At 31.6% G+C, this 52,669-nt stretch overlaps 4 protein-coding genes, 1 long non-coding RNA gene and 2 pseudogenes across 6 annotated transcripts; 4 read left to right on the top strand and 3 right to left on the bottom strand.

Moving 5' to 3' along the window:
- The first annotated feature begins 9,522 nt into the window (after nt 1-9,522).
- On the top strand, nt 9,523-11,088 carry LOC114376892 (transcription factor MYB44-like). The gene has a single exon (XM_028335202.1). The coding sequence runs from the start codon at nt 9,871-9,873 to the stop codon at nt 10,762-10,764; it is 894 nt and encodes a 297-aa protein (XP_028191003.1). The 5' UTR covers nt 9,523-9,870; the 3' UTR covers nt 10,765-11,088.
- Nucleotides 11,089-21,028: 9,940 nt separating this feature from the next.
- LOC114373582 lies at nt 21,029-22,119 on the top strand. 2 transcript variants are annotated; one of them, XM_028331075.1, is made up of 4 exons: nt 21,029-21,292; nt 21,382-21,480; nt 21,641-21,784; nt 21,908-22,119. In XM_028331075.1, the coding sequence occupies exons 1-4, from the start codon at nt 21,068-21,070 to the stop codon at nt 21,962-21,964; spliced, it is 525 nt and encodes a 174-aa protein (XP_028186876.1). In that variant the 5' UTR covers nt 21,029-21,067; the 3' UTR covers nt 21,965-22,119. The 2 variants fall into 2 exon arrangements, with proteins under 2 accessions (XP_028186876.1, XP_028186877.1); XM_028331076.1 differs by having other exon boundaries at nt 21,899-22,119.
- A 1,002-nt stretch (nt 22,120-23,121) lies between these two features.
- LOC114376577 lies at nt 23,122-24,079 on the bottom strand (annotated as a pseudogene).
- Nucleotides 24,045-25,064, bottom strand: LOC114373762 (annotated as a pseudogene).
- Nucleotides 25,065-26,607: 1,543 nt separating this feature from the next.
- Nucleotides 26,608-28,595, bottom strand: LOC114373520 (cytochrome P450 81E8-like). Its single transcript, XM_028330999.1, has 2 exons — nt 27,688-28,595; nt 26,608-27,369 (listed from the first exon to the last, which is right to left on the bottom strand). The coding sequence occupies exons 1-2, from the start codon at nt 28,570-28,572 to the stop codon at nt 26,764-26,766; spliced, it is 1,491 nt and encodes a 496-aa protein (XP_028186800.1). The 5' UTR covers nt 28,573-28,595; the 3' UTR covers nt 26,608-26,763.
- Nucleotides 28,596-33,666: 5,071 nt separating this feature from the next.
- LOC114376978 (WD40 repeat-containing protein HOS15-like) lies at nt 33,667-44,695 on the top strand. The gene is made up of 14 exons (XM_028335324.1): nt 33,667-34,002; nt 36,399-36,544; nt 36,662-36,995; nt 37,921-38,015; nt 38,126-38,172; nt 38,760-38,910; nt 39,364-39,427; nt 41,218-41,376; nt 41,502-41,623; nt 42,393-42,467; nt 42,649-42,702; nt 42,815-42,888; nt 43,788-43,862; nt 44,187-44,695. Exons 1-14 carry the CDS (start codon nt 33,942-33,944, stop codon nt 44,404-44,406), a joined length of 1,677 nt encoding a protein of 558 aa, XP_028191125.1. The 5' UTR covers nt 33,667-33,941; the 3' UTR covers nt 44,407-44,695.
- A 1,372-nt stretch (nt 44,696-46,067) lies between these two features.
- LOC114375541 lies at nt 46,068-47,108 on the top strand. Its single transcript, XR_003658783.1, has 2 exons — nt 46,068-46,427; nt 46,525-47,108. It is a non-coding gene; the product is annotated as an uncharacterized LOC114375541 (long non-coding RNA).
- The last annotated feature ends 5,561 nt before the right edge of the window (nt 47,109-52,669 follow it).

Here is a 52,669-nt window from a genome sequence, read left to right as displayed (position 1 = left end):
GTGCCAGAAATATTATTCATCAAATACTTTTCTTTTCGGTGTATTTCATCAAATATTTGTAATACGTACTGTACCATTCAATCCATGAACTCCACAACTATTCGACCAATGGTGACCACTAGTTTTCCATGTCACGTACAACGCTTAGATGATCACTTAGTTAGTATGACCTTCTCAAGGTCGAATATGTATATATAAAATCAAAGAAACACAACAAGTAATGTTTTAATCACTTCATACATAGATAAATAAGTACCTCGGAATCAACTGACTTGATCATTAAATTTTTTTTACAAATACTTCCCCCGACACCAGGTTAGGAGATTAGATATTCCGCTCGATCACAGCCCATCACAACTCACGCCCACTATGGGACTTATGCATCGTACAACCCACGAGCTCAGCACATGATCAAAAGACCAAGGTCTCCATCGTGGTGGGACAACACATAAAACTATCATTCATAATGAACTTAGAGCTTAGAAAACTTATGCGTCGTACAACCCACAAACTCATGGTTACTCGGCTTGTGATGCTTATGTATCATACAACTTGTGAACCCTTGGCAGTTATTCTACTAGTAGTGACCACTAGTTCCCCACGATTATGTATGAAACTTAGAAGATCAGTTAATCTGTCTAACATCCTCAAGGTCGAATGTGTATATATAGATTCAAAAAAACACAACAAAGAACGTTTTAATCATTTCATCCATCAATAAATAAGTACCTGGTATCCAACTGACTTGATCGTTGGGGTCCTTCTTGTAAGTACTTCTCTCGTCACTGGATTAGGAAATTGGAGTTTGGTCATAGCTCACCATAATTCAGCCGAAACTCAACCATAACTCAGACAGAACACATACTCTTCTTTTAAAAAAAATATAGTTTCTATTTTTATTTTTCATATTATTTTTCTTATTTTATTTTTATATAAAAATTCATATATATCTATATATATATATATATATATATATATATATATATATATTGGTAAATAAGAAGAGATGTAAGAAAGATCTGGAAAACTAATGATCCATTTGGCATTTGCTTTGACCGAAAATGGATATTAGAAAGACAATCGAAGGAAAAGTACTTTTATTCGAAATGAGCTTTTTCTTTGCTCTTTGGTAATATTCTCATATAGCTCCAATAAAATCATTTCTGGTAAAGTATTTTTGTGTTATATTATATATCAATAAAACAGAAGAATGGATTGAGAAGTGTATGAGTTTCACGGGTGTAAAATTCCACCCAAAATTTAAGAAAAAATGTTTTTTTTTTTTTAATCGGCTAAGAACGAAACATTATTAAAAACTATACGAGAGGTACCAAAGATGCTGAATACAAAGAAAGGATGATCATCCGGACATCCGGTAACTATCTATTTACTCCCATCAAGAGAAAGTCGGTTGATGTAGAAAAAATATAAAAATACACTTGCTTTTATTTTTTTATTAGAAATATCTATGTCATTTAATGTACATAAATTTTCTTTCACTTTCTACATAATTAAATGAAATTATATATATATATATATATATATATATATATATATATATATATATATCATTTTTTTCGTTTCCTCTTTCATATTAAACAACTTAAAAAGTCATTTCACTTATCACAATTCACAAATAAAGTAGTGAGTGATTTATAGTAATAAAATAATAAATAGGTCTACAAACAAGAATAAATAGGTCTATGTCAAAAAAATAAGAATTAATAGATCTTTAAAATGGAAATCAAACTTGAGTATTGCCTTTATTAAATGCATGTATAAATAAAAAAATATGTTTTTTTTAATTTTATTTGAAAAGTAAATTTAAAATTTTAAACTACTCTTCATACTAATTGATAAAAGATTTTAATTCTATGAAAAAACATTCTAAATAGATTTTTTTTCCCATTTTGAAAGCCACGTAATTGATATAACAAGAATAAAAAAAAGCACTTACAAGTAAAACCTGAAGTAAATAAAAAATTAATTCAACTAGCATTAATTTCATTTAATAGGAAAAAATTGGTTAAAATTTATTTACATTTTAAACCATTATATCCAAGTTCAAATTTTCTTATATTAAAATAAAAAAAATATTTTTACCCTTATAAAAATAATAAAATAAATATTTCCATTACTCATGTAAAAAAAAATATTTCCATTAATGTATACTTTTTTTAAAAAAATTCTTCTCCCTTTAACTGCTATTATATTTAAACTACTCTCTTCATTCATTTAGTTTTCTGACTAAAATTTTTTTTATCATTCTCATTAAAATTTTCAATGCAAAAAAGATGGGTAAAGTTTATAAGATTTAAAACTGTATTAACTAATTCTAATATAAAAAATTAATAAATATACAAAGACAGACACCGGCAAGAAATAAGAGAAATAGCTCTGATAGAGATGCTTAGGTTTAAATTGGGCGGATGAAATTGGTGGGCCTTCCTGTCTGGACGTGGCAGATCGCACATACTCAAACAACCATTTCCCGCTCTTTGGAAAAACAAAAATAATTAAAATCTATTAACATGTTGTCCACTATCGGTAAATAATTTTACACCTCCTCCTAATTATAACACATGATGAGTAAGAAAGATAGAACAACCACATACATAAGAACACGGTCCCTGTGACATCAGGACAAGAGTTTAGAGCCAAAATATCTAAATCTGAAGATGATTCCATCTTAGCCAATATATCAGCGCAAGAATTTGTCTCGTGGTAAACATGTTGAAACTTGACGTTCCAATTGTAGGAATTTCTGTAGTGAAACTGTATATGTTATACAATTTTATGTTTTATTAAATCATGTTAATAAAAAAATACTTCCTCTAATTTTTCATATATTAGATAAATAATTCTATTTTTATATTTATAAGAAATGTTGGCACATTTTCATATGCATTTTTTTTTTATGTCTATAATAATTGATTGTGAAGTTTATCGATAAGACAAACACTCATAACTCATTCTCTATGGAACTAACTCTGTTTATTAAAATAAACAAAAACTCTGTTTATTAAAATATTTACAATGTAATTTAGACTTGTCGGTGGAAAAAACATCTTTTCATTTATGAGTATGTCATTAAGTATAATTACCATAGCAGTAAAAAACTATAATTACCATTTAGTTTCGTAAATATTTATAGAAAAATAAATAAATTTATGATGTTAATTAAAATGTAAAAAAATAATAATTTTTATTTATCTTCATGAATTAATTATTTATTTTATTATATAAAAGATAAAAGTGAGTTTTACATTTTCTAAAATATGAAAACAATTTGTATTTTTCTATTTTTATAGAATAAATTAATTCATAATACATATTTTAAATTTTCATTTATATTAAATAATAATAATAATGGTACATTAGTTGCTGAAAAATAAAGAAACATTCCATTTTATTTTAACAACAGCAAAGTAATTATAATAAAATTTTTGGAAAATATTACAAAAAGTGTATTTAGTTTTTTTCTTTTACATTTATATCTTTATATAATATCAAATCACAACTCCTTATGTCCCAAAATAAGTTTCATATTTGAAAAAATAAATTATTTCAAAATAGGTGTTATTTTAATTTTTAATATAATATTAATAATAATGTTAATTTTTAAAAGTTATTATTTTCATCTATTTATTAATTTTTTAGCATGTATAAAAAATTTAAGAGGATACTTATTTTAAGACCGAGATAAAGAATAACAACTACTTCATCCATCTAATATAATCATTATTTAAAAAATATATATTTTAAAATAATTGTTATTTTAGTTTTTTAATATAATATTTATTATATTTTTCCACTTATAACTCTTATAATATTATGGATACCATGATTTATAAATAAATTAATGATTTTATAAATTTAATTTCATAAAATTATTATTCTCTATTGTTATTTATTATTTTGTGTAAAATAATTTAAAATAGTAATTGTTTTTTTTTTGGCGGATGGAGTATATACTATATACTGGGGTAAGGACTGCACAACGTTTCATGCATTACCTTTAACAAAAACGTTTCATGCATTAAATTAAGATTCGTAACGATCCCAAATTACACATTTATCTTTTTGAGCATTATTATTTTATAGATCTTTTAACACTTTTTTTTCCATTAAGGTCAAAATAGTTCACATTTTAAACCTTGTTGATGTAAGAAGATTGTGAAATGAATAAATAGTAGTAAATCTTACACAAATGTCTCTCATTTAGGGGAGATAGAATATAAAATAATTTTTATCTCATTTCATCTAAACAATGCACAATTTTTACTTTATTTCTTTTCACTAACTCTTTTTTTTTCTTATTTATTTCAAATCTAAAGAAATTGACAAGTAAAATTGTAAATTAACCAAGTTTTAAATATATTAGACCAGATAAAAATAATAAAATAGCACATATCAAATAAGTATATAAGTTACATAAAAAAGAATTGTATGTATCTCAAGACTAAAAAAAGTCTTAATTCAAATCTAAATCAAATTAATTAATAATAAAGCTGAACCTAACTTTACTAACTTAAAAAAAATCTAACATAACCTAACTTCAGTCATTTTTAATACTCTTGTAAAAAAAAAAGAGAAAGAGAGAGAGAAAAATAAATTTCTAATACTATTCACTGGTATAATTGGGTTAATTTTTAATTCATACAATAGCATAAGCATAACGGTGCATATAATCCCTTGAGTCAGTGTGATCCTTTCTCGTGAGTAGCCATCCCCCTTCCGTACCGCGCTTCCGGTTTTAGACCGAATTTTGTTATCTTTGACTCTAACATAGGTAATTTATATAATATTTCTTTAAGGCTTATTTTTAGTTTTTATATTTTTATTAAATCTTATTTTTAGTTTCTGAAATTTCATATTTCATATCGTGTAACTTATATCTTGAATTTTATATAAAAAATATATTTTTAGTCATGGGACTTATTTTTTAATTTTTATATATTGTTTACTTTAGGTTGTGAGAAGAGATTAAAAATATATTTTTTTTTTATAAATTTTAGGAATTAAATTGTGTGATATGCAAGATTGAGAATTTTTTAATATATGAAAAAAATATTGGAACTAAAAATATATTTTATTAATTATAATTTTTGGTCTTTTAATTTCTATTTACAATTTTGATCTTTTAATTTTTCTTCACAATTTTGGTTACTACATTATAAAAAAATATAATTTCAGTGCATTTCTTATTTTTATATGTTTATTTATTTTATTTTTAATATTTTATTTATTTTTATCTTAAATGAATATTTTATGTCTAAGGTTCAATTGAGGCAAACAAAAAAATAATAAACACATATGCAAAATTAAAAATTGAACAAGAATTACGAATAATTTTGTTAAATCAGGGGACAAAAGTTTAAAAAAAATAAGAAAACAAAAATCGTAGACCAAGAATTCAAGAGAGTCTAAAATTAACATTTAGCCTATTTTTAATATATGCTTTAGTATATTTTTTTAGTTTTTTTAAAATTATAAAATTGTAGCTCTTTTTTGTTATGAAGATTATATCAAATTTTCTTAATTATTTACTCTAGACTAAAGGCACATGGATGTTATTAATAGATGCAACCTATCCTAAAAAGCACCAAACTTCGTAGCTCAAATTGACATTTATGCTTAGGAGTGAAAATATGTCAAATAGTCCGATACCAACTTATGACATGTTTAAAGTCCAATCAGACTTGATTTGTTTAATTAAATGTTAGACTTTGACTTAATATAATTAGACCTTTAAATAACCTAATAGGCCAAACTTTTAAAAGAAATTAAATCGTACATAAAAAACTTGAGATATCATGTGATACATAGGCCTTGATTTTATATAAAAAAAGTTAGACATGTTTACACAAACCTGACTTAATTGATTTATTGTCATCCATACTTAAAGCTTAACCTATGATGGCTAGGAAAAAGTAATGTCAACAAGGTTTAACATACTTGATTGATGATTATGTTCTTTAAGCATGCCAACAATGACTTAATTTCCTAATCGTATATATGGAGAAAAGTTTACTAAAAAAAATAAAACTCACTTTGATGATTTCTACATCTCAAGAATTAGTTTCATAATTTCCCGCCATAGAAATATCTTACTTTTAGAAAACCAAAAAAACAAGAAGTAATTAATGAACTTAAGTAATTAAACAACTAGATACATTCAACTATGACCTTACAGGTGATGCTTAACAAATCCAACAACTTTTTATGCTAAGTACACTCATATATATGCGAGGACTCCTCATAAGTATGATAACTTCACTCATTCCTTTAATGTTTTAAACATGTTTTTGACTTGATCATTGGAGTCCATGTTTCTATCATGATTATCCATTGATGATGACCGCAAACCATTGTCCTTTAGCCATAATTTTCTTCCTTATAAGCACCACACAACAATTTCATTCCTCAACTAATTAATTTCAATCGTAGTTTTTTTTTTTACTTAATTGGAAAAAGAAGAAAAGACAATTAGGAAATGCTGTTGCTCAAGACGCGGGTAGATAAATGAGGGGAAGGATTAAGTCAAGTACAAAAAGGGTAGGTTGACCAGCTCCAATGCTGGCAAGGCAGTGAGCGACGACATTGGCTTTGCGAAGGACATATTGGGGAGTAACATACCAATCGCGCTTCATGTGGTCTTGTATCACCAACAGTAGAGAAGCATATTAGTTGTAAGGAAGACAAACTTTGGAATTTATAATTTTAACAAGGTGAAAATATGTTATTTTTGACAATTTTTAGTAATAAAAAAAAAATTAAAAACGTGTTGTAGATATATTCCTATAATTCCTTTTGGAATAATCGTGAACGATTCGGGGAAGGGAACTCAACTAATATAAATATCACGAAGACAGGGCCTTTTGGTAATTTTATGTAGTATAACTTGTTGTATTGCCGCCTCAAGGGGCGCAGGTGCCATGTGTGTCTGCTTTGCTCGATGCTCAAGCATGTGATCAAGTTCTAACCACGTGTAAGAGGATTAACAAATAAAATCACTGAAACGGTGGAGTGTGAACTATGCAGATGAATCAAAGATGTTTTTTTTTATTTTTTTATCTCTTTTTTAAAAATCTTTATTTCTTTTTAAAGTGACCGGTTTATACCATCAAACACACACGTAAATAAATTGGTATAAAGATATTTTAGCATGATTAGAATTTAGAAGTTTCTCATTTGAATCTTGAGTATAAATTATTTGTAATGAAAGATATATGTGATTGTAGTTTAGAAAAAAAAAAACGTGACTTGATTAATTAATACCCTTAATTACAGCTGTCCGGCTGTCCCCACTCAATGGTGCCAAAGTACAATTCTCCGTATTCGCTTTTCTTATTTTAGGAAAAGAATCCTCTGTCTGCAGAGTTAAAAACCTGTTTGGCGATCCATCTCGCGGTTATTTTAGGTGAATACAGCTGCAAAGCAAAATACAGATCTGAAATTATGGATACTGTGATCAATGATCACCCAGCTCTTTCATTTATGACTCCACTTCTAATTCTACCGCCCCCTATATCTCCCTATTGGGATTTTCTTGACCACTTAAAACGACAGATTTGGCATACCGTAGTTATTGTTTATTAACTTATGCTATTTCCACATACCACTTATGTACTGTAGTAAATTTGAACTACTCGTATGATTTTTTATGGATTAAGAATTCTACCTGTGTTGTTAGAACATGTACTACTTTATGTATATATATAAAAAAAGAATATGTACTACTTTTGGTTTAGTTTTGCACTTTTGCACTTTTTTTTGTTATTTAACCCCTAGAGCTAATGTTTTTCTTACCTCTTTGTAACTTTTTTTTAATCAACAATACCTCGTAGCTCTATATCCAAGTCAGAATGAAATCCCAATCTTTAACTGAAAGATCCACATATGAAATCACTTATGCCATGGTTTAGATGCCAAAGTTAATGAATTATCAGGTGAACTGATATTTTTATTATGAGGAAAAGTATAGAGTACGAAAGAGTCTTTTTTTGTGTGTGTGTACACGAAAGAGTCATTATTTGTGTGTAGAGTACAATGTAGAGAGACAAATAAAAGAAGAGGACCACGCGGTAGGTAGTATATGTACGACGTACGAGTAACAGAAATGGATACGGATCTGATCATAATAATGATATCTTTCCTTTCCCATTTGAATACCCGATCCTATCCGACAATCTTCTCTCTCGCCCTTTCCCCATACCTTTCTTTAATCCATCCCCCTAATCTTCCACTTTCAGATAATCAATTAATTAACATTTTATAACTGACAAATACGTGGGCTTCATAATATAAAAAACAATTTGCAAAGATTGAAGAAATTTGAATTATACGATTGGAGGGTGAAGGGCAGAATAAGAACTGAGGAAGATGAGAGGAAAGTGGGCAGGCTTGGGGGAGTGTGAGAGAGAACCGGTTCCGTACAAAGATGCAGGTGTTGTTTAAAAGGAGAAAAACGGAAGTGACCGGCACGTGTGAGTGAGGGTAGGCCGTTATAGGATGATATGGTGGTGGGGGTAGCAGGTATAGAATACAGGCTGGACTGACAGAAAAGCAGTAATGATTCGCCTTCTGATTCGGCGACCAATCTTGTCGTTTTTGGCCAGCTCAGCCTACCGGTGGGGCCCTGTTACTATTTTCCCAAGAAAAGGACGAAACTTAAAAATCCCACACCAAATGCTCTACAGCCTGGAGTCCTCAGTCAAACTGAAACCAAAGCAGAAGGAACCTCACCCAACTCCAACCCAACCGTTATCATCGTTATCTCATCCTTTTCTTTCTTTCTCTTTAAAATGTAAATTATGTCTCTCTCTCTGGATATTATTAACTTCTAAAACCCTTCTATTCACATAACTTTTCTACCTTCTCCTTTCGTCGGTGAAATTATGTCTCTCACTTACAGCAAAATTAGTTTTAAGAAATAAACGGAAAACATAGGGTACCTGTAAAATCTGATTTCGGATATTTTAACCGGGATATTAATCTCTTTTTTTAAAAAAAAGGAATATTAATCTGATTTGGGGAGTATTAGGCTATATTTTATTATACATGATATCATGTGATGTCTAAAAAAAACCCTCAAAAGAATGTCTTGAGGTGTTGTAATAATAAGGTCTTTGAGTATTCACAAAAAAAAAAAAAAGGTTCTGAGCGGTTAATTAGGTACCATACATAATAAAATATGAAAGTAATTGATACGGGCAGTATATATTTGAGTTTTTAAAATAAATTTTAATTTGAGTCTTTTATAAATAAAAAAGGTTATTTATTTATATTTATATAAGTTATAGAAAAGACAGATAAAAATAGAAAAGGACCATATGATAAAATAAATGAGACAACCAAGAAAAGAAAAAACAATGCAATAAAAGAAGTGAAAATGGTTAGAGGTGAAGGACTCGCCTCCCCAGGCAAAGGTGGAAGGTATAATTAAGTGGAGCGTTGTGTGTGCAATAGACGCGCTCATGGAGTTGCATGGGGAAATAATTTGCGTGTGTTTTTTAATTGAGTTTCTTTGGATGGTAAACTTTGATTAAAAAAAAAAAAACAGAAGAAAGGTGGTGAGTTGTGTAAATGGGAGCAGCTGAGAAGTGACGCGTGTCCTATGACAGCTGTATCCCAAATCCCAAGCCAACCGCTTCCCTGGAAGAAGCGGTACCGATTGCCCATAACGCTCGCTGACAACTCCAAAACCTAACTTGCCAAACCGGTATCCACTCCCCCACTCCCTCTCACATATAAGCGACCAAACCATTGCAATGCTCCACACCACTACGCCACAGGAGTCGCCTCGTGTTTCCGTTTCCGTTTCAATTTCCTCTCACAGGCTTTAACCTTACCAGCTCGAGATAAGACATGGACCGGATCAAAGGCCCATGGAGTCCGGAGGAGGACGAGGCTCTGCAGAAGCTGGTGGAGAAACACGGGCCCAGGAACTGGTCTCTGATCAGCAAGTCCATCCCGGGCCGGTCCGGCAAGTCCTGCAGGCTCCGGTGGTGCAACCAGCTGTCCCCCCAGGTGGAGCACCGGGCCTTCACGGCCGAAGAGGACGACACCATAATCCGGGCCCATGCCCGCTTCGGCAACAAGTGGGCCACCATAGCCCGCCTCCTCCACGGCAGAACCGACAACGCTATCAAAAACCACTGGAACTCCACCTTGAAGCGCAAGTGCTCTTCAACCATGATCGACGACAACACCCAACCGCTGAAAAGATCCGTGAGTGCCGGCGCGGCTATTCCAGTCTCTACTGGACTCTACATGAACCCGCCCACACCGGGTAGTCCCTCCGGATCCGATGTGAGCGAGTCCAGCTTACCGGTTGCATCCTCTTCGCACGTGTTCCGTCCCGTGCCTAGAACTGTCAAGGTTCTACCACCCGTAGAAACCACGTCGTCCTCCAATGACCCTCCAACTTCACTTTCTCTATCACTCCCCGGTGTTGGTGTTGTTGACTCATCCGAAGTCTCCAATCGGACAACTGAGCCGATTCATTTTACACCGCCAATGCCACATCGGTCGAATACTATGCCTTTGCTGCCAATGATGACGTCGGTTTCAGCGACGGTGATGGCGCCGTTTAATTTTAGCGCAGAGTTTCGGTCGGTGATGCAGGAAATGATAAGGAAGGAGGTGAGGAGTTATATAGAGTTGCACAATCAGAATGGGATGTGTTTTCAGGCTGCGGTGAATGATGGGTTTAGGAACGCTTCCGTCAAGCGTATTGGAATTAGCAGGGTTGATTCGTAAATAGTATCATCGGAGAAAAGAATGTTCATTTGCTCCTCCTAATGGGAAAAAAATAAGAAGAATCTGTTTTTTTCCCTGTTCTTTTTTATTTTTAATCAATGTTTTTAGGCAATAATTATGGTTAATGTACAGTGAGACATAACTCGATCGATCCGAAGGAGAATGGTAATCGGAAGAAAGAGGGAGATAGATAGGTGTTATTACCCATTAGATAAAATCTGAAATCTATGTTGTAACTTTTTTTTTTTTTTTAATCCTCTCTTGGTCATGTTCTCCAGTGAAAACAAAAAGAAAATACAATTTTATATTAAACAAAATCTTCTATTTTCTTGCTTTCAAAACATATATTTCAATCTGGAATTGGTTCGGATTAAAAGAAATTTAGGCTCATGATGTTTGACGCGGCAGGGTAACCGAGTAGCAGGATTTGAAAGTAGATAAAAATAGTTTAGTGAAGGGAATATTACTGAATCGATGCTGGTTTCAGTTTTGATGCAGTTCCCGTGTCGGGACCCAAAATAGTCAGATTGAATTATAGTGTTTTTATTGGTTGAATGAGTAAAATTTGAACAAATACAAATATAAAACTGGTGAAGACAAGAATAGCCGGTAATCCCTTGTTATGCTCTGATTATTAAAGATAAAAAGTGATGGTTCAGCAAGGAACAACAGTTTAGTAGAGCGTGGCCCCCATGTGTTTTTGAGAGATAAGATTGAGTTGCTGGTACAGTGCTTAGAACAGCCAGAGAATAAATCTTTCTCATGCATCAAGCGTTGAAAAATTGGGTAATAAAGCTCATGATTGCTTTCTTTCAAATGTATTATTAGTTTAAGACTCGTTGTAACGGAAGGAATTATAAAATTCAAGTGGCCCAGGAACAGAAACAAATAAATTATAACGGTTTCGAAGAATGTAGAAGCTGGGCCAGTATCTTCAGTCCATATTCAAAGTATAAACAATTGCTGAGGCCATTCTAAACCACTAGTTTCTTTCATGATTTGCAATTCCTTTGATATTTTTTCCATTTTAAAATTCAAACAAATTAATGACATTGATATCCAATTTAGTGTAAAATTCATATGTCCATTGCCGTCTAAAAAGATCGTGACACAGGAAAAGAGTGAAGTTGACTCTCCCAAACCATGAACAAAGTACGGGTAGATAATCCAATTGTTCAACGTCATGGCATCACAGTTAATTAACCTCCAAGGTAAACCTTTGGTTTTCCTTACACTCGCTCCCTATTTGGAGATAATATTTCCCTTTTTGGGATGACAGATATTAAAGTTTGTATTTGTTGCCAAAAACACACTAATGTACCATCTAAGTCGCAAATTAACTTATGTCAGATTATTTTAACTTAAATAGTAATTTCGTGTTTGAATTATCAGTATGTAATTGTTTAAAATACTAAAAAGAGAGTTTTATTAATTACTGATAAGAAAATTTTATTGACTACGATAATTTTACTAGCTCTAATAAGAGAATGGTGTATAGAGTAAACACAACAAAGTCAAATTTAAAAATTAAAGAATTGAGTGTATGTTTGGATTAAATTTGAGAGGGTTTGAAAGTATTTTTATTTTAGAAGTAACAAATTTTTTCTTCTCAATTTAAGCATTGGGTCTTACAATTTTGTATTGAAATTTGAATAATTATTTGAGTAACTTTAAACTAAACGTAGACTAAGTTACCAACCATCATGTGTTCAGAAAAAAAGAAAGTAATTCTGCATTATGTAACAGAATACTCTCCCTAAGCAATGGAATTTCGGTAGTGATTTAGAATAATAACATCTAAAGGCTAATCAAGATCAATGTTTGTGGGACTACAAACTTAAAATTCAACCTGTTAGGATTGGTCTAGTAATAGGGTTAGAATAGATGTTTGAGGACTTAATTTTGATCTCGTCACTGTACGCACACAAAAAAATTAAAACTAAAAAATATATTATTAATATACTTAAAATTAATGTAATTTTTAATAAAAAAATATTATTAATATATTATTTTATCCATTAATAAAAATATAATTAGTTAGATTCAATACTTTACTTAAAGAAATTGCTAATTTTTCTAAAATGATTAAATGTTTCCGCTTTAATTCTCACGTGCCAAAATCTTAGGTGGGACTGTTTATTGATTTGGATTAATCCACAAGCAAAATCAAATCAAGTTTTCTTTTTGACAGTAAACCAAATCAATTATATGTAGTATTGGCTTATGATTGTTACTCTAATATATTGAAATTTTTTATAAAACGTCATCAATTTTTTTACTGTTGAAGTATTGGCTTGTGACTATTCTTATTGATCAATCTTATTCCACGTTCCTTTTTCCTTTTTTTCTCAATCGACTGAGCTAGTCTTTGATTTTATAAATTTTTTTCTTTTACCTGAGCATCTATAAAAAAATGTCTTAATTTTATATCTCATTAAATTACTTTTAATTAAAATCTTATTGAAAATGCTGTTTGAAAAAATATACATATTTTCCCAATAAAGCTTAAATAAGTATTAATCTCTGTGATTTTTTAAAATTTGATTTTAATTCATTGAAAGTTTTCTTTTTGGATTCCTAATCTTTTACTGAGTGATGCCAAATAGACGTTTTGAAGCTTGAAACGTGTTAGTAATATGAAACTTGAGTATTGTAACACGTTTTGAAGCCAAAAAGATGTCACAACTCAATCGAAGTTTCTAAATTTCCGTCGATGCAACAAATTGTGTAGTAAAGCACCTCTTTACATAATAAATTGTTGGGATTTATCAGGACCTCTTCTTTTAAAAGTAGAAAGGAGAGGATCCAAAATCCTTTTAAAAAAACTACCGAGATAAGAATGTAATAGACTTATCTAAAATTAAGCAACTTGCAAATAATACTTTTAAGAGTAAATGAATTTTTTTGAAGCTTATATAAGTCGCTTATATAAATAAATTTCACCAAGATTATTCAGAAACTAGAAGAAAAATTCAGTTAAAATGAGGATTTTTGTGCAGAAAAAAACAAATAGAACCTACTAAAAAGAGTTAAGAGCTTGAGTTAAATTTTAGACTTTTTTAGTTCTATATTAGAGTAAAAGTTAGCCAGTATTTATATATCTGACTAGATAATAAAGAAACTCAAATAATCTACCTAAAAAAAAACTAAAACTACATATAGTCACGGGAAATAGAAATTCCACTAAAAAAACAAGAGCAAACAGAAAGAGGAGTGGAGGAGATCTGAACCGCCAAAATGAAAATTTAGTAAAAAAAAAAAAGTAAACTGTAAATCGGAAGGGGAGTATGAAAATGAAAAGTATGTTTGTGGTCGTGCAAGGCAGTATCTTTGTTAATTAAACAAGTTTTTAGTTTTTATTATGTATTTTTAATTAAACTTAGTAAAATATACACCAAGAAATACATTTCCAATGTTTTTTTAGAAGTGTCAAATATCAGGAGTGTCTTTGTTAAAAAATATTTTTCTTAAAAGCTGAGGGGTTTTAATAGCAATTTGGAAGTGCGAGTAGAGATGCCCTTAGTAATTGTTCTATATCCTAATGTCTATTTTGACTTGGGCTTGGCCCGTATTTGAGTGATAACCCCTAAGTTCAACCCCCATGAAATCAAACCCCCAAAGAAAGTCTCATGAGAAAAGCACCTATTCGTGACCCAACGGCAAAATTTGTAAATTAGGGAGACCGATTTGGATCCAGTTGATTTTTCAACTGCACAAAATTTAATTTCACATTTTATAATTAAAATTTAATAAACATAAATAAGATGGAAATATATTAAATTATTGGATTATAATTGCACGACCTAGAGTTTTTCAAACGCAGAGGATCCTATTCCTACTAGGGAGACCATATCATTATATATTGCTATCCATGCCATATTTTTATTTAATTAGAATATATTAAAGCAGTAAAAAATGAAGATTCTTCTTAATCTAATCCTATTCACGTGACATTTTATTTTATTTTACGTCAAAATTAAATAATTTTGTTTATTTTAAATAATCAAAATATTCCATTTTATATTAAACAATAAGCAAATAATTATACGATTCTTATTTATCTGTATATAAATGCATATGCAATTATAGATGAATAAATACCAGGCTAAATAACTAAATTTAAGTGCGGAAGCAAATGTGTCGATATTTGTTAAGAGTTTAGTTTTGATAAAATATTTGTGTAAAACTTCTACACGATCAACGAATTAAAAATTATTTATGTATATTTTTAAATATAATTATTACAAAATTAAGAAATATTATTATATATAATAATTTAAGATTAAATATACTTTTGTAATAATATAAAAAAATCTATTGTAAGTTAATTCATTATAAATAGAATTATTTATTAAAGCCAATACTGCTTTGTATTTCTGTATTCATTTATGAAAATATATTTTCACAAAGGTGTTTTCTTACATCTACATATTTTCGAGCACAATAAAAAAATAAAAGTTACATAACTTTTTAAAAATTCTTTTATTCATTTTAATTTAAATAATTTTTTGAAAATATTAAATCACCCATCTCATTAAAAAAGATTACTAAATTGTCACGATTCAAACATTCTAAAATAGGGTTCTCACAATAACCAAAGAAGCAAGGAACAAATAAATCTCTATCACTGATAACCCTTTTTTTTATGATCTATAAAAATTAAAGATTTCAAGTTGTCATAGTTCAAACATTTTAAAATTAGGAAGTTTTTGCGATGACCAAACAAAAAGTAAAATCAACATAGCTATATTTTACAATTCATTTTTGAGAAAATATTTATTTTAGTAAGATAATAGTTAAAATGTTTTATTTGATTTTTTTGTACGAAAATTAAGACAAATTTTAAAATTTATTTATTCATAGTATAGGTTCGGATAAGTTTTGTTGTAATAATATTTTTTTTTTATAAATTTAAAATTTTTAAACAGTTACATTCCCATTATTCAGATTAAAGATCGTTGGTGCTGTAGAAAAAAAAACAACTAAAGATCATTATTTAAGTTAAAATAATTTTGTATGAATTAATCCATATAGTTAGTGATATATATATATATATAAAATAAACTTTAACACGTGTATTAATTTTGAATTTAATTTTAACTTATACAACGCTATTTATTTTTTATTGATTGCTATTATTTTATTAAACTACTCTAATTGATGGGTGCATTTAATAATATATTAAATATGACAAATTCTTTTTTTACAGGAAAAATACGATAAATGCTAACGAGTGCGAATTAAGAAGTTCAAAGCAAAAAAAAAAATCATTAGTAATTTTTTTACTGTAATTTCCAATACATTCTTAATATGAATTTTAATAATAATAAGTACACAAGTTAACATGTATTTAATAATCACGTCATTTAATCAATTTGTATAATCTGACCATACATTTTTGTCGCAACAATGAAGATGGTGATGGTGGTAACGATAATCATAATATTGACTGTAACGGTAATTATAGTATTGACAATAACAATGAAAGTCATAATACAATAGCTAATGGTGATGATGATGACTGCAATGATAGTTATAATGATAATAATCACAATTATGATGATGATGAGTCAATTGAAATATTTTAGAAAATGATAATTGATATATTTGTAAATTTCTTATTATTTGATTGATGTTTTAGAGATTTGATAATATGTTAAATTTTTATTTAAAATTTTATACATTTTAAGTTGGATCACTTATGATTATTATTAATTATTTTTTTATTCTCAGGTAAGATAATATTGTTGTCACATTTCTTATCAATCACACTTTTGTCAGTGTGGCTTACGTAGCTGCATGTTCTACCAAAATAAAATTGACACATTTTTTTACCTAATTTTATTTAAATTTTAACAAGAAAAAGAAAAAAGGTTTAACAACTAGTAATATTTCAAATAAGATTGTTTAAGAAGAGTTGAAAGAAAATATACGTGAAACTAAAGATATCAGAATTTAATATTAAAATTTGGGGCCTGAATGAGTCTGCATTAATTTTGGAACCTCTAAAACTCACTTCATACAAACTTTTTATAAATAAAAAAGTTAAATGTATTTTTGGAATCTATAATATATTGTTTTTCACGTCCTTATAAGAATTTTATGATCTTTGATTTTTTTTCTTTATTATTTTGTTTTGTTTGTGTTTCTAATATATCAATTTTTTTATTTTAGATTCTATAATATTTTATTAAGTTTGAATTAGCTTCTTTAAAAAATAGGACTAAAAGCAAAACAATCTTTATATTACAAGGATAAAAATAAAATAAAAAAATATTATACGGGTCATTTTTTAAAAATATTGTTATAAAGAATAAAACAAAAAAAATATTATAAAATTAAAAATATATTTTTTTAGTTACCATATGTTATTGTTATAAAATATTTATTAACGTCCTAATTGTTTATCTTTACTGAAATCTCTGCATTTAATTATTATTTTTTTCATTCATAAAGTTTCAATCCAAAATATTAAGTGGCAAGTTGAGTTTCATTGAGATTAATGATTTGTTGATAACTAAAAATATGAGTGTTTTTTTACCCCATATTTCTCTTCTTTGTAGACCTTAAAAAACCTCTTAATTTTTTGAAAGCATTACCTTTGCATTCCTTACACATTATAGGAACTCTCTTTTTTGATTATTTGAAAAACATACACTGTATATCCTTATATGGCGGTTATTGCATACGTCAAAAAATAACTGAAAAACATACACCGTGTACACCCTTATAAGGTGGTTATTATAGGAATAGTACGTGCAATCCGGAAAAAGCCTCAAAGGATGTTAGTGTAAGTTATTGAATATATTTAAACCAAAAATATATATCATACTTAAAAAAAAAAATCACACTTAAATATTGAAAGACATGAGAGCCGGTGAAATTTGATCTACAACTTGGCATCCACGTGAGAAAAATAACTGAGAATATATCTTGCAATCTTTCTTGATAGTTGGGGAATGTGAACCCAAGTACAAATTCTCTGCTTACTAATGACCCTAGCACAATGATCCCACGTTCACTTTTGCATCTGGTACTCACTTAGTCACTTTCCACCCTAAACATTTGCACTAAAATCTTGGAACGCAAGATCCTCCTTGTTTCCCAGACAAGTAGAAATATTCTCCGGTCAAATTTTAGATATTGTCAAAGGTTTAAGTTAGGGGCACCGGAGACTTATATAATAGTCCAAACAAAGCTTTGAAAAAAGTTTAACTAATTAAAATACATTTTACTTTTTTTTCTATCTCATTCTTCTTGTTATTAACATTACATCACACGGTCCATTTAATTAATTATTTGTCTGTTTTCTTTTCCTATCTCTTCTTGAATATCTACACCTCTTGAATGTTATTTTTCCTTTTCTATTCAAAAACTCTTCATCCACCCAAACATCCCTTAATAGGTCCCACCCCAACAAAGCCCTCAACCGTTCATTAAGTGAAAACGTAAAGACCGTTGGTTTGGCTTGGTCGTTCGAGATGCCAAAAGTAATCTTTTGGGCCCCACGGGCTCTTTATTTGGGTATAAACACGCATGACACTTACGAAGAGGGTTGAAGGCAACAGAAGAAGAATATGAAACGCTCTATTTCACTTGTAGTGGTCCTCATGGTTTTGGCTGTGACAATGCCAAGCCTTGTAAATTGTAGAGTCCTTGCATCACAAGAAAAAGCCATTCATGAACCCGTGAAAGAGAAGACCAGCACTGAGGATAATATAAGCACCCGAGTTTTGATTAGTAGCAAAGTCAACACCATGTCTTCAGGGCCAAGCAGAAGAGGTTCAGGTCATTAACATTATGTGTTTCATTTGATGATTGCTACTGTTAATTTCTTTACCCGTTTACATATAACAGATCAGCTTGTACATATAAATGATGAAAATTGTGTAAAACTGTAAATTTTTCTGTATGATATTTAGATGTTGATATTTTCTTAGAGCAAAAATATGAATTACCCTCGATTCTCTTTTTGCACATAAAATAACTTGTAAGCTTGGAATAATTGTGTACGTAGATGGACCAAATGAGGTGCTTTATGTACTCATCATACCGTATGCATGGTATAAGTGTATAACGTCCGGAACAGGACTAAGATAGTTGTTTATGTGACTCAATATGCGTAAGTTCCATTAAAGAATAAGCGCATCAATTATATAAGAAGAAGAAGAAGAAGAAGCGCTTTACAAGTCTTCACTTATAACGGAACAAGGAATTAATACGAATGACCAACTTGATCACCATTTAAATATCTAGTGATCATATATAAGTCTCCACATATATAACCCTAACAACCTTACTATATAGTTTGGCTCAATTCTTGCGGGGGACGTGTCAAATGGAAAATAAAATATTGGAATGCTTTCTTTTCATTTTCTCCATCCCTATTAATTAATTTGTTTATTGTAATTGTCAAAGTCAAGTAAATGGGTAATGAGCCCTTATAGATACGCGTTTTCATTTCAAAAGAACATATCTTATTATACATTTATAGTTTACCTTTGTGATAATTATGACTTCATCATTATTTATTATTTTAAAATTTTAAAATTAATCATTATTTTTATTATTTTACTTTAAGATTTTCCTCCCTTAAATCTCCACAGTATATTATTCTAAACTTTTATATCAAAAAATTTCTTTAAATTAAAATCTTATTTATTTATACTTTTTAATTAATTCCATTTAAACTGTCATAAAATAATTCAATTTGCTCGTTTGTTCTTGCAAAGGATTCCCCGTTCAGCCAAGTTTATTTGCTCCCTTGGAAAGCAAAAGATTTGTATGAATGGCTTATCTCAGACATAGTACACTTCAAGAAAGACTAGCCAAACAAATAGACAGCAGAGTTTTTGGTCAAATGAAAGATAATATGATGTGATAGTAAATTAAAAGAGAAATAGAAAAAAAAAATGAGAATTGATGATATATAGTAGAGAGTTTTAAAAAAAAATGGAGTGTGTAAAAGTCATTGTTCAATTGAATATGCCTTAAACAACTAGTGACATGTGATTGCTGATCGAGAGACTTGTTCTTGAAAGGCCAAAGTCAGCAACTCTATCCACGCTGTTTTCATCAAGCACTGTATTTAAGGAGTTTACATCGCGGTGAGTGATGCTCCCACAGGATCCTTTATGAAGTTAATAAACCAATACCTTTAGCAGTAGCAGCTCCAATGCAAATTTCAAGCCTCTGCGTCCAAGTACGTCTTAGCACTCAGCAGTGTTTTTTTTTTTTTGGTGAATACTCAGCAGCAGTGTTGTTTGGCAAAACATTGTGTGATTTTTTGATATTTCCTCACTAAAAAAAATCATCCAAACTGCTGCAGGGCACATTCTAATGCACTTCTATCGCATAAGAAAGGTCTGGGTTGCTTTGACAAAGGTAATTTTGAGGCAGGAGAAGCATGCTCTAAATTACATATCTAACTCCTTTTAGATTTGCATTCAAATTCATTTGTGCCTAAGTTCATATATGCATACATACTTCAAGAAAGTTTTAAACGACTCATTGTAAATCATAAACTCTGTAGAATTCTCTGCCTTGTTAATCTATGAGTAATAGAAAAGCTCTTCTGCCATAAAACATTCTTGCCCATTTTTTTTTTAATTTACCACTTTATTTATTTACTTTCTGTCATTAACTTTCATTTATTTCTTTTATATTTTTCTTAAATTTTTAATATTCACAATATTTCAAATTTCATTTTTATATAGCTACTTTATAAGATTTTAAAATAAATAAATATCAACGGGGCATTAATTTTCAATAAATCAGAAAATAATATTTCATAGCATATTAATTTGAAGAAGAAGAAGAAAAAAAAAACAAAATTGAACCATATCACGTTTGTTGGTAAATCGTAACTTTGGAGAATGAAGAGCATTGATAAATTACAGCCGGGATTCATGAAAGGCAACTTTTGAAGAGAATAGAGGGATTTATGGCTGAAGATAAAATCATAAAAATATAACTAAAAAAAAAAAAAACTGGGAATTTAATTTAAAATTCTTTTATAAAGAAAATTTGCAATTGCTACCGAATTAACATGACAACACTCATGTATGTCATGTGTCCTCCTGTAAGAGAGCATTTTTGAAGCCCATTTAAAGCATTCTGCTGTAACTATATGATACGAAAACCGCGGTTGCTAGGCTAGGCCAATGGTTTCATTTTCCTGCTATCCATTGTCCTTTCTGCCCCTATCTCTCACTCTCTGCATATATATATATATATATATAAGGCACACTTACCAGCCAATTACGTGTTTCGTTTGGTATATAGAGAGAGAGAGCGAAACGACATGATGGTGGAACAGTTGGCGGTGGCGAAGCCGAGCCGGCCGAGCGACGAGGTGCAAGTGAGGATCGCTAATGAGATCAGAGCCGAATTCGATGCCTTGGAACCAAAGCGACCCATCAAACCCAACAGAAGCGAACCCGACGCCGTTTTGCAACACCCCCCCGACGCCTCCGTCAATAATATACCTGAGCTTCACAAGTTTCGATCCCTTCAATCTCGCTCTCATGTCTCTAACCACTCTCTCCCTCTCAACTATTTCGTTTGTTTAATAAATTATTTTTGCCGTGCAGCTCTGATAACCGTTAAAATTGGCAGGCTATAATTTCATCGGCGGGGATTGTGGATGCACATGATGAGTTTGTGGAGACGCAGTACTATAAAGAATTGGCAGCGATTGACAAACAGCATCACACGGTTCGAGATCAATCCCTATCTGGATCCGCTTTTTTTTTAAGCTTCTTTTTATCATTAAATTGAATCAAATTAAACTATGGGAGTTTCATTTTGTGCTTCTTTTTTTTTTCTAATTCTTTTGCGGTTCTGTTTTTTGGGTTTGTGTTTCGACGTTGAACAGACAGGGAGTGGGTTCATAAAGGCGGTGAGAGAAGGAGGGGAAGGTGGATATGAGATTCATGTTAATGCTGCTGAAACCCAACCCAGAGGCTATAAAAGCAACCCTGCCACCAACGACTGGGTTCCTAACTCTGAGGAATATCAGGTAGAGAGAGAGAGAGAGATTTTAGTAGATACATATATATATACACACACACATTATGTATGGAGTGTAGCATGATGTTAAACTAAATAGCCTTATGGCTTTTTGTGTTGCAAGTTTTGACAGGTTTTCGTCTCGTCCAAGCCAAATAGGAGGAGAGTACTTGATGATATTGCTAGGTGAAAATTTATCTTATTATACCAGCTTTTCTTATTTGGTCTTTACAGAAGATGGGGTGGTACAACTGTTGTTGTACACTGTAATACTGTAGTCTAGAAGAGAAAGGAGTTTCAGAATGCTACAATTTCCCGTTATATGATTGCCTTTTGAACACCTAACCCAAGTCACTTTTCTTCTACATTGTTCAATTCCATTTTCAACACTTCTGTATGGTTAAGGAATCGGTTGGATAACTTCTTTCATTCAAGCACCACCAATATACACGCAATATATATATGAGAAGAATATGACTATCACTATCATGAAAATAATATTTTACTTAAAGAACATGAGAATAATTAATCAATTAAAATTAAAAATAATAAATAATTGAGATTAAAATATTTAAAATTTTAAATTAAAATTTAATATATAAAAAATATTAATTATTATTATCTAAAATATCTTAATTAATTCATCATTGTCGCGACTATCACTGTTATTATCATCACCATTGTTACAGCTATGATATTCTTCAACGTTGTTATCGCGGCTACCACCATAACCACCATTGTAATTTTCACCATGATTTTACACTATTACCATCATTGTCATCAATTGTTACCACCTCCAACACTACGACCGCATCACCGTTGACACCACCACCATTGTCCATGACCTTCGTCATCATCGTTGTCACTACTATAACCACAGTTGCAGTCACCATATGAGTGTGCTCGTCACCGGCCATCACCATCATTAACTGTCACCATTGTCGTCATCAACTGCCACCTGTATCGTCAGTGAAGGTGCTAACAATCATGGTAATGTATTAATAATAATTGATATATTTTAAAAAATAATTTATTTGATGAATCTTTTAAGGATTGAATGATTATATTAAATTTTAATTTAATTTTTTGAATATTTTAATCTCAACCGCCTATTATTTTAAATCATAATTTAACATCTGTAATTAATTATTCTCATTTTACATAAAAAAATATTCTCATGTAAGCCTTATTTTATATATTGAAACAATCAGTCGATGTCTATATTTTTTTGAGTTAGAGAGAGAGCCTTCTACACATCTATGTCAAACTAACAAAACAACATATCACTGTTTTGTATTAAACAATCACATAATTTTTTTAAATCGCAATCCTTACAATTGAAATTAATGATAACGTATTCTCTACTAACTGATTTTTTTGGGTGCAAATCTACTAACTGATTTGCTTTGCATAATATATTATCCATAAAAAAAATTCACAAGTCTCTTTTATTAACCTGTCACATGCACACTAAAAAAACTTGTGAGTTTCTGAAGTATAAATAAACAAGTTGTCATACTCATAGTGCTACTAATTAATTAAACATAATCATTTGAACGTGGACAGTTGAAAGAAACTCAAAAAATCTTGTTGATGATTGGACGAGCTTTGCATTGGGCCTCCAATGGAATGACCTTGGGAAGTTCCCCGTCCTTCAGCCAAGTCAACTTCTTCCTCGTCAATCCTTTTCCACTCAAAAGCATTGAATCAACGAAACTAAAGTCAATCCCAAAGTTCTTGGAGCCATGCCTCCACCAGGACACGCCCTCCTCCCCAACCCAAAAGGCATTAGCTTGTGGGTATCAATTGGACCATTCTCAAACCTCTCAGGCTTAAAACACTTTGGGTCAGTCCTCAACTCTGGGTCCCCATGAATAGTCCACGCATTCACAAATAATATCGTGTTACGTGCCACGCCAAAACCTCTCACCGTGCAATCTTCCGAGGAGAAATGGGGCTGCAGCAACGGCGCTGGTGGATGCAATCTTAGAGTCTCGCTAATTAAATTCTGAAGGTACTGTAATTTGATAATATCGGCTTCTTCTATCAAACGCTCTTGCCCAATTTAGGTCTCCAATTCAACCCTTGCTTTGTCCATTACTTCTGGATTGTTCAACAAATTTGACATCGCCCACTCTAATGTTATAGCGGAAGTCTCTGTTCCAGTCACAATAAATACTAATATATATATATATATATATATATATATATATATATATATATATATATATATATATATATATATATATATATATATATATCTTGATTTTTATTTACAATCAAACGTGTTGGAGTGAATTCCCATGAGTAAAAATTAGAAAGTTGATTATCATATAAAAATAAAGTTGAATTTTAAAATTTTGAGTTAAATTATGTCAAATTTGGATAGAAATAGTTTAATCCCCTCCATTTCTCAACCAAATGTTACGTATCCTGCAAACGAATAAAATTAACTCCATACCATAATAAGGCCTTTGATTTTGATAATTTCGTCAGTGTAATGCTCAGGCTATGAGTCTTGTAACGAAAGCAGATGGTCTACCATGGTAGTATTTGAATTTTCGTTCTTATTCCGATGCTCGTTAATGAGCCCTTGAAACAACGCGTCCTCTTCTCCCCAGTTTTTCGTAGCTTCTTGCGGCCACCACCCAAATCTAACCATCTCAAAAACCGGTACGAAATCTCCGAGGTTCGATCCCAAACCGAACTGCGCCATCTCATTCATGATGTCTCTAAACTTGTTAGCCTCCTCAGCGATGGTCCCTTCGTTTTCCTCGCCGTAATAGCGTTTAACGCACACCATTCTCATGATAATGTTAAACGTCAGATCCTCGAGCATAGACCTGAACTCCACTTTTGTTAAGTCTTTTTTATTATTAGAAGCCATAGCCAGGTTTCGGAGTAGCTTGAGTGTCTCGTCGTTTCGGATTTCCAAAAAGAAGTTGAGGCGGTGAGTGGAGAGGATCTCGAGTCGCAGATTGCGCCAATGGTCGCCGTAGGATGCTGCTAAGAGCATGGTGTTGTTCTAGCCGAGATACTTGGTCTGGATGGAGGGGAAACGGTTCGCGAAAACGATGTCGTTTTTGGTGCCGCGGATGCGGAGGGAGAAAATAGGGCCATGTTTCTGCGAGAGGGCGTGAAGGGTGCGGGGAATTGGCGGTTTCAGCTGGTGGAGGTTGCCGAGACGCTGGACTCGGTGATGGGTTTTTAAATCTTTTTCTGAAAAATAACAATTTTAGAGTGATAAGAAAAATAAGGAGGAGAAATATGTTGATAATGATGTCTTTCATGTTTTGAGGCAGACGATGGGATTCAATACAAATCTAATCTCCAATATGTGTGTATAGTCTCTCAATATTATTCCAATCCTGATCGAACAGCCCAGAATGTTATTCCAATATCCATTTCTGCGAATATAATATTCTAACTTAGAAAAGTAAAAATACTACTTCTTCTTTGACTTTAACTTTGAACATACATAATATGCATATGTGTATATAGTTTCTCAATATTATTCTAATCCTGGTCGAACAACCCAGAATGTTATTCCAATATCCTTGGCTTCGAATAATATTCTAACTTAGAAAAGTAAAAATACTACTTCTTCTTTGACTTTAACTTTGAACATACAAAATATTTTTGTCTACATTTTTCACCTCTTTATATTTTGTCCTCATAATTTATGTAAAAATAATAATTAGAAATCATTTCATATATCAGATAAAATGTAAAATATATAAATTTAAAAATACATTTTAAAAGTGTCAATTTAATTAATAACATATACTTTTAACAGTAATAAAGATATACAAATTAGAAAATATAAAATACGTGGGTTTGAGATTTTAATTTTAAAAAAACTAAAGAACTAATTTGATTAGTAAGATTTATTTAAAATAAATTATAAATATTTCATAGTACCTATTACTTAATATTAATTAGATAAGTTTACTTTTAAAATTAATGTTCGTTTAATTAAATAAAATTTTGATTTGATACTAAAGTTTATCAAATAGGTTTAATTACCGTGTGGTTATTACAACTTTCTCTTTGGTCTCTACTCTATATAGTTTAAAATATCCTATTTCAATCCCTATAGACTATAGTTTTAATTTTTTTTTATCATTTTAATTCTCACAACCAAATTTCAACTAATACAATTAAAAAGGTACATGAATGAAATTAAAAAAAAAATAGCTTTAAGTGTAATTAAACGTTGTCATATTTTGACTAATGTCATTTTTGTTTCTTCAAACGAGGATAATCTAAAATGGCAACAATAAATAAAAGGATAAAATAGAATATAACTCTAGTGATTAAAATAGGATGTTTTAAACTATAGAAGCTAATTTCCTAAAAATAAAAAATAAAAAACTACAGAAGATAAAAAAGAAGACTGTGACACGTTTAGGTAGATGAGTAATAGGCACAACGGCAAAGGACACTAAGAAGGAAGAAGGGACCATGCATGGTGCAATTCTCTTATGGTTGTTGCTTCTCATGCAATCGTTGAAAGGATCCCGTTGGCAGTTCTCATTGTCAGAGTCAGATACGCAGGGGTCCATTTTTATACGATCGATGAACACCAGGAACTTTCTGTTTAGGAATTGTTAGTGGTGCCACTTCTAGTAGGGGGAACACTAGCTAGTATATCTATAATTATAATTCACTTAAATATATATATAGAAATAAGACAAAAACCCCTCTACAGACATCAATCTATAATTACTTGTTTCAAATAATCACATTATATTTTCAAGCTACAAGCATTTTACAAATAAAATGATAATGTATATTCTCTACTAATTAATTTTGTTTAGATAATTTGTTGTCTATAGAGAAATCTACACGAATATCTTTTATTAAAGCATATACTCACTAAAGAATCACATTGTAAATTTAAGAATTATAACAAATAAAAATCGCTGTAAGGCTACTAATTTAATGTGATAATTTGAACGTCGACCAAAGTTCAAACTTGCAAGAAATTTAGAAAATCTTGCTAATGATCGGACGTGCTTTACATTGGGCATCCAATGGAATGGCCTTGGGCACTATAGTTCCCCCCCCTTCGGTCATATCTACTTTTTCCTCACCAATCCTTTTCCACTCAAAACATTGAATCAACGAACCTAAAGTCAAGCCCAGAGTTCTTTGGGCCATGCCTGCACCAGGACACGCTCTCCTCCCCAATCCAAAAGAGATTAGCTTGTGAGCATCTACTGGTCCATTCTCAAACCTCTCGGGCTTAAAGCTCGTTGGATCAGCCCATATTTTTGGGTCCCTATGAATGGCCCATGCATTCACCATTAACATTGTGTTACGTGGCACGTCATAACTTCCCACGGTGCAGTCTTCAGATGATAAATGCGGCAACAACATTGACAGTGGTGGATGCAATCGCAGAGTCTCGGAGATAATGTTCTGAAGGTACTGTAATTTAGTAACATCTGCTTCCTCTATCAAACGGTCTTGTCCAACTTGAGTGTCCAATTCAACCCTTGCTTTCTCCAACACTTCTGGACTGTTCAGTAAATTGGACATTGCCCACTCTAATGCTACAGCGGAAGTCTCTGTGCCAGCCACATATAACGCCTGCCAATCCAAAATTTAAGGTTAAATTCTGCAGCATTTTTCCAAAATTTCATAACAGCTATGAATTCTATATATTAATATCAATTAATAGACTGTGTGCAGATCAAGAAAAAAATATAAGCAATCTTGATTTATCAAATGTCTCTGTATGCTCCCAAGTAATTTCAGTACTAATATTCAAATTAAGTTCCTTTTAATTAGAAGAATAATAAATATTCCACACCAACATCGTGGATAAAAAAATAAATTGTAATGATGGCTCGAACAAGCTAATAATTTTTCATGAATCAGTGCAAATTAAGAAAATTAAAAACTCACCATTATAAGGCCCTTGATAGTTTGGTCAGTATAATACTCTGGCTGTGACTCTTGTGAGGAAAGCAGATGGCCGATCATGGTATTTGAACTTTCCTTCTTATTCCGATGCTCATCAATGAGTCCTTGGAAGAACGCGTCTAGCTTCTCTCCAACCTTTCGTAACTTTTTGCGACTACTAAACAATCTGAAAAGCGGCACAAAATCTGCAAGGTTGGACCCCAACCCAAACTGCGATATCTCATTCATGATCTCTCTAAACCTCTTAGCCTCCTCGGCGTTGGTCCCATCGTATTCCTCGCCGTAGTAGCGTTTGCCACACACCATTTTTATGATAATGTTGAACGTTAACTCCGAAAACATTGGCCTCAGCTCCACTCTCCTGAAGTCTTTATCAGAACCCTTAGCCAGCTTTCGAAGCAACTTCATGGTCTCGTCCTTTCGGACCCCTAAAAAGGAGTTGAGACGGTGGTTGGAGAGAATCTCGAGCGAGCTTATACGACGTAAGTTGCGCCAGTGGTCGCCGTACGATGATGCTGTAATAATGGTGTGGTTGAAGCCGATGTACTTTGTCAATGAAGAGCGAAAACGGTTCGCGAAGATGATGTCGTTTTTGGTGAAACATTCTTCCGCTGCGGATGCGGACGAAACGACGAGGACGGGTTGGGACCCGAACCGCAGAGAGAGGATATTATTAGGGCCATATTTCTGTGAGAGGTCGTACAAGGCTCGGTGAAGTGGCTGTTTCTTCAGCTGATGGAGGTTTCCGATTATTGGAAGAGATGGTGGACTTGGTGCTGGGTTTTTTAACCTTTTTCTGAAGAATAGTAGTTTTAAACTGATGAGAAAAATTAAGAGGTAAAGGATGTTGATAAGGTTGCCTTCCATGTTAAAGTATGATGCAAGTCTGATCGTGATTACAAGTGTATATATATATATGAGCAATGCTATTTTTTCCGAATAACTGTGATACGAAAAAGGAATTAAACCCAGAAAAATCTATAACAATTATTGGGTATTGGTGATTTGAAAAGTAAATAAAAGATGGCGGACAGGAATGAAGACATTTTTTTAAAAAATACTTTTGACTTTTTCATATATTTTTGTTCTTTCATTTGCATATATCAAACGGGAATATAATTAAGACATTTTAAATAATATATGGATATATAATAAGTAAAATAATACATAAATAATAGGAATATAATATTTTGTATACAATCTTTATTAGTATTAATTAAAATTATTCAAAATTATAAATTTGTGTAGGTTTCATTTCTTAATTTGGTGAATTTTCACTTTTAATTTTATAGTTTCTAATATTATTTTAAGTAATAATAATTTATTGTTAAATATTTTTATTGATGTGATACGAAATAAAAAATAAATTGTATGATTGATAATGTAATGACAGCATATGCTACTATCAATAGCAAAAATTTAAAATCAATATTAGTTTACAAGAGTGATAATGAGTTGTATTTTTTAACTTATTAGTTTGAGATTCAAATTCTAATTTTGAGTATGAAAAAGATTACATGAAAAAAAAATCATCTTGTGTGTAGTCACGGTTGTTGAAAAGATCAATTACGCTTTTAGTAGTAAATACTTTTTATTAATATCATGATCAACTAACAAAATACCAAAAATTTAAATTAAAATATATTGATTTTGATTATGTTTTTTCATCCTAATATAATGCTTTATTTTTATTTAAAATGAAAATATTATATTAAAATTAAAATCATTAATTTTATTAATAAAATGATATCATAATTTAATTTTTCAGTACATTTAATTATTATACACTTGCCAAATTTTAGACAAAAATAATTTATTATTCTAAAAAATTTAATTACAAAGTATAAAATATTTTTTTGAATATTTAAACTCAATTAACCTAATCAATCCAACTTATTTATGATTGGATCGAATATATAAAAAAAATTTACACAAATCTGATCCAATCTGCTAATTTTAATTTGGGTTGAATAATAAATTCAGTCAAATGTAATCCGATTAAATTCATAAATACCCCTAACTGACTTAATTAATATTTAATTTGGGTTGAATAATAAATTCTGTCAAATGTAATCCGATTAAATTCATAAATACCCCTAACTGACTTAATTAATATGTCTGATTAATAATATTTTTTGTACTGATTTGTCAAACTCATTAATTAGTATTAATTATATAATTTTAATTCAAAAAAAAAGTTTAATCAAACACTAATCAAAGTGGAAAAAATATTTTGATTTGATACGGAAGTTTAACAAACGTTGATCAGTCAATGTGAGTAAACTCTAGAAGGCTCGAGACAGTGCATTGTTTGCATACCATCATTGAAAATGGATCAGAAAATCCCAGTCAAATAAAACGGTTGTGTTTATATATGAAATTTACAGAAACGTGATTACGTAGACAAATTGTCAAATGTCCATGTCTTGCTTGAAATTTCTACACCATCATTGAAAATGGATCAGAAAATCCCAGTCAAATAAAACGGTTGTGTTTATATATGAAATTTACAGAAACGTGATTACGTAGACAAATTGTCAAATGTCCATGTCTTGCTTGAAATTTCTACACCATCATTGAAAATGGATCAGAAAATCCCAGTCAAATAAAATGCTTGTGTTTTTATATGAATTTTACAAAAACGTGATTACGTAGACAAATTGTCAAATGTCCATGTCTTGCTTGGAATTTCTACATATATAGATGTTCATGGTAAAAAGAAGATTACACGAATTTGACACGTGGAATATGAACATAGGCTTGTTGCCATTTCTATCAAAACATTTAACTTAAAGTTGACACGTGCCATATGAACATCAGCCTTACTTTAGCTTGATTGATTTTACAAATCTAGACAAATACAATAAAAGAATAAAATTTGAAAATTAAGTCAAAACTCAAAAGTATAAAATGTATTTTGCTTATATTCAAATTGTGTATTGCACTTGATCCAATGCATTTACCATTCATCCCATATATAGATAAATGACTAGACATGGTAATAGGTGGAGCGGATATGGACATTGTCTTTCCAATCCCTTATCCCGATCCTCCAACATAGTCTCATCTCCATACCCATCATGTATTGGGTATCCTTGATCCCGTCTCATACACGATTCAAAATAAAAAAATACTTTTTTTGTAAAAAAAAATATTAAAAATTTATTTTTAAAAAAATAAATTGATGGTTAAACATTTATTTTTAACTACTTATATATCAATAAATTTATTATAGCACGTGTGTTTACAAAAATAATTAAAAAAATAATATTAAATTATGTAAAAATTCTAAAATAAAATTAACTAGTAATAAAAATTTTATGTCTTTTGATTAAATTATGTAAACATTCTAAATATTTTAAGTGACGGGACGAGTTCGGTTCGGGGTCGGGGTCGAGACGGGTTTAGTAATCTCATACTTGTACCCGACTTTTGGTTATCATAAAAAAAAATCCGAACCCGAATCCATACCTGATCAACTCGGATATTACCCGTTAAAGTCGAGAGGGATTCATGCGGGTATCCAGAGATACGAGTTTTCTTCCCATGTCGAAAAATAGTGTATTGCAATTAAATTTCTATAATATGCACCCTCTCTCCAAAGAAAATATTTCATATAACTAACTAATTGAAATGTTAAAAAATGAATGATTATATGCCTTGTATCGTCTCTGCATATGATTCACATGGACAAAATCTTCTTTCACATAGTATTAACTTTACTAATTATTATTTTAGGAAATTGCTAAATAAAAATGTTTTATTAGGAATATAGTAATAATATTAAATATTATAACTTTTTTATGTTTTTAGTTCTTTAATCTTTAACCATTATCCCTACAAAAATGGTTGACAGGAGTTGTACTAAGAATATCATATTTCATTTTCTCATAATCGTTTATATGGCCTTGTCAGGGGTAATTTTTTTTTTAAAAAAAAATGGCCACATAACGATTTTATGGCAAATAATCGATTATATGATAATTTTAACATTTAAAATTTGTTTCTTGGAGCGTCAATATGCATGAGAGTCACGAGACAGGAAGAATAGTATTGTAAGTTCATTGCAGCAATGGCAATTTCAACTTTTTTTTTTTCTCGTTTCAAAGTGAAAACACTGCACCCCGTGAGTCCCACGCAAAATTTCAAATATTTCATATGTATTTTCCTACGACCAGACGATTGAAATTTAAAGCTTATGCGCTTTTTTTTTTCTCGTTTCAAAGTGAAAACACTGCACCCCGTGAGTCCTACGTTAAATTTCAAATATTTCATATGTATTTTCCTACTACCAGACGATTGAAATTCAAAGCTTAAGCGCTTTTTCCCCCTCTTCTCTTCTTTTTTCACGGTATTTTTATTGTATCAAACACAACGATAAAAGACCAGAGGAGAGGAAATAAAAGAGAAAAAACACTTAGCAAAGGAGAGCAAGTCAAAGTTATAAATAAATGGAATGCGAGTGTTACAGAACATGCAATCAAAACAAAGAGAAAAGATAAATGGAATAATATGTTTGTTTAATTTTTTGAACGAAGACCTTTGGCTAAAGGTGACAGTACAATGTCGATCATGTATTTGCCAGTGACATTGCAGGTAAAGGTGATGGGGAAGAAAAGGTGTCTTGGTTAAGTGGGCGAAGAAGAAGATTGTGATGAAAAAGGAATAAGGAGTAGAAGAAGTAGAAGAACTTTGCGCTCTTTAATCCTCCAAATTATTACTTTTATCTTAAGTTGACGACAGGTACATGTGAGTATACATGAATGGCAACAAGACAAATAATGTCTACATAAGCACGTTATTAACGGAGTTAGTTTAAAAATAACCATAGCGACTAAATTATCTGACAAAATTAAAAGTAATAAGTTTATTTTTTTAATCTCAAAGCCAGGATCAAAATTGTATTTATATCTTTAACTAATTTCTTTGTAAAATGATAGAATAGAAAAATGAATATCAATGAGGAGATTTGGTTGATATAAAAAAGATGGTATATAAAAATTTTCATATTTTTTTAAATATTAATTAGATTTTTATCTAAAAAATAGTTAATTAAAAATGAAGGGGAAGGAAGGAGTTGTTTTTTTTGCTTCATCGAGGAAGAATAAAGTATATAAATATTAGGGGGTTCGTAAAGAAATCTAATTCAATGAAATTAAAAAATCAATAAAAAAAAAACCGAATAAACTAAAAACTGAAGTTACTTAAAATTTGAAAAAAAAAATATTATTGGATTGAATCGAAATTTCATATTTAATTTTATATTTATTAATTTTTTATTATTATATTATATACATTTTGTTAACATATATGTGACTCATAAATAGAATTAAAGATTTTTATTTCATTATTGATTTTTGATGGAAGAGAAAAAAGACAACAATTACATTTTTTGAATTTTAATAAGAAATTCCTTGTCTTGTTTATATAAAACTTGTGATGCTTCTTTAATTTATATACCTTCAGAAAGAGCAAGGCTAGAAATCTATTTATTCTGTTTCTCATTGTATTTATTCTTATTCCGTATCATACACTGACAAAATAATGAATATATTTTGATATTCATGTCTTTCACATTTTTTTTATATGGTGCATGTTTAAAAATTTATATTATTATTAAATTATTAATTACTAGTTATATAAAGACATATATAACCCTCTAAAAAAAGACATATAATATTTGATATTTGATGCTTTTAATTATTTTTTATTATATTTATGACATATCTATCATTTATTTAATGATTAAAAAATGTTTAATATAAAAAATAATCAAATTCAAATAACTTTAAATTAAATCAGATTGAATTAAAAATTTAAACGAAATCAATTGAACAAGAAAATAAGAAAATATATTTTTTCTTCAAATTGGATCCAATACAATGTCCAAGCACTGTCTTTAAGAAAAAAAAAAAAAAGAATCCCCAAGCACCCATGTAAATACATTCGATAATTGCGAAAATTAAGAATTACGAAGTACCCATAAACGAAGGGAACAAATCGACTTGTGCACTGCTGTGCAGAGACAGAGAGAGAGAGTGGTGCTTTGTGCTGTGGTTGCAGACCACCGTTCGCATTCGCAAGGCTCATTCTCCTCCTCCTCCACCGTGAATCAGAATTCATAAGCATTCATTGTTTTGGCACTCGCTCTACCTCTTTCTCACTCGCTCCCATGCTGTTTGCATAAGCATTCATTCATTCTCGAAGCCGTTTGTTTCCTCAGTCAGGGAGGGAACATGACTTCCGTCACCTCCGTCGAACTCAACCTTCTCGTCTTTCGCTACTTTCAGGAATCAGGTATCTTTCATTTCCTTCATCCTTTTCTTTCCATTATTACGATTTTCCTCGGTGTATATGCTTTTCGTCCTGCTCGCTCGCTATTTTATTGCTCCTTTGCGGTCCCTGAAATGTAAACGGTTTAGAGTTTCGACGAATTTCGAGGTTTGGAATGCTGACGGTTTTGAGCTGGTTGGTTTGACCAAGCGTTGAACATATTGTTGCAACTAGGTTAGGGTTAGCGGCAATTGTAGTTCCCAAAATGGACCTGTGAGTGTTTTTTTTTTTTTTTTTTTTATGGTTAAAGGTAGAGAGAGTGAAGGTTGTTAGATTTGTTGCTGAAAGACGGGTCTCTGGTTTTGAGACTACAATCTTATAGTTCTTAAGTGAAATCTCTGTTTATTTTTTAGTTTTGGGATGTGAGTTTTTGGGTATTATCAATTGCTCACCCGATTCTGGGACGGGACTTGCAGTTGGGTAATATTCTTACCGTAGCAGTAACCAAACACCCTCATTTGCAACTGTGATGAGCAAATCATGAGTATGTATGCTGGTCATGGGATTTCCGGTGAGGTTTGGATGACTGGCTGGTGGTTACTGCAGTGGTTCAAGTATCTGGTGGAGTCTCCGCTTGTGATACTTACAGTGACTCTGATGCTAAAATTACTTAGTGAAATTATGAGATACGTTTGCCGGAAAAACCGTTAGGTACCTGTCAAGCGGAACCATTTATATAGGGATACATTGTGGGAAAAACCGTAAGAGTTGTTAGGGAGCCATGTGGCCATAATGTGCTGTAGTGCTAAGTTTCCCAAGCTAAGTATTGCCGATATAGGGCCCATGGTGGCTGCTAAGCCGGTTAGTTAGGTACCTGTCATGTGGAACCATTTATACAGGGATACATTGGCGGGAAAAACCATTAGAGTTGTTAGGGAGCCACGTGACCACAATGTGCTGTAGTGCTAAGTTTCCCAAGCTAAGTATTGCCGATATAGGGCCCATGGTGGCTGCTAAGCCGGTTAGTTAGGTACCTGTCAAGTGGAACCATTTATATAGGGATAGATTGGCGGGAAAAACTGTTAGAGTTGTTAGGGAGCCACGTGGCCATAATATGTTGTAGTGCTAAGTTGCCCTAGCCAAGTATTGCCGATATTGGAGCATGGTGGCTGCTAAGACGGTTGTGTGCTTAGCCTGTGTGGTGACACTGAGATAACCCCTCAAAACCAATACCACTACAACCACTCCTTGCCACTCAACTTTACGTATTGTCACCAATTCCACAATTCACCCTTAATTCATTTTTTTGTTCCCAAATGCGAAATATCCACCATTTCATGAATTCAATGCCCAAGTCCCACCACACTTAACCGTTGCAGTTAACTTATGCATCCATCTCCTATTGTTTTCCAACCTTGAGGACAAGGTTGAATGTGAAGGGGTGAGTAATGATAGGATGGGCCAAATGAGGCCCAAAAGAAAGAAAATTAAATGGTTTAAGGACTTTATTGTTTGGAGTTAAATATTTAATTTATAAATTATAGTTTTATTTTACTTGTTTTAGAATAATATGATGTCGACACCTGGATTATGTTATCCATCTTTACCTATTATTTTCAAGGAGTGAATGAAATATCTCAAGTTTTATCTTATTCTCTTTAGTCTTTTATAGCTTTAATAGTAATCTTCAGGTTATTTTCTGTAGATAGAAAATTGCTTTCTATCACCCCTGTAACAGCAACCAAATTTCACCTATGTTTGCAGTCTACTTCCACTGCAACCAAACGTGTTAAGGTTTTCAGTCATGATTATTATCTACTAAAATGCAAGCAGCATCTTACTTCAGTCCCTTATATTATATGCAAGTGCAAGGTTTTTAAAATAGGACTGGTTATTAAACTGGTGAAGGCAACTTTAAGGTTTAATGATATAACCAAGGAACCTGTAATAGTTAACAAATTTTATTTTAATTTTTAATATAATATGTCAAGCGATATTAAACAAAACAAAACATAGTATTTATGGCTATTTCCAGAACCTGAAATCAACTGGTCACAAAGGGCAACTTTACTGTTGCACCAGGGCACGCCCTCTTAATATTCATGATCTGATAATATTAAAATTTAAATTTCACTTATAAATGCCATTACTCATTACTCAATACTCATAACATACAATAATCAATGTTAAAAATAAAACCAAATTAAATATGTTGTAATATAACAAGTTTAATAAACAATATTATCCATTAATAAATACAATTAATGACAGAAATATAATTATAATTGATATAATTATCAAATTTTTTTACTAAAACCAAAAAGTTAGTTTCTTTCCAATGAAGCTTTCTATATTGATGAGTAGGCCATAATGTTCAAAGCAACTGATTTGGTTTTTGGTTATTGTTGTTATAACTGCAGGTTTCACACATGCTGCTTTTGCATTTGGAAACGAGGCTAGTATTAACAAAAGCCCCATTGATGGAAAGTTGATACCACCAGGTGCTCTTATTACACTTGTTCAGAAGGGGCTACAGTACTTGGAGATGGAAGCAAACTTGAGTAATGTTAGCATTCTTTATTTTTCAACTCTAGTTTTTACTATCAGCATAACATCCATGTGTTTGCATAGTATTTAAGCTTTTGTACCCTAGGGTGCATGCTAATCAATGTTAGCTTGCCAGTGTGATGCAGACCTGGATGAAGACTTTTCATTCTTGCAACCTTTGGATCTTATCACAAAAGATGTGCATGAACTTAGGAAAATGGTTAATGAAAGAAGGAAAATACTACAGAAGAATAGAAATAAGGAATCTGAAAAGGAGAATGAAGGTGGGCGAGGATGGTTAAAAGAAAAGGGAAGACATGAAAGGGAGAAAGAATGTGAAAGGGATGGAGAGAAGGCAGAAAATCTTAAAGAGCTAGAACAACAGCATTACAATCAGAGCTGTAGAGAAATGGTCATAGATCAAGAAGATTTGGTTACTGTAAAGCATGCAGAGAACAAAGCATTTGGAGGTAATCACCTGTTGTTCTCTGTTGCATGTTTGTCATTTCATGCAGGGTAACTGCATTATTTTTATTAATGATTTCCCCTAAATGTCTATTTCTTATAATCCTATATTCTTCTGTTAACTTTTACCATTTTTTGTTCATGCACAAGTTTTTTTGCAAGTGTTAAGGTTAGCTCCTTGTAAAATTTGTAGAATTGTAATATATTTTCTTGCATGTTGTGATTAGTCGATTAGCTGATGAATGAGGGTGGGCTTTGGTGGAACGGTAATGTTGCTGCTCTGTGACTTGAAGGTGATGGGGTCAAATCCTGGAAGCTGCCTCTCTGCTTGTAGGTCAGGGGGAATGCTGCATGCATCTACCCTCCTTATACCCCACCTAGTGGAAGCCTTGTGCTCTGGTGGCCCTTTTAGTGATTAGTTGATGAATAGTGTAATGACTGATGAATACAAAAATGAGTTCCTGATAGTACCTCAGCTTATTTTCATTAAGTACTTTTTATTTTATTAATTATTATTATTCATTCTCTATCAACCATACTTCTAAAAATATTGACTATCTGACTTGTTTTTATAAATCCACTAAAAACTATGTATCTTGGTTGGTGTTGTGATGAGTTTCAATGAATTATTAGCCACTTCTGTGAGATTTAGGATTAGAAATGTTCTCTTTGATATCATGTATTTCTACCTGTATCTCCTTATTCAATATCCTGATTATTTCCAGTAGAAAGTTCTTAATTTTTTATTTGTTTTCTTTATATTTCGTTGGGAATATCCCAATGAATTTTTTAATTTAATTGCAAGTTTTTACAACACTGGAACCCACCTGCTCTCTGTGAGAGTATGTAGCAAATGCAAACTAGTTTTCTGTTTCAATTAATATTTTTCCTTCTAAAAAAATAATTAAAAGTTTTCATTCATTTCTATAGGGACAGAACCAATGGATGTCTCTACAACATCAACATTGCAACCATGTCAAATTCCTAGGTCAGATGTGATAGTTTTGGAAGGGCATACTTCAGAGGTAAAGTATTTCATCAATGTTTTTTTGGTTTTTTAAACTTCTTGCTTTTGCTTTCATCTACTGTTTCTTCTGTAAAACTCTATTAATAGCCCTGTTTAATGTACACTTAGGTGTGTGCTTGTGCATGGAGTCCTACAGGATCTCTTCTAGCATCAGGGTAGGTATCTTCTTCATGGTTGATTTAATTTTTGCGTAAACTATGTATTCATGTGTGTATTTTATAGTTGTACACTATATTGCTCATCTTGCATCTCCATTTGTTATACTTCCTTTTTGATGAAGAGATGCTGGCTATAGTTGGATTTTGTGTTTTGTTCATCTTTAATTTGAGGATGTTAGTAGGAGTGGTTGCTATGACTACGAGTCTAGTCAGAATTCTGCATTAGTTGTATATTTGTAATTTTGTATCACTGTGTATACTTTTGGGAATTTAAGGTTTATTAGCTTCCTGTTCTTAAAAGAAGTTGTAAGTTTTTGAAAAATATATACAATGTTTGAAAATGTGTTTTTGGTATTCAGTTTCTGCAACTTTAACTTTGATTTTTGTTTATAAAACAAAAAATTACAACGATTTTAAAATGTTTAAGAATTTGGTGTTGCATGAACAACTGTATTTATGGTGTCATTATGGCAATTATATCATAAAAAGCAATGTCATAGATAGTAAACTGTTTCAGAAATAGGGACCATATAAATGGCTTCTTATGAATTTTCTTTTCCATCTTTCTATCTTTTCAACTATAGGTCTGGGGATTCAACAGCTCGTATTTGGACAATAGCAGAAGGGAGATGCAAATCTGCTTTGCTGAATGGCCCTCCGAATGTATTGGTGTTGAAGCATGTTAGGGGTAAAACAAATGAAAAGAGTAACGATGTCACTACACTTGATTGGAATGTGAGTTTGATTGCATATTCTAATTTGAACACAAGATCACTGATAGTGACTTCACCCCTGTTCCCCTCCTTTTTTCTTCTGATTTTTGACATACATCTCAATGTTTTTCCAATCCCCACTGATCTCACTTAAGCATGGGATGTTTGTGAGAAGGAAATTGTTCAAGGTTTTTAGGGCACATTTTATATGTTCCACTTCCAAGGGATGTTTTTGTAGGTCTGTTATGTGAAAGTAAAAAAAATAGATGGGAGATTTAGCATTTTCTTTTTATTTTTTTCCCTGAACTTTTGACTGAAAATATTTTCTCTTTCTCTCTCTAAGTATGCTTAGGTATTTTTTGTGCTAGTGTAACACTTGCAAATTCATGGCTATTGTTTGTAATTTAATATGTTTATTCATTTGTAAATATTTTTAATTTTCTGAAAAGCTTGACCTCTAGTTGCTATTGTGCAGGGGGAGGGGACACTACTTGCAACTGGTTCATATGATGGGCAAGCGAGAATTTGGACCACCAATGGTAGGTCATTTCTTATATCTCCGACCTTGCAGTAATGCATTTTGGGAGTTATATATGATTAAGATGAAAAGAGCTCAAAGATGCTATGACCCAGGTGGGCGCTTGTGTATTTGTGGGGAATGGGGGGAGGGGGATTCCGATGGGGAACTGATTTTATAATATTTCATAGCAGCTTACTGCCAATATCATTTTATAATATTTCATTAGAACACTAATATTCTTGCACCAGCCCAATGGAGAACTATGTTTTTAGTGTTTTATCAACTTGGTCCCTCCCATCATTCAAGTCTTTCTCCGTCCCTACTATGACTTGTGATGTTCCTTTTCGTATCATGCTAGCTATGTTATATTTTGGTTGACAGAACCAAGAAAAAGTAATGGGGCATGATACTCGTAACTATGTTTACCTGAAAGAGGAAATGGAAATGAAGAATACTTGTTTCCCTTCCTTGTTTCTAATTCTTAAGAAAATATACCTTCCCTCCACTTTCTCCTAGTAGACATCCAATTCTTATGCAATCAGATAGAAACCGTTGCCTCTATGCTAGTCTATCTTTGCTTTTGTAACATAGCCTGTTTGGTAGATGTATTATACTGTAAGGAAACTGATGGATGTGTGTTGGTATCCAAAAGCTGCAATGCATTTTTTTTTGTCGATGCTTTGATGAGGGGCTAGTAGTGATGATGGACATGAGATTTGAAAATAAACTAGAAGTCATCAACCAGCAATGGATTTCATCTGGTTAATAATGAGTAATGATACTCTTGATGATAGATAGAAGGGGGCATGGGGCGGATCCTGACCCCCCTCCAAAAATTTCTTTTAAAAATTATATACATTGTTTTTTAATTTTTTTATATAAAATATACAATTTTATAATGGGCTCAATATATTTTTAGTCCCAGGAAATAGGGCAATATTCGTTTTTAATCCACAAAAATAAATTGTTTCCTTTGATCCCTCATTTATAGAAATGTGTTAGATATGGTCCTTGTTCTTCTCAAAAAATTGTCTCCTTTTGGTCCCTCATTCATGCAAATAAGGACCACATTGACACAATAAATGAGGGACCAAAAGATGATGATTTATTTTTAGGGACTTAAAATTTTTTATAACCCTTTTATTATAGTTTATTAATTCCTTTTGGTCCTTAGTTTCAAGATGAAGACTCAAATTTAATATATAAAATTTGATAATTAAATTAATAAACTATATTAAATTTGAGTCTTCATTTTAAAACTAAGGACTTATTTATACTCTCAATGTGCCACAGAATTATATCAAGTCTCACACTTTATTGTTTTTCAAATTTTATTTTTCTTAAATATTATTGCATAAATTTAGTTAATCCCAATTTATCAAGTATGTTAATACCAAAAATTTTTATATTTGTAAATTTAAATTTTGACACATCATATTGTTTTTATCTCTACATAATTTATTTTTTCATGTGTGCCCATCTGTCTGCATGTCTGTTTTGTGTGAATACCCTCATTGTTTGTTATAAGTGTTGATATCTTAGTTATATTTTTTCTATTTGTAAAATCATTAATTTTATGGTTTGTGTTTAGTTTTCCGTTGGAAAGCTGTTGCATATGTTATGGGGGAGGAAATGTGAAAAGTTTGTCTTTGAGTTGGTTAAAACATTGCTAGGTTCTTTTCCAATGGAAAACAAAAAAACTATATTGTTGATTTCTTAAAGCAGGTCATATTATGTGTGTATTTGGAATTGCTCTTATGACTTCTATCAAAATCATTATTTTGATCATGTAGTGGTGTCTTTGACCAGGTGAACTGAAGAGTACATTAAGCAAACACAAGGGACCCATATTCTCTTTGAAATGGAATAAGAAAGGTGATTATATTCTCACTGGAAGCTGTGATCAAACTGCAATTGTATGGGATGTGAAAGCTGAGGAATGGAAACAACAATTTGAATTTCATTCAGGTAAAATTTTAAACACATTTTTCCTTACAAGGGGGGATTTTATTATATAAGAAGAACTCTAGGAAAGAATACTTTAAACCATGTTTAAAATTATTTTTAAAATTTGGGCTTGTTATGTTGTTTAGGTTGGACTCTTGATGTTGACTGGCGCAACAATGTGTCATTTGCAACAAGCTCAACAGACACTAAGATACATGTTTGCAAGATTGGGGAAAACCTCCCCATAAGAACTTTTGTTGGGCACCAGGTTAGTACACCTGACCATGTTTTTTGAAGATTATGCTATGCACTGTTACTTATGATACTGAGAGTACACCTTTGTTGGGGGGGGGGGGGGGGGGGGGGAAGTTAAAAATGGAAAGCATGGTTAACTGTACAGATTGATGGATGATCCTGGGATGGTGCTTTGACAATGAATCCATCCCCTACTTTATTGATCACAAGTTAAGATTGTCTAGCTTGGTTAACCATATGAATCTATGGACAACCCTGGGATGGTCCTTTGAAGATGAATCCTCATAGAAACAAGGATTCTCTAATTGAAATGCAAGAAAGCGCAATATAAAGAGATTGTACTTTCGCACATATTACTTCCCTACCTATATAACCACTCACCAAACACACATAATCTCTCTCTCTCTCTCTGTTTCTACAGTCTAGGTTGAGGTCTTCTCTAACTTGTACCTTGTAGAATATGTTTGGATAAACCTGGGCCTATCAAATATGGGTGGAAATGCTGGACTGGAAGGACCCCAGTCTGATTCTGATCTATAGAAGTAGTGCTAAGAAATCCCGACTTTCCATGTTGTCTGATTACCTAGGTGGATTTCTTATAAAAATCTGCAGCACTACAACAATTATTTGGAGAGCAAAGTCAGTAGTTAGTAACCTGATTGATTACTAAATTCTGCTTAACTAGTTTATAGGTCCTGCATTAAGTTGACATATTCCATTAAAATGCAATATAATGCTTGGATAAGTCTTTACTGTCTAATGATGACCTTTTGCAATTTCAGAGTGAAGTTAATTGTATCAAATGGGATCCCACTGGTTCATTATTAGCCTCATGTTCTGATGATATGACTGCAAAGGTAATATCACTTACTGATTTGATTTAATTTATCATTCCATAAAATAGCTTGTTTTTTGTTGGTGCTGGATTTTGCAATCAAACATTTTATGAAATATTTTTATCAGGTAAAATATGTATTTTGCTGAACTGTTTGTAAAATTATTGTGTTTGTACTCTGTATGTTGTTTCTTGTTTTGTAGATATGGAGTATGAAACAAGATAAATATCTTCATGAGTTTAGGGAGCATTCCAAGGTACCAATTATGAATATTTCTCAATGTCTGATGTAATTTATATTTCCTTTTGATTTTGTCATGTGTTATGCAGATAGTTGGAATTTGGAAAAACTAAATAATTATTTTGTAGGAGATATATACTATCAGATGGAGCCCAACTGGTCCCGGTACAAATAACCCTAATAAAAATTTGGTGTTGGCTAGGTATGTTGCTTGAAGATTCCATTTCTTGATTTTTTCCATGCATTTATTAATGATTTAGAAACCCGAATCTTAGTTGCTGAACAATTTGTTCAGCTGAAATTGGCAAATGCTCTAAATGGCCTTGTTTGGTGCTAACTATAGAATCTTGTGCCATCTTTGGCTTGTTGCTGATTCCAGTTGATGCTTTCAGTTGTTAGACTTCTTGATTGATGATAGAAGACTAGTGATAAACTGATCGAAATTTGATTAAATCACACAAAAATACAGCAATTTATCATGTTGTGTCGGAGTTTCAGATACTCATACAGATAACTGTGATGCAGCATGTGACCACTAATTTCTTACTTTCCTATAATTAGCTCCAATAACAATCAGTGACAGATTGAAAGGGTTAAACAATGGCTCAGAGTGATGCTCTTTGCAATCTAACGCACAGATGATGGCTGTGTTTACTGTCATTCACACAGAAGTTACACATTATATTCTGTACACGTAACTGCCTAGTCCTGTAACTGTCACCAAAACATTGTTTTAAGAATCAAATTAAGCCACTACATTGGAGTTGCTCCAATTCATGCGCCTCCTAGATTAAACCTGTAACACAGGTGGTTTGCTTGGACCTAGGACTGGAGGTCTTGCCAAGTGACTGCTCCTCTAGCATGTTTATTATATGAAAAGTCAAACCCATTTTACATACTGTATATGGCAAGGTTTCTATTAAATTGTTGCTGTTTGTCTTTGGTAAAATATTGTTGTCATGCAGTTTTATGTTGACCAATGTCCCATGTGCAAGTGCATATACATGCAATCATGCTTGCTTGTGTTTTTATATTTTTCTTAATACCAGATGAAAAGTTTGTTTTGTTTATTTTAAGCTACTTACTCATCTTTTTGTGCAGTGCATCATTTGATTCAACGGTAAAGCTATGGGATGTGGAACTTGGGAAACTTTTATACAGCTTGAATGGACACAGGTATAGTTGTTTTTTTAGCTTTGCTTTGTTTATGTATGGAAGAAAGCATAAAATTCCCCCTCCCAGCCTCTTTCCTTTTTATTTGAAAGTGATTAACAGTGTGATACGGCACTCCTTAACTTGAAGCTTGTAACTTCTGTTTTGTATTTCAGAACTTTTTATTGAATTTTGTTACGTTCTAAACTTTTTTAATGGATTCTTTTCCTGGAAAATGGATTCTTTTTGTGGAAAACATTTTTTATGCAGTAAAGGAGACTGCTAAGAGGCTGTTTTTCTTAATATAGCCTATCCCTTTTATTCCAATTTGTTTATTTGTTCCTACAGAGATCGTGTATATTCTGTTGCATTCAGTCCCAATGGTGAGTACATAGCCAGTGGGTCTCCTGACAGATCGATGCTCATATGGTCCTTGAAGGAAGGCAAGATCGTTAAAACCTACACTGGTGATGGAGGCATTTTTGAGGTCTGTTGGAATAAGGAGGGTGACAAGATCGCTGCCTGTTTTGCCAATAATACAGTTTGTGTTTTGGATTTCAGAATGTAACCTGAGAAGCACCAAGTTATTTTGACTATTTAATTGTTTTTCCCTCCTTACTTTTGCTATGAATCATTAGTAAGAGGTAGCTGGTAGGAGTATATTCTTGATTTAAAAATGTATAGATTTAATTGGCCTACATCGTTAAAACAATCCTACTGGCAGCATCCTCTGCCAGCTGCTAGATTGCCCCTGGGTATTCTCTCTATTCTTGACTACGAGGGTGGCCAAATAACTTTATATGGTTTATTTGAGTTTATCTTATACAAGTATTTAAATTAACATTTTGAAGTGTTTAGTTAAACACGAGAAAGGAACTTATGACTTTCGTATATCTTCTTTTCTTAAAAAAAATATGGTGAAATTTTATCTAAATAAGTTTATAAAGTCAGTTTTTATGACAAGTTATTGTATGATTAAATGTTAAGTTGTTTAACTATGTACTCCCTATCTTATCTTGTAATGCAATGCAGTCAATGCTTTTCAGCCTTTGGCGAAAAGCATTGGGGGAGTGTTAAAGAATATACTCTAACACATCCTTCATATTAGTTGAAATTTATATAAGTTTAATTAATTAGGAAATGAGACTTGGCAAACAGAGAATGAGATTCACAGGTTTAATAGAATTTACACGAATTTTATCTAATAAAAAATGATGTTAGTGTCAAAATTTAATATAATTTAATATGTAAAATGTGGTGCAAAATATGAGTAAATAACTACTATTACATTACATAGTTTTGAAAGTCAAAATTGTGCAATAGTTTGTTTACATAATCATTGAGATAATATTATTTGATTTGATGAAGCAAAGATGAAAACATTCTTAATATTGAAGTATTTAATATTTACACTTATTGTGTTACTAAATAATAATGTAAACGTTCCACATAAAATTGGAATATTTTTTCCCGTTGTAATATCAATCAATGGATTGTACATATGCTAAGAACTTTCGACATCGTTACACTCAATCATCCTTCAACTACAAGTTTTGTCGCTCGCCTGGATTAAAGTGGGACGCATGACGCATCCTACTCCTACAGGCTTTATTACTCATCAACGTCATAGCTCCAAACTCGAAGGGTTATATAGCATTTTGATTTTATTTTTTTTGGGGTGAATTTATATAGCATTTGGATTGAACTTAGCTATGTCTCCGTTGATTTTTTTTTTGTCAATATCTCCGTCAGTATAAATCACCACAGTTATCTACTTAAGAACTTCTCTTCCTGTAACTAGTTATAATCAAGAATATTTACAACTTATGAATCCGAGCTTGTCATAATCCGTAGTTGTCCCCAAGTTTATTCAGAGAACTATTATTGTAAAAATGATTCATATAGTATTCTTTTATGAATCATGAATCTTCTTAGTGTTTGATTTCATGTTAGAGAATTAATTCTGAGTCCAAAATTAATTTTGAATACATATTCACATGTTTAATTTCACATTAGAAAAGAGTTTTGAATTGATTATTAGATGAAACAACTTTAAATAGTTTCTATGGTGGATCTAAAATTTTGAAGTGAGTTTTACTTCTAACTTGTTTTTATAATAAAAACATTCAAATATAAATAACAGTTCTTTAAAATTAATTTTGTCAATGTTCATCCAAACACACTAATAAAAAGGGCCTCTACTTAAAGTGGGTGTAAGCTGAGATGTATGGGGTGCAGAAAGAAAGTCCGTGTAATTAAACACATGGTGTCCAAAAGGGCCTTTGCAGTTTGAACAATATGCCTGGGCCACAGTCCAGTCCAATGTGGGCTGGGTGCTCTGACAATAACCACACTAGGGTTTAGCTTTTTCCTCACACGCTGCCTAAACCCCTAATCAGTGGGTTCCATTTTCGCACGGAGCAAAACCAAAAACACGGTGTGGCGCTGCGGATCTCTCTCTCGGTCGTTGCTCTCCGCCGCGAGAACCACTCCAAATCGTTCCTCCATTTCTCTCCTTCACTGTCCTTCTTCGCCTTCCCTACGCTCTCATCTTCTCCACCCTCGCCGTCCCCTCATTACACTCCTTAGGTATGGTGACTTGTTTTTATTCTCTTTCTTAACTTTTTTTTTTCATAATTATTCTTTTTTCTTTTTACTATCTGAATCGAAATTTTTATTTTACAAGGACTGTGGGAATTCTCGGGTGCACGTAGTCGCTGATTCCTCTACACAGCGCTGACGCCTCCGCTCGTCTCACTTCTCACATTTCCATCGAATCGCGCGCTTGCTGCAAATTCTCGCAGGGTACTTGTTCCTTCTAAATTTCTATCTCTCTTGCCCTAATTAGGCATGCTTTCTGTCATTATGATGTATTTTCATTATTATATTTATTTTAAATGTTTTTGTGTGTTTAACTGGTACTTGAATAGACTTTACAATCAGCATCAGTTGTGATTTTACGTTTGGCTCGATGTGAAAATTGTGGCTAATGCTTTGTAGCAGGAGGCCTGTGGAGGAGGTTTTGTTGTGTATTTGATAATGATAAATGTTATATGCAGTTGTGATTATAAGTGTTTTATCATTTTTATAAAAGAGAAATAAGTATATGTATTCTTCTGTTAGAAACTTTTCAGGCTAATTGAACGGCATCGACGTTGTTTTACTTTGTATCAGATAGTAATAACAATAACAGTGTTCAAGACTTAAATTTATGTTAAAATTAAGTGTTGTATAGGTGATAGCTGGTAGCATGGATGCTCTTTCGTTTAAGTAGTTGCTATCAATGGTTTTGTTTTGTTATTATTTTATGACGCTAGTCGAATCAGTGTTACTGGTTAATATTATCAGGTTGTCACCTACATACAGGTCCATTCCACGTATATAGTATATAATACTATTATAATACCCAACCATATATTTTTGGACCCTATGAAGCATGGCTAGTGGAGGTTGCACTTGTAGTGTAACCACATGGCTTTTTCCAAACAGGGGTTAATTCAATGCATCTTAACTACTACATTTTTTCTACCTTTTCTGCAATACTCAGTTCCAGTTATGATATTGATTTGATGATATGACTAGTCTCAATTTCTCAATTAGTGAATTGAGCGATCACCTAGTTACTAGTTAGAGATGTTAGAATTTTAAGGGATTTGTATAAAATATCAATAATCACCAAAATTATGTTAGACTATAGATTATCAGGAAGAGTTTTAAGAATATCTAGTTTCATAATGATTGATCAAACAAATGCAATGAAATCTGAATTCTTAGGTGATTTCTCATCTATATGTTCTTCTTAGGATCTATTACAAGATGTTGTAGAGACAATAAATAATTGGCTAATAGCGTAATCGGTGATTTTATGGTTCTTTATGGCTCGATATATACCCCAGTGAACCAACATTGTCATCTGTTCATTTAAGTTCATATTATCTGATTTAGTTGTTTAATTAACTTATTTAATTTGATCACATAAAATAAAATTCACTAATTCATTAATGATAAATAGTTAATATAATTATATTATAATATTAGCTCATATTAATTATTGAAATAAAAAATTTCACAATCTATTTTTGGGTTAGGTTTCTTTGAATGATTACAATTTACATAATTAGTGGCATTTTTGGTTTGGGTTAGTGATGCTCCCTCAACTTATTGGTGAGTGGTGATACTGTCAATTTAGTCTTGTCTTTTATTGATAATGCATACGTCACGAGGAAACAAGAACTTGTGCTATTTAACTGCAGTCTGTAAAATTTAGTTTGCCGAAACAAATAATCAGTTTTGTTTGGTTTTGCCAAAGTACAAGAGGTTGAATCGTATTTTCGGTTCAATTTATTACGGTGCAGATTCTGTGCAGTTTCCAGTCGAGTTAAATGTATGCGTAGAGATTTCTTGAAGGGCCCATTCTTTATTAACATAACCAGCCCTGTGTTAGTTATAAATGGCACTTGTTCAATAAAAAATTTGATTCACAAAATTGTGATTTTTAATAAATTTGAGTCGGTAGAAGAGAATATAATAAAAAAAACAAAGTCTTAAAAAGTATGCATTGACATTTTTCAATTTTTAATGGGAGAGTCACTCTTTATTAACATAACCTTAGTCAAAGATTAATCTAAGCCAGCTTACACTGATAAAAATCCATGGCAGGTGTTTTAACTTGAAAATCAGTGAACTGTGAAGGTGTTTGGTCCATTTAACTCCGAAAAATTGGCTAATCACAAAATCGGTGGATGACCTATCAAAAACCACTTTGAACAGTTATTTGGTTCGATCATGTAGGAATACATTACCGAAAGTTTCTGTAAATGTAATTCCCCCCCTCCTCAAATCTTATGAAAACTAGTTTTTATATTGAAAAAATGCGTGGTGTAAATTTTACAATACGGAAATCTGTCCCTGTAAATTCCTACATCTTTTTTTTTTTTTTTTGTCATTCTTTTCTCACCTCTTTTTTTCCCCCCACGTATCACCACCCACTGCTTTCCTCATTTTTGTTTTTCTCTTTCTCATTCTTCACCTTATTTCCCATTCTCTTGCTCGCTCTTCTTCACTGGAGTGATCATATATGGCCTCGTGCAGCTGCTGTGCTGCCCCCGTTCACTTTTTTTCCAGGAATGTGCGACATAACAACAAGCTTCGTGGGGATGGTGAATCTTCTTCAGATGGTGGATGGTACAATGGTGGAGAGGAGGGTATTTTAGGTATTTCAAAATGTCTAAAAAATTGAGGGATGTCAGGGGTTAAAAAAAAGGTGTAAATAGTCATCCCTTTTTCGCTTTTCTTTTCCTTTCCACCTTTTAGTTTATTTTTATTCTTAAGTTTCAATAGTCTAAATCAAACGGACAGATGCTAACCATGGCACATAGGAGATTCCTCATGACCATTTTAGAACTCGTCACTGTTGATGATCAAAGAAGAAAAAAGAAGAACTCGTTATCGTTGCTTGCAGATGTTGGCTTACAGTTAGTCAGGATTACTTGTTAGGTTAGCCGACAGGTTTGAATCTTTGAAGTTGGAAGTTTGAACAAATTATGGAATAGAATGGCCTTTTTGTTCGTTTGGAATCTTTTGAAAACGTGATTCGGACAAAAGTTTCTAACAAACTTTTCCCAAAACCATGAACTTTCCAACATGGAAATCAATGCCTTGGAAAAAAAATATTATATAAATTCTTTCTCGTGTTTTTAATTAAGGATTTAGATTTTACTTGACCAATTATTCACTATTTTTTGTGAAACAATCTGAACCAGTCCGGTATTTTCTTCTTTGTATACAATATAAGGGTAAAAATGCAAGTTAAATGCACTGGCATTATTATACATTCCAATTTTTCCAAGAGGGATTTTAAGAGGCTCTGAAATCTCAAGCAATGTAAATATAAAATACGTTTAATTCATAAAATATCGACAGGAAAAGTTGGAATTTAGTTACCACTTTGAGGCACAAGTGATTCCTTGGCAATGTCTTTGCATTCTAATGTAAGGATGTACTTAATTAAATTGATTAAAAAAATAGAAATATAAAAATTTTGACAAAAAAAACTATTTTTATTTAAAATTAACAAAAATATGGTAAATAAAGTTTGATTGGAGGAGGACTTAACCTCCCTGACAGGCTATTTTTATTCGGCCTCCATCGGATTCCAGATTCCTTATGCCTTTTTCACATAATACAATCCTGCCTGTTGGACTCCCTAGAAGTAATTGTTTTCCTCTCTGTATTTCTGCTACAGTATTTTTGTCATCGAGCAATACTTTTTTCTCTCTCTTATTTCACTACTGCCTAAATACATGATGAGTTCTACGATTTTTATTTTATTTTATTGGATAGCGTTGATGTTTTGTTTTATTATACAAGCCCACAATACTGGGATTGACATATGCTATAAAGTTTTTAAAATTTTTAATGACTTCTAATCTAATCATTGTTTTTTTTATATAATTATCTTATTAAATTGTGATGCCGGATAAGCTCGTATCCAATTTACCTAAGATTTCGAAGCGTCACTTGAAATTGCATTGCATTATATAAATAAATAATAAAATGTATACTTAATTTAAATTTAAATGAAAGAGACAATTGTATAATTATATCCCCATATAGGACGTGTTTTCTGTATATTCATGGCTTATATTCCTTTCATTGTTTTCGACAAAAAATTGACATATGTTGGAGAGAAAATTAATGGGGACAAATTAAGTGGCGCAGTAAATCTTAGGGGCTAACAAGAATATTCATCCCTAACCTATATGTGAATATTGAAATATAATTTGTCTTGGAAAGTCAATAATTTGTGAAGTGATTTATGCTGGGAGTTAAGCAAATCTTGTGGTTCCAACATGATGTTATGCTAGTAATCATATAAGTGCTTGACTATATTCCATCATGTATTCATCCTTTGATTGGTAACGAAATAATATTTTTTTATCTTTAAAAATTAAATACAGTATGAAGTGATTCACAATATTTACATTTTTTATTCAATTAACTGATTTAGACTCGCTTGGTGTTAATGAAATGATATGATCCTTCTCATTTTAAAAAAATAAAAATAAAAAACTAATTAAGTATGTGTTATGTGAATATTAGTGAGGCCTCTCAAAAAAAATGTGAATGTCAGTGAAGACTATCATGATTTCATACGGCCTAATTAATTGACATGTTAAAGGAGGTGTTACTAAACATTTTTCATGTTTTTTTTTTTTGTGAATGCATTTATCATTGTTTCAATATTCATTTCATGTGTCCTAGCAAGCATATATGGGACTGCTGTACCGTAAATGTAGACAAAGGTTGAGATACGAAAGCTAAAATATTAAAAAATTACTTAAAATTTATTAATACTGGAAAAGCATTCCAATAAAAATTAGAATATATATATGTAATTAAAACTAGGTATGTATTAAAACTAATTTAAACATATGTAAACATTTTATACAAACAAGTTTTCCCCAACAGTCACTACTACATCAGCTCATATGCATGATAGGAGTGTTTTTTGATTGATGGAAAGTAAAGAAATGCCCATATGATCCACAAGAATAAAATTGCAAGACTGACCATATATAAATTTAATTTGTTCTGGTTGGGAGAGCATGCATTTAATGGGGAATATAGATTTTTAAAAAATATAATAGAAAGATATTTGTTGCATGTTGACATGTAATAATAAATATTTCACCTGTCTGGCTTTGATTTCTATTTAATTATCAAAAACTATAATTAATATTTTTGTAGAAATCATGACACAATTATTAAGCAATGCATGTAGATGACTAGATGAGGCATTGGCAAGTGAAATCTCACGGTCACGGGAATAACAAGCCCCCCTATAATTCCTGTGTGTGTATTGTGCTGCATGTGAAGCATTTAAAGATATGGTTGTTTTAAAGTTGAGTGGAATTAAATCAATTTAAATTAATTTTTTTAGGATATTTTAAATTACTAATTAAACGTAATTCATATGTGGATTTAAATCAATTTTAAAGATAAATTTTATGTTAGAATATATAGTATATATAAAACATGGCTTATGATTTTAAATTAGTGAGCGTCATTCGCGGTGTGGACCACACTTTGGAAAGAAAGAAGTAACTGCGGCTCCAATAAAAAACACATGATTATACCAAATGACATTGAAAAAACGCAACAGATAGAGCTTACTTTTCAAAGTGATTATCTCCTCAACGTACAATTCTCTAGCTCCAATTTTTTATTAGCTTTACGAAATGTTTTGCTGGACCTAACTAAGCACATGGATTTGATTCTTCACGGAATCTCTTATGGATATTTGATAAAACCAAGGGCAATGATAATTAAAATTCTTTCTTGAAAGTGATCTTAATTAGTTTTTATTCTTTTAAATAAAACTAATGACAATGACATTGACAAATTTTATTTAACGGCCAATCATGCTCAAAGCATTGCATACAGTGTTACATGTTGTTAATATTTTTCTCTCCCTTGCTTGCTGCAATACGAAATATACATTGAGTAATAATATTTGACATTTACCTGATTAAACACACTGCACGCTCTGCAGTTTTTTTTTCGTCCATTGCAAAGAATCCTAACCATACACAGGTATGATAATATATATTATCAGAATTCATGATCAATCACTTGCGAGTTTAAATATTAATTCTTCATTTCGCATTCAATACAATATAAAAATTAGATAGTTTGCTCTATTTGAGAAAGCATTGTCCTCAATATGAGCTTTATCCATTGATATTTTTTTTTAATAGACAAAGATTATGAAATTTCATTAAAAAGGGTACAAGTACAAAGGTAACCAAACCTATATACAAAGATAAAAA

The sequence above is a fragment of the Glycine soja genome, chromosome 11 (genome assembly GCF_004193775.1).
Source record: "Glycine soja cultivar W05 chromosome 11, ASM419377v2, whole genome shotgun sequence".
Lineage (NCBI taxonomy): Eukaryota > Viridiplantae > Streptophyta > Magnoliopsida > Fabales > Fabaceae > Glycine > Glycine soja.
This window is presented reverse-complemented; position numbering and strand designations above follow the sequence as displayed.

Excerpts from the sequence above, each read along its gene's own strand:
- LOC114376892 (XM_028335202.1), top strand. The coding sequence starts at position 9,871 with ATGGACCGGATCAAAGGCCCATGGAGTCCGGAGGAGGACGAGGCTCTG.
- LOC114376978 (XM_028335324.1), top strand. The coding sequence starts at position 33,942 with ATGACTTCCGTCACCTCCGTCGAACTCAACCTTCTCGTCTTTCGCTAC. Across the intron at positions 34,003-36,398 it reads TCGCTACTTTCAGGAATCAG|GTTTCACACATGCTGCTTTT; the intron begins GTATCTTTCATT and ends TTATAACTGCAG. Across the intron at positions 38,911-39,363 it reads TCACTACACTTGATTGGAAT|GGGGAGGGGACACTACTTGC; the intron begins GTGAGTTTGATT and ends GCTATTGTGCAG.
- LOC114373582 (XM_028331075.1), top strand. The coding sequence starts at position 21,068 with ATGATGGTGGAACAGTTGGCGGTGGCGAAGCCGAGCCGGCCGAGCGAC. Across the intron at positions 21,481-21,640 it reads TTGACAAACAGCATCACACG|ACAGGGAGTGGGTTCATAAA; the intron begins GTTCGAGATCAA and ends GACGTTGAACAG. Across the intron at positions 21,785-21,907 it reads CTAACTCTGAGGAATATCAG|GTTTTCGTCTCGTCCAAGCC; the intron begins GTAGAGAGAGAG and ends AAGTTTTGACAG.
- LOC114373520 (XM_028330999.1), bottom strand. The coding sequence starts at position 28,572 with ATGGAAGGCAACCTTATCAACATCCTTTACCTCTTAATTTTTCTCATC. Across the intron at positions 27,370-27,687 it reads CTATCAAGGGCCTTATAATG|GCGTTATATGTGGCTGGCAC; the intron begins GTGAGTTTTTAA and ends TTGGATTGGCAG.